Here is a 72,089-nt window from a genome sequence, read left to right on the forward strand (position 1 = left end):
AACTAAAAGCATTCCAAGAAGTTTACAAGCAATCAATCAAGGCAAAAATACTTTTTTTTTTTCATTTCCAAAGAATTATCCTTTTTACTTTAATTTGAAATCATAAATAGACAAGATGAACTGATTCAATAAAGAATGACAAATTCGTAGGTTTGATATAAGTACCCCACCGCCGCTGTTCCATGTACCAGTTCAAAAAGGTGACTCGCGAGCAACGAATATAGTGGACGGTTTAACGGGGGACCACACCGGTCGAAATCGGGACGAACCCGTCTCGCTTATTTTCTGCTTAGGAGTTCTCATTCTTCTTCTCCTTTCTTCATACGGGTTTATTTCGAACTTCAAACGTGCCCGAGAGCCGCGATAAATCAAACGAATCTTGTCATTTTTATGTGATAATCTGACTGGAACCATATGAGCTGAAAGAATGTATTTATGAATGATTGAGTAGACGCAATCCCCATGCCAGATTTATGTATTGTTGGAGACAAAAGATAATATGAAGACATTGATAGTGATTTAAATTGCGAACATGGACTATTTTTAGGTTGTTTTCCAGCTGACAACTTGTACACTATATGGGCCTCTGCCGTCCGAGGTTATTCATATGGGTCTATGACCGAGAAATGCCTAAAATATCAAAAGTTCTTGTCCAACAAAAATAATTCCAAAATGGAAACTGAAAGAGAATGATAAAAAACGATGCTTTAGAAGAAAGTTTGTGGAGTTTAATCGTTTCGGATATAAAGTAAAGATACCAGTCTTTCAAACTTGACCGCAAAGCCTTTAAAGGGATCCGGTAACCTTGTCTCAGATTCAGAAACAAAATCCTGGATTAAGCTCATGCTGCAATGAGAATTATAAACCTTTAGGTCAGTCAGGAACCCCATGACTTTTACAAGCCGATCGCCTGTCTGATTATCAAGATATTTATGATTGGAAATAGAAACCATATTTTGCGTTTTCCTAACGGTTTTCATAAAACTAAAGTCTATTGGGGAAAACGAATATGGTAAAAACCTGTCACTCGAAGATTTTTTTTACTTTTTTGAGGCACTTCTTGATTATTATGAAGCGCAGTTTTTTTAGGGCCTCAATATTACACCATATCACAGACACTGATAACACGTAGGGCCATGCATCCCAGATTTAACATTGTTAAACGATGCCTTTAAAATAGAGCATCACCTCTAATGGATTGAAATTGCTAACATGACAATGAAATAATCCAAAGATCCTTATAAGGTATCGAAATAATTCAAAATTTGATTTATTGACAATCTTTGTCATCGTGTTTATGTAAACCAGAGAGTGATGTTATTTTGTTCGTTACCCATGATCCAGTTTGCGTCATATGTTCAGGTCACCGTTGAAAGTTGATAACCCATGAGGCGCGATGGCACATAGAACAGCGGTCTCGTAGCCGGGGGTCCCGGGTTCGAACCCATTCGATGCGGTAGTAACCCCTTTGGTAAGATAAGGCATTAATCCTCATTACCAAGTCGTCGCCCCCCAGTTGCTTACATACAAACATACACATGTTTTATTGGCAGTCAGATACCAAGTCCCTCGGAGATGACATAAAGCCGTCGGCCCCCAGTTGTTTACATACAAACATACACATGTTTTTATTAGCAGTAAGGTAAAACAAACGAACCAATAATATTATTATCAATCTTCAACAATTTGAAAACTCTTTAAAACGCGATCGCCGAGTTCATAAATAGGATTCTCCTACTTCAACGTGTTCAATATATGGGGCTATTAACGGTTGCCTAGCAACAGCCGCAATGAAGTTTGCCAGCGAACAAAAAGCTTTTAGGTTTTTATGCAAAACGGGGAATCACGTTCATCATTAAATATATGGATTTATCAGAAAATACAAACATGTTCACCCCCCCCCCCCCAACAAAAAAAATATAGAAAAACAAATTTATTCAAAGCATCCGACGAAAACTTAACCATTATATTGATGATTAAAATCACATTATTTGAAATAAATAGGTTTATCTTCAGTGTAGTTTGACTAGTCGAGGCTTTTACGTGATTCTTTTACATTTTGTAACTGAAACAATAGCTCATTTTATAACTCAGGCCAATAAGTGGGCCTAAGCGATTTCCAGTACAGATATATAGGCTATTTTGCAGATATTGAAATATGGGGTTAAAAGTTTGAGGCTGGCAGGGCAGAGGGAGGGGTATAAACAGAGTTGTACAGCTGGTAAAAGTATTTTCCCACGATAACGAACGAGAAGGGGGAATATTTAAAACATAAAATCAGGTCACAAACAAAAACACAAAGTTTTCATTACAAGACCATTCCAAGTGACACTCGCGCTGTGCGACCCCTCCCGGGAGATTAGCGGAGTGGTATAAACTTTTATTCCCGACACGCGCCCAGCGGACTGCTAAGGTCACACTGCTCGCGTGGACGGCTGGGCGGTGGGTTTACAATACACTGTTTGAGATCTGTCAGAAAGATTGCGGTGGGTTTTGATAGAAATATGCGAGTGGTCTAAACACGTTTGACAGGGGGTTTGGGGAGAGTAGTTGATGGAATACAGATAGAACAAATTGGAAGGGTGAAGAAGGACCGAGGATAAATTGGCAACAGGTTTCATTGATCCTTTATCGTTAATCTGATCTACTGAGTTCTGATTTTTTTTAAAAAGTTGATAAAACATATTAAAATATCAAATGACATACTTTAAAAAGCCTATTATGCCTCGATGTTATCGCCCTGAATACCTATGAAAATGCTGTTAGAATGGACCTGTTTAAAAGTTATAAAGAATGAAAGATAAAAAGCTTGCCTGAGGTAATTGCTGCGTGCTTACATAGCTTTGTGAGACCCTGACTCAAATATTAGGCCCTAGATCTATATGTTTTAAATTTCACTTTCAATAAATGATTCATGACTGTCTTTTACGAATGATAGCACTGTTTTACTTCGATTATTGAGTGTTTATAATCTATTTTGTTTCGGGGCTTTCTTCTTGTAAAAAAACATGAAATAACTTTTAAAAGAACCTTCATTTTACAAGTATATTTGTTTAAAGTATGACAACTTCTAAATTCGTTATTTTTGTCTTCATTCTTTTTAAAAATATTTTTAGAGTACCCCTTCCCGATACCATAGATAATTATGATCGTTAGGGAATAATATTGGTTGGTCTAGTGGTACGTTCACTTGGTCAGTTCTCTAGAAACTGACTAACGCGGACCCGGTTCGAAACTTGGATGGTGACGTTACAGGTCGGTCCCCAAACGTAAATAATCATATCTGATTGATACACAATCTGTAAAACCCCAAACTACGCACACATACACACACGCAAACACGCACGACGAGCGCACGCCCCGTGCTCCAGCGGAACAAAGCAGGAAGGATGTGCGCGCGCGTGCGACACACTCTAAAACCATCATCCCCATTCATGAGTGTCCGCTGTGTGCCCTTTTACACGTCTGTCACACACATGCCGCGGTCTTTGTTCCTTTGTGTTTGACCACGCCCTGTAGATGATAGTGACGGTGGACCTCCTGTTAAAGTGTTTCGGAGGAGGGAGGGGTGAAGATGGGGAGGTCCCAAGATGTCTTGATCCGACGTTGATTTAACGACAATATGTAAACATTTGAAGTGATGATCAATCGAATAATTATTGGTGAAGTCATCATGTTGCTTTACATAACACCAGACTGATAAAGAAATATCAATCGCTCACGAAATGATCAATAAAACATCCATACTTATACTACCATCAATAAATTTTAGTCAAATATTATATACAAAATTTACACTTATATTACCAGAGAGATTTAAAAAGCACGGCCATCTTGAATTGTCCAAAGCATTGAGATGGCAAAGAGACAAAAATTGTCTCAAATGGACAATCTCTTAGCTTTACAATAGTTCATTGACGGTACGTCACTACGCTCTAAATTGAAAAAACAAAATGCGAACAAAATCGGAGTAAATTCTGTAGGATTGAAAATATTTAGATTTCAATGAAATTTTATTTTGCACGATGATATTAGTAAAACTATTTATAACAACTATTTCGTCACTTCATTAAAAAGGTCAATGTGCTTTTTCGCTAGTCTCATAAAACTAGATAAGCCCTTACAACTATTTTTAGCCAGTAAATGATACACCGAAGAGGCGACAGCTAATCACTTTTAACCCACTCAAGCCAGCAAAACACCGCAAAAATTGCACCGAATTAAAATCGATCAGAAAACGGACACAAAAGGTATACCGAATCTCCACAACCACGCCAGCTATTAAACTGTCCTGAATTAAAACATCTTGCATATTAAACCCAAACTCATCAGATTATGCCTCCGAATATAAGGCTTTTGAATTTCTCGCGGTCAAAATCACGGTTTTGCTTGAATTTTAGAAGTCTGACGTAATCCTATATTCGGGATTAACAGGAACGCCTCTAGGTATGATTCCGAAGAAGAAGACAAATCTGAATTTTGTTTTGTATCTGTCGAGATTCAGGTCTTTTTTGCTAACCTTATTAATTTACCAAATGGTTCTTATTTGTTTGTTTTTTGTTAGTAGCCAAAACGACAAGGCGTCACTTTCAAAAGTGCAAGACATATTTTAATCCGATCACCTTTGCGCCACTGCTTTGTTGTGATACCCTGCTTAATGTCCAAAGAAGAAAACTTATTCCGACTGCAAATAAATGAATAAAGAAAATCAAAACAAAACAAAACAACACAAAAAGCAAATAACTAGAAGCGGTAAGGCATTTTAAGGACGTTTTGGGTTATCTGTGCATTATTAGATTCTAATTTGTTTTAAAGAAAGAAATCTGAGAAAAGGCAGGAAGAGAGGAAAAATACAGTTGGATTAAAGCTGGAGTTATTAGTCCAACCTTTCTTAATTATCTCATCTTAATCGCATGAATATTTATGCAATATGTATTGCATTCTTTAGTTTGAGAAAAATATGATTTTTTTTTTAATTTTCAAATTGGTATAAACCCAGTATATGAAAGAGAATTGAAAGAGCAGAAGAAAAGAAAAAGAAAAAAGAAAGAAGAAGAAATAGATACAAAACAAATAAAAAACATCGCAAATTCAGTACAAGTTTTTCGCGAAATCTGGACGAACGATAAACTAATAATCTTCAAAGACCAGGTGTGATAAAATTACCTTTCACTAACACGTCACTCATCTGCCCTATCTCATTCGTGCCAGTGATCGGTCACGTGACACTAATTGCATCGGACTTTTTTTAGGGAACTAGTTCAATCCGCTTCGCTTCGTTGATCATCGTGACATAGGTGTATCGCCGACAAAAGCCATTTTCCCACCAAAAGCCATTTCCCGCCAAAAGACCTCTACCGATGCAATGTGTCGTCTGCTTGACATCGGCGAGTAAAGGGAAGTGAGGGTGGCATTTTGTTTCATCATATTTAGTTATTAAAGAAGGCCGATGTTCTCAAAACGAAATTATTGATGCTTTACAGATGGGGGCGTGTTTCTATTAAAAGGTTATAGTGACCTATGGGTCATTGACATTGGGTAAGATGGAGTAATTACCTGTCTTATTGTTTTAATACAAATGAGGAACCGCCCATCGAGAAGTGGGTTCAAAATCCGTTACGCCATTCGGACACGCATCGTAACCGTGGTTACTCTCATCTTGAGAAGGGTTTGGATGCTGCAGACTTCCGGTAGGTCAAGCCATAATGTTTGTCCAACCTGGCAACAACTAATGTATGCAGTTCGGATTCTGTCTATTGAAATACTATTATTCTTTTCAGGTGAATGAAATAATATGTATTGAGGCACTTCATAAAGACTTATGCATTAAATTTGGTTACATTACGAAAACGGCCTATTAACAGTCGCCGTACAAAGTATAATAATTTCTTCAAACTGGAAAAGACGTTAGTCAGCTGAAGAAGAAATAAGTCCCAAAGACTTAATTATGAGCGAAATATCGTTTGTAAGAAAAAGAAAGTAGCCGACTTCGAAAAATGACGTCACAATCAAAGTCAAAGTTAGTCATCGACTCGAAGCACCTATACCTATCCATTCATAAATCCGATTGTCGGCACGTTTCACTTTCCGCTCTTCATAATTGATTTACCAAACAAGGCGATTCTAATACCACAATACAGTAATCAAAATGATTAGCAGAGCAGACACGACACAAGACCTTGCAATGACAGTAACTTACTTGAAGAGGTAGAGGTAGATAGACAGAGAGAGAGAGAGAGGGAGAAAAAATAATTACATTTGCAGTCATGTTTTTTGCCTTCGAGTGACCCTGCTGGTCGGATTGTGAGCCAGTCATGAACTCATTGAAATGCTAAAGATATGTGTTGCGGATCCATTAATAAGATGGTTTGTCGGCTACCAAGTCAGTGACGAGATTTAGTATACTGCTTGTAAAACTTGTTGCATTTATCCATAGCCATCAGCGGCGTAGCTAGGAGCATTTTCAGGCGGGGGAGGGGGAGGGGGCTAGTAATTGTGGGAGTGTTGACGTTTACGCCGTTTTTTCTATCCACTGAATATGCAACAATAGATGATTTTAAAAACAATTGATTGTTGTATACAAATTAAATAATTGCTGTTACAACATATTAGCTGCGCTTATATACGATAGGCTAAACGAAATATTCAAACAATCTGTATCTCCCAATTTTATTTGTATTCAGGAACAAGACTTGAACATAGATAACACATAGATAACAGTGAGAAAAGAAAGTCAAAAATATACAGATAACATAACAGAGGAAAGAAACAAAACGAAATTAACTGGCGAAAACTAGCGACAGACTTTAAATCCTTTTATGGATAAACATAACCGATTGACTAAAGGTAAGAATAAATAATTGCTTATTCACGTTCCCTGATTTCATGTCGTTATATATCCATTTCTCGTCGCATGCTAACTTGAGCTGAGACGAGGCGTCATCATTCACGACATCGGCCTTGTCAGCGCAAACAGTGAGAGGTATCTCCCCAAAATATCGACCCACCGTGACGATGTCGGCGGTGATGAACGCAATAAAACATCTGGAATATTTTTATTGTTTCCTTTTTCCTATTTTTTCTATTTTTTTTTTTAAATAACCCTAGTGAATCACGATTTTACATTGTTCAAAGTCATCTAAAATACGTGATAGGAGTCAGTGACCGGAGGGGCAGACTCCTCTTAGGGGAAAATGAATTGTCAAGGTCATCATAGGGACCAATGTCTACGAGATGGAGGAAGAAAGAAAGAGAGAGAGAGAGAGAGAAAGAGAGAGAGAGAGAGTTAAAGACTTCTCATGAAGGCATGAAGAGAAAGACTGCAAAAATAATCATTAAAGAAGAAAATAACAAATTATGGATGGGACAAGGATTACGGAAAAAATCTGTTATCGTTTTCTTATGAGCGGGAAAAGGTGGAAGGACAAGAAAGATACACATTATTGAGAGGAGGGGGGGGGGTGGAGTGTATGACTTGTGGATTAGACGTAGGATAAGAGCTACGAGGAGCCTCAATTTGATATCATTTCAGACTTCAATGAGCTTTTGAAAGATATAGCGGTCGAGGTCGACACGGTATTAAAGCAAATTACTCTCGCGATTTTTCAACGTTCAGTTCCTTGTGAGATTGCGCCAATTTTGAAATCAGCAATGAATGAGTTAATTATCAGAGAGACCAATCAGCTAACTATGCAATCACTCAATGTCCGGTGAAATAAAGGTGTCAGTGACCCTATGGACGAACAATGCATTATATATATATATATGCCACTAGAATGGACTATCCGCCATATTTATATATGATTTATGATGTATATTTCAACTTAAAGAGAAGGTTGAGTTCTGGGAAGAGGTAAAAAATGAGATATGAGCGTTATCATTGTTATTATGCAGGGGTGTAAGAACATCAGATAAAACACGTTTCTTGAAAAGCATGGCTCTTCAAATGCCTTCATATTCTAACCAACTGTAACATCGTAAAAATCGGGACGGGTTTTTACGCCACGTGTTCGTGTAGTCCCATATACATCCTTCTATGTACAGTGCTTGTAACATTACTAAAACTTAGCCAAATTTCTAATTATTGTGATGATTACAGAACCTTGCAATATGCTAGATGATCAACTTTTTTTCTGATCGATTCCACACCGTTTCTTTCACAACGCAATCGCATGACCAGAACTCAACTTTACCTTTAATTGTTGTTATGAAAAAAAAAAAAAAAAAATGATGAGCCATGACAACATCTAACCTTTTAATTTTTAAATCTTCCAAGACGTTATGATTTTGATCTGATTGTGTGATATCTTAACAAAATGCTCAGCAGAATAAGACTATTGAGAGAAAAATAATGACAATGATGATGATAATAGAATTAACAAAATAACAATAATAATGATAATAATACGTGCTGAAATAATAATTATATACACATTGAATATAAAATAAGTATAAATAAAAGCGAAGCATTACAAATCAAACCGAAACAATTAAACATATTTTTGTCAATTTTCACTTTCAGGAAAAGATTCAAATGTATGAAGAAAACATATTAAGGTACTATGTCCCATTTGCAGGCCAAAAAAAAATGAAAAAGTTAAATTCCAACTGCATTTGAAAGATAATAATTTAGAACTTCCCCAAACAAGGTGGGGCTTGAAAATGTCTTCAAGTGGGAAAATAACGACTATAAGTTGTCAAATCGACTTGACTTTAGGGCTATATAGAGCCCAAAAGTAATAGTCTTGATTTTCAGACAATAACCGAATGGTCATACGTTTTATGCTGCGCAAAGATTCAATCAGTTTAATCTTGGCCATCACAAGAAGTAGGTTATTGATGTAGACAAATGCTCATGTACCCTTTACAACTCTTTACATATATGTTATTACCAAAGAAGAAAAAAAGCCAGTCAGTCACTCAATAGTGTATGACAGTGAAGTCTAGCAAGTAAACGGGTTTCCTTGCATAATTTGAATATGAGGACACTGCTAACGTTTAAATTTCACAGATAGGACATACATGACATATTCATAATTCCTGCAAAGTTCTACAGCATTTGAGGTTGGCTGCAAAAGGGACATAGTACCTTTAAAGGTGTACATGTATTTTCCCCAGACATTTGACTTTATACGATACGACATAACAAGATTGTCAAGGCACACATGAGGCGGTAGACAATGGAAGAGGGGATCTATTCTGTGCTATCACATGTCTTCTAGACTAGTTCTTGTTAAGTTGTTGAGCTCTAATGAAGAACGACAATCTCAAGAAAGGGAGAAGAAATCGGATAGCCTCGGAATCAGGTGTAATATCCATAAACTATGGCCGGATAAAGTTCGCGCGCTCCGCCTCACCGCGCATCACGGCACACGCCGCGTGCCAATAACAGGTGGATTTCGTATATAGAGATAACATACTAATAAACCTTCGCGTCTCGCTGAGACAACCCTATAGTCCCACTCAGCCATTCCCGTGTCTGCGTGATATTACGATATTAAAACTCCGACGGGGGGTGATTAGGACGAAATTTCGCCGTGGAGTCTAAAGCGTGTTTATTAATTCGATATCATGTTTTGACATGGGGGTTTCATGCGAAAATAAGCATTTTCTAATCACGTCGTTTGTACATAATTTATCGCGAAATACGGGAGAAAGCGGGAGATCATCAGCTTGCATCAGGTGCCATTTCGATAAAATAATAAAGTAATATTAAAATATTATGACACTTGAACAAAAGAGTGAAAACCTCACCCTCGTTCGCAATCAAAGACGGAATTAAACTGGTATGCGATTGTAACAGAATATAAAGGCAATTCATAGAAATACTTCACTTGTGTCCTATTGTAGCAGTTTCTATTTTTAACGAAGTGCAAGGTTAAGAATATATCAAAGTGAAACAATATTTACAAGGTATATGACCGCTTGGGCGTTAAACGAAATACAAGTTCAATTGTTATCATTAAAAGTATGGATTAATCGTTTTTAGTTTGCTTAGAAGCAGTGGTTTATATTACAATCAATTTTGTTTCTGCTGTCGCAGGAAGCGAGAGAGATGTGGCAGTATTCGTTTCGGAAATTGCCTGCAAAATAATCATTATGAAAATGCTATAAAGAGCCAAAGAAAATGTAGTAAGGATATACCGTCGTAACCCTCAAAACCCATGTGTCAGACTTTGGATTTTGTTTCAATATCAAAAAGAAAAGAGTAAAGATTACGATGACACAGGAAGGTTTTAAGCTTCATCTATCGGGTATTTGCGATGTCAAAGATCAAAAGCAATCAGAAAAAATCAATTAAATATTGACATGATCATAACTATCACCGGTCCCAGCAAGACATTGATATTCGTTGAGGATGAAAGGAAGCGGATATTGTTTGTCAAATTGTTTGTGCTTTAAGGTAGTCTTGCTTTGTTGGAACTATTGAGAATTATACGCTTTCGGGATTTTAAGTATCTTCCGTTAGTTAGACTTAGGTTTAGTTTAAGAAATGAAATGCTCGAGGGTTTAAAATATCTTCCGTTAATTCAAGTTAGGCTTCATTATATCAAGGACATGCTATAGCCATGATTATATCTAAAAATCAAGCATAGTTGAGGCATGGAGCATGTCCCTGGTTGAGGTTAGGCATTATCAGAGTTGTATTGTAGGTTCAAGATGAGTCAAACTAAAGAATTAAAAAAAATCTGTTTGTTCGTTATTTTATCGCGGAAACTGTCCGAAAACGGGACAAGAAATAAATAAAAAGTTATATAATATTGCGATGTTGATTTACTGTATTCTTAAAATGTTTTTTGGATGGCACTTCTTAGCATTTTCCTAAGTGAATATTGCATCCTGGGCTGTATAATTTTGCTACTCGTCTTCACATTTATTATTCAAAATGCAATGGTTACGCAATTCCATTTAATATAACAAGATGTTTCTTAGACGTACATGTAGGCCCCTTTTTAATTGTTGACTGAGAAATACAACCATGAATTCATGGTAATTGATTTATGATTTTCACCATCAGCAATAATCTAATACAATTATCTTGCTGAATATCACCATACCCAATTGTATACATATATAACTTAGAATCTACAAACCATGCTTTTTATTAAGTTCCTTTTTTTTCACATGTAACCTCGAAATTATCCAGTGTAAACGCAATACAAATTTATGCTGTGTAGATGTCTTTATTGTTGTTCATGAAAATGAATTTCAATTTGGTTAATATGCTATTTTGTGTTAATCTATTGTTTTTACGTGGGAAATACAAGAAACTAAACTGAAAATTGAAGTACATAGACCCATGAAAAAATACTTTGCTCAAGACATCATTGAAACATAAGGGCATTTAAAGATGATTCTATCTTACTTCTAATTGAAACCATGGCTGTCCCCATACGGGAATACAAAACAAGAGGTTATAGTATTTTTAAAAGTTATTAATAATAATAATAATTATTCTTGCTTATATAGCGCCTAACACTTACTTTATCAGAAGTCTCTAAGCGCTCTACAATAATGCAGCATAATTACCCTGGCTTTAGCAGTGCAGCTGTTACGCGCGCTGCGTTTCAAGGAATAAATTCCTACCAGGTACCCATTTACTTCACCTGGGTGGAGTGTGACAAATGTAGATCAAAGTCTTGCCAAAGGACATTAGTGCGGCGGCGGGACTCGAAACGCGGACCTTAATGATATTACAATTCAGATAAAAACTGATCGTCTTCCATTAGTGTTTCGAACTGTACTTGCATCGTCTTTCTAATTGTGTCTTGCATGTCAACAGCTCACGATTGATATGGAAATAATACCACGCTTCATTTGATGGTGTTAAGAACGTGGTTGTATGAGCTATGCTATACTCTATTCAGATTTCAAGTCATCCTGAGGGGCGTTTCACAAAACTTGTCATCAGTAATAAATGACAGTTTCTGTTATAAGCTACTGAAATCCTTGCTTCTGATTGGTTATCAGCAGATTTGTCACTGATTTTTGTCATTTGTCATTGAAAAAAGGCTTTGTGAAACGGGTCCCTGGTGTATCGGATAAGGCGATCATGGTGATTGGATTATTCTGCTTTTAAAATGAAATTTGAGTTCAATTCTTTGTGCTTATCGTTAATTTATTAGTATTATTATTTTGTATTTATTATCATTATTATTATGATTATTATTATTATTATTATTATTATTATTTATTTGGCTTGTTTGGCAACGACAACATCAAGAAACAGTGAATACAGAACAACGGTGTCACAAGTGAGTCACATGGATGCCGGAAAAGAAAATATTAACTTAATATCAATATTAATAAATACAAACTGAAGGTTTTCCTTTCCCATGCATTGATCTGACTTAAATACCACATAATAGCAATATACAACAAATAATGAATTGCAAGTATACCAAATAAGAGAGAAAAAAAATGATGTTAATTTATCGTAACGTACTATTCATACATACATACATACATACACACAAAAAACAAACAAACAGACAGACAAAAATGTTTATTGGACGGGGCGATGAATATAGAGTCTGTCATGATTTCCTCTCTCATTTGTCCTCCTTTCCCAACTGTTTTCTTCCATTTGCCATCCAAAATTGACTTACCACTCGTAACTATTTGCCACTGAAGAACATTTCATTGCAGATCACAGAATTAAAAGAGACGTTTCTAATTGAAGTCAAATTATTCAACGTCTACGATTTTTCAACACGTGATAATAGAATGATGAGACGGAATCGTGTATATCACATCACATTAAGATGGCAAAATGACGTAATTCGAAGATGAGAAGAGAAGAATGCGAGACGTTATCCAGCCATTTGACTGTCTTCGCGTTTTAATTAAGATCACAAATCATGAGAGGACTGTGTGTGTACGATAGATCACACGAGTGATTTGTGTCCCCCGTGGCGAAGACACGCTCTGGACGAGTTCAGTCGATGACATACATGGCAGGAACTCAGACGGATGAACCTCCGAATCCACCATCTTAAAACAAAGGAAGATGCGGGGAAAACGGAAAATAAACAGATTTAAAACTTAATAGGCGACATCTCACCACTACGGAAATGAATGAAGATGTGGCAGAAGCCAACAGAAAGAAGAGGAATAATGGGCATGAGAGAAATTAAGGAATTGAAAGAGATTTATATCCGGAAAAATATGTTTGTTGTTTCAAATATTTGTTTACACGTATATTATATTGTAATGTCCTCGATATATTTCAGTTTGACCCCACGCGAATGCATAAGTTGTCATAAAAGTTGGGATTTCTTTGTGAAAAACAAAATGCAAACGATACATTGTATTATTTGGATCCCGACTTACATGACTGAAATGTTTGACGTCTATGAACAATATTGTAGAAAGTTCTTTGAATAAGAAAATATGTATAGAATGACAAACCGCAAGAGGATATTTAATTGCGGCTTGTCTAGTAGATCGAGCAATGGCTTTTAGGCATTGCTGAATCGCTAGATCACTAATTCTGTTAAAATCGACTTGAATCAAAGACACGCTTTGGAAGAGTTCAAGTGATGACATACATGGCATAAACTCAGACGAATATACTTTTTATTCTATGGGGGGAATAGGAAATGAACAGCTGTAAACATAGTAAAGTAGCTTACCATGAAACATCATACGATTAAATGAAAGAAGAAGATTAGAGGGAGGTAAAATAAAGAATAAAGAATAACAAGTTTATTTCCCTTTTTTCTGATGAAGAAAGTAACACAATTACCTACGGATTAGAACATTTCATCTCTTTTCTCGAAATGGTTAGATACAACGTGTACAAAAAAGTCTTTAAACATTATAAGTTTTGGCAATGTCTACTACGTTTTACTGGTACTGGATACCGGACTTTGAAAATAGCAAATATCGTGATAATCAACGTTTCTAAACTATGAGGAAATGCATTTTTGCTATTTGTACATTTTCCCGTAATTTAAAAGACAGCGTTGGTGTACAATGTCAATTCTATTTCAGAATCAGTGCAAATACTGATTAGACTATGTAAATAACAAACGCCCCATGAATGAGAATCAACAATTAGTTTCTCTGGCAAATATTCTAAATCCTCACAGTTTGTAGAGAAACACTTGAAATTGGGGGTGTACTTGAGTATTAAGTAGCGGGAAGTCACAAGTCGCGAAAGATCCACCATATTAATCTTCGAACGTCACCTGAGAAATTATATGACGAAGCAATCAAATGGCCCTTTCTCAGCAAGCACTTCTTCTAAACTGTCACGCTTTTCGCGACACTGCAAACTCACGATGCGCATCACGCACAAACGTCATAGATCATGACGACGAAAGTGATTGCGTTGTGAAAAAAATTGCAGTGACGCTGACCGTTTTTCAGTGACGCACAGCGCTTGATGGCACCTTAATGAGACAGGGTCGTGACGTTGAAGATTAAATGGGCACGCTGTTGCAGGATCCCCACTCGAAACAATGGATTGCTCTCACTTGAATGAAGATATCTTCGTTTCTAAGCCGAGTGTTTGTCCACTTCTATCCCAAAGTGAGTTATTAAACCGTAAATTATAGTGCCTCTCAGATCGCCGGTCTAGAAAAGGAGGATTTCTTACATCCAATCTGTGGCTAATGTAATCAATGACAACCAAGTCTCCTCATACGTCACGCCTTTCTTTACTCTATCGTGAGTGTTACTCATTAATTTGCATACAGCTCCTTTTTTCGATTAAACCTTCAGTAAAGCGAATGCTTTTTTCCCCTTCAAATTCACATTATTCTGGTATTATGACTTCGTAGTGTTCCTTTCTTTAGATTGAGTAGTCATTGTAAAATGTCTTTTCAGATTTATTTTTGTTCTTGTTATTTTTGTTGTTGACGATTTGTCCATTTTTAACAGTGGTTCCCTTTGAATATTTAAGACTGGCTTCATTTATTCAAATCTTAATGCGGATGACGTAACGCTCTTAATTAATGTGATACTTCCACATCTACCTCTGATTGACAATGATTAATATTCATAACAAACGAGGGCAACGACAAAAATGTAAGAAAATCTCAAACATTTGTGAGTAGCCATATTAATTAAAATTAAAGATAGTGTAGTTCTGTTTAATGACGATATTGAAAACGAAATGGTACAGTACATTGTGTTTTTTAAAACGGTTTTGATAACAACCAAGGATAGCAATAGTGTTGTAAAGTGATTCAAATGTTTGTGTTCCTTATTACAAACGTATACTGTCGAGTTTGTGTGTTGTGCAATCGATCCGGAGTCATGTAATAGTTCTTAAAAGAGTGTAGTGATGGTTATAACAGTGTGTCACTGTGTGCTGGAGAGCGGCGCCAAAATATCAAATGGCGTTGCGTTACTCATGCATTATCACGCGGTTTTTGACGATCAAAACCGCGCCAATGCGTGCATGGATGACGTTTAGAGCCGTGCTCGTTCCCTTCTCTCCCCCTCTCTCCCTCTCTCTTTCTCTCTCTCTCCCTCTCTCCCTCCTCTCTTTTCTCTCCTCCCTTCACTGAATATGTTTTGTGGCCACTCTTCCTCTCTGTTTATCTGTGTGTGTCCTTCTCACATTCTCTTTCTCTCTCTCTCTCTCCTACACAAATTTCGCTCTTCTGCATTACTCTATTTTTTTAATTTGTATATATGTATTTGTTTCTCTACTCATTTCGCTGTACACTGTTAGAAATCAATTCCATTTGCATAAATAAATCCCCTCCCTTCCTTTCTTTCCTTTACACCCTTTTCTCTGTCTCCTTCTTCCTTTGTCTCTTCTCTTCTCAACCCAATATTCTATTCCTCTTTATTGTTCTCCATAATGTCAAATTTATTTCCTTTTAACCTGCTCACACCTCCCCCCTCTCCTATTATCCCCCTCCTTCCCTCTATTCATTGCTTCCCCTCTTCCCTTTCCTCTCCAGTCTCCCCCTCTATCCTCGCGTTGACACCTCTACCGCCGTTGAGTAATTCAATGTGTTGTAAACACAATAGGCTCCATTTGTAGCTTTCCGATGAAGATCATTAAGTTTACTTAAATGACGAATCGGATACGGGATTCTCGCTAAATCATGCATGAGTTAACGCTGGCCTAGGCGATCCCACCGGGGAATGCAACCGCGTCAGCCCCCCAAAACCCGATGTAGTTAAGCATTGGCGTCCGAAGGTGTGTGCGTGCGCGTGTGCGTGAAGAAGGACGGAGAAAGCGACTTTGGCTGACATCGCTTTGCGGGCTTTTACACCAAATTCACCAGGGAGTTGGATGTAATGAGGGCTAATCGTTCCACAGCCTCCCACCTCGGTGATGGGGGTGCAAGCCATCTCCTGGCGTAGCCATTTAGTCATCGAATGAAGGGCCTTCAGAAAGGCGTTAAATCCACTTTGACGGAAAAAAAGTTTATTTTAAAGATGAATATGTGGATTTGATAAGGGATATCATTAATTTTGAACTGTTTGCAATTAGAAAAACATTTTCAGATTTTAGCTAAAAAATGAAAAACAAAACAAAGACAAATAAATGTACGATTTTAAATGGCGCTAAAGCTACTAAATACTACGGTCATATTATTTGTATTTATTTAAATCTTATTTCCTTTAGCTATATATTCAAATTTTGGAAGATATGGTGCAGTTACCAGATGATCAGTACAAAAATGTAATTTCTTTATCTTTCAAAAAAACGAGGATATACTTGGATTTAGCGCCTTTTGAAAGTGAAATCCTCAAATGGGGGATTGGGCGATACGATGAGGGGAGAAAGTCAGAGAGACACGTAAGAGCGAGCATCAGGGGCGTACGCAGAGCGAGAGCTTGTCAAACTCGCCCCGAGGCTCACTCGCCTGAAATGGTATAACAATGTACTGAGGAGGGGGCGAAGGGAGTTAAGTTGGGGAGACTGGTCCTTCCTTGCCCCCTCGCTTTGCCACCTGAGCCCACCACTCAATTTTCAATCTCTCTTTCGTCCCAATCCATTCCCCCTCTCTCTTTCTCTTCTATCTTACCCATTTCCGTTATTAACATTCTATGTATCTTTAAAAGAGCAAAACATTTGCGACCGAAGTTAAGTAATTATGATGGAAATTAGCTGTGTACATTCCTCCAAGTTTCAAAGATTGTTATAACAGATTATTTAATTTTTTCCGATAAAGCAGCTACTACCAATTTACGCATGCCATCAAGATTAGCGAATGTCCACATAATAGACTTAAACATATATTATTAATTATATTGAAAGTCTTGAATTGAGATTCATTGTGAAATTACATTGAATTTCTAACATTACGCTATTATGTGTAGTTCCCCGATAGGTTTGAAGCGGAGTTAATAGTGAAGAATGTGTATTGTACTATCTATGATTTATAACAAATGTTCATTGTAATGTATTTCTAAAAATGTATCAACTGTTCTCTGTGATGAAAAATATATTTCGCATAAATTTATAAAAAGCTATTATTGATTTCAAATTGTATATCATTAGCCTTTAATGAAAGCAAGTCTTGATAAAGACTTAAGTGGTCTTTTGGTACAGATCCCCTTGCAAATAATTCAAAAATGTATTGGAAATCGTGTAAATATTCAATTTTTTGTTGCTTAATGATAGAGTGGATTTTGAACGTGCGTCCAGATAGACACTAGATTGTCATTATATCGTTCCAAGCGATCCTGTAGTCTGCGTTAGTCATTCTTATGGATGACTGATTTTGTTGATAGACGAGGCATCGTCCAGAGTGACTTACCCCGCATCTCGCCGACAAAACAAAAGAAAAGAATGCCCGAGCTCTTTTGTTCCCCATCCCCCTCCTCCTTCATCTTCCATGAACTCTGAAGGTGTTATATTTACGGATGAGAATGAGAAAAGGCCTGGAAAAGCACTTAACAGGTTCCCCTCTCCTTTTCAACTGAAATGAAGATTGGGCGAGGGATAAAAAGCAACTATAATGCGATATTTAGAAGAGATAGTACTATTTTAAATCACCTATTTTGGGAAACATGTGAGGCATGAAGGAATGATATGCGATACATAATTTATGTATGTAATTTATACATAATTTAGAAGTTAAAGGTGAGATAAGTGATAAACAGGGAAGTGAACAAATATAATACTCTTTAAAAGGGAACGATAGTCCATGTATACAGTGGAAAAAGCTCGTAGATGTTGAAAATAGGTAAACAAAAATATACAGGTATGTATACAGATAAACAAACACAATGAGTATAAATAATGCATATATACTTTCAGCGAGGAAGAAAGAGAGATGGAGAGAGAGAAGACAAACATGCCACAAAGATACAGATGAACTGAGAGGGGAGAGAGGAAGATCTATATATAAAGAGAGATGGGGGATAGGAAAGAGAGAGAGAGAGAGAGAGAGAGAGAGAAAGAGAGAGTATACAATCAAATGCGCATATAATTTGCATAAATTATTAATCTTATTTCCACTCATGCGATATTACTGCACATGAACATACTAAACACAACAAAATGAAAAAAGGCGATTAATGACGAACGCCCAAACAGATTCAAAATCTGCAGACTAGAGTATTTCGCTGATGAACATTAAATAGACACTCTGTCTCGGCTTCCCCGATAGATGGTTTTTAATGGACTATATACACTGCTATCATGATTATTATCGTCTTTCCAGGTATGACAAATCAAGCGAGAGAGTGTAATAAAGAGACAACAAAGTAGGCTTAAAAAGAAGATTGAGTTCTGGGAAGAGGTGAATTTGTGAGCGTTATTATTCTTATTATGCAAGTGTGGAAGAACATCAGATAACAAAATGTTCCCTGAAAAGCATGGCTCTTCAAATGCCTTCATATTCGAAAATATGTCATGTAACATCGTAAAAATCCAGGGTAGGATTTTTACGCCACGTGTTCATGTAGACCATATACATCTTTCTGTGTACAGTGTTTGTAACTTTACCAAGACTTGGCAAAATTTCTTATCATTTTGATGATTCCACACCGTTTCTTTCACAATGCAATCGCATGACCAGAACTCAACTTCATCTTTAAATTGCTTTGACTGAAATATAATAAAAACAAAGCTGTGTTACCCATTCATTTATCGTATTATAATATCGAAATAAAACAAAAGTGAATTGAAGGTTACGAACAATAATATAGATCTTAATATAATTCTTTTAACGATTCGTGATTGAGCTTGGTTGCTTATTAATTAGAAATTGTTTCTACTAGACTGCTGTTTTTATGTTAATAGCATATTTAAACATTTTCAGATACTCGTGACAATTTATGACACTCTTTATCACAATAGAATAATGTTAATGTCGATTTGAATTGTTATTTGTTGCTATAATGTGTTAAAAAGCAACTGATATCACAATCCTTGTAGTCATATTTCAAGTCATATATACTATCGCATGAGACTCCTTTAGACCTCGCCACCATTATGATATTTTCCTCGTTTACCTTTACGATCATCCCCCTTTATGATTCCACGAAAATAAGAAAATAAGTTAAATCATATAAATAGATGTTTAAAAGTACTCCTGTATTCATTTTTTCTTTTGGTCACCATATCTGGCATTTTTGTTCCAAATGTTTAAGTTTAAGTCTTTAACCCATTAACCTAGGTCCCACCCTTTGTCTTTAAACGCTATTTTAATCTATTTGCCAAAATATTGACAAAATTTCTTATGACGAATAGCACATGATATCGTCCATTCTAAATAAGAAATACGATTCTAATGTTCATTTGCAGTTGACCTTGACATTAAGGCTGTATCATAATGGAAGAACCGATTATTTTTTACCGCACGGTAACACAGGGAGACGACAACATAAACTATTTTCACACATCATGAGGCCAGTGATAGTTATATCAGGAGTTGAATTCCTTGTGATTATGATAGATAAAAGCTACTGATTACAAAGAATGGGGGACAATGACAATATTTTTACCACGGTGAAGTTTTATCAATTTGCCAATGTGGGAGAAAGGAATTAGAAGTCAAAAAGCGCAAATAATTGGCGGTTATACCAAGTTCATAGTTACGATTATAATTCGCTTAAGTGGATCGAGAAAGATAAGTGGTGTGGATTTAAAATTTCTAGATGCCTGCCCGTAAAGACCCCCTATAATGGGATCGCTAAAACCGCGCTAAAATGCGAACCATTCCGCCTTGTAATTAAGTACAAAAATGTGAACATATGGCGTGGAGGTTTTCCCGCTCGCTCCGTCCGTGTTTGAGTTGGCGGGATCGAGCAAGGCATCTTTCTTTCGTGTGCGCTGGCGCTGCGGAGCTCGCTCGCTCGCTCGCGCTAAGGCCTGGCATGGCAGATAGCGTAATTATACGAGAGTGTGAAGTGTTTGCAACCCCGATGCTTCGGGAGAAGGCTTTCGTGCAATTTGTCTCCCAGCCAAAGGCCATGAAATGAATCGTTCTCTATTTAATGCCATGTTTTCATCTCGATTTGTCCCAGGGTATATAGATTCGAGAGAAATGTTGACAGTTGGCATACAATGCCTCTAATACCGCAAGAGATGTCACCGATTTTAGACTTTATTTTAGCGTGTGCTTTAAATGATCTTCCTTGTCATTTCGAAAAATGAAGAAATGGAGTGTTAAATAGCTTTGTCTGATGACAAACGGAATAAAGAGTTGCCATTCGTACATAAATCATAGAGATGACATGATAACGGTATAAAAACTTAAGTCACTCTAGCTTTTTCATTTTAAATGGTTATTGAAAATTTTGCTTGTAATTTATTAAAACAGTTCTGTATTTAGATTGAAAATACAGGCCGTAGAAAATGTTCATTTTTAAAAGGCATTCATACTTCCTGAAAAGAAAAATAAATTATTATATTATGACTATTCTATAAATGCTTCAATGACGCAATATATAGACTAATAAATAAGTAGGCCCGTAGAACACATTAAACAATAGTCATACATGTTTTTAATTGCCAATGAGACATAAGATATGCAAGTATGTTTTGTATGGTTTGTGTTATAACAAATCCAACAAAAGTAGAGAACTGCGAGGTCCTGTCAAAGTGAGAAAAAAAAATATATAAAAAGAAAGAAAAACAATCCCTATGATAATTTAAAATTGCTGGTTCGATGTTCATGCTGATCAACTTAACGATGGCGACAAAATGAAGATGCATGTGTTTATGTTACTGGCAGACTTGCATTGTCTCTATATATAGTAACAACGAGAAGCTTCATTTGTCATTAAAGAGTTCATATGTCTAAACATTACATGCCATGTGGATAATAGTATTTCTTGTTCTTCTTTTGGTATTTTTTCAGAGGCTAACCTACACGACCTGAGAACAACAGGGAACGTCATAAAAAAGGAACTACATGCGATGGGCCCCACCCTACATGAACTCGATGACGTCATGCTTGAGTTCACACCGGATACGGAAAGTGGCGACGAAGCCGACATCGAGGGCGCCCTTGAAGAAAAACCAAGTACAGTCCAGCCGACAACCAAAGGCGGGAAGAAAGGAAGGAAAAATGCAAAAGCAAATGTGGGAGAAAACGGCGAAAAGCCACCGCCCAAAAAGCGAGGGCCGAAGAAAAAGAAGATGACGAAAGCGAGGGTTCAGAAATTTAAGGTGAGGAGGGTAAAAGCGAACACGAGAGAGCGTAATCGCATGCACGGACTGAATGATGCACTTGATCTCCTGCGGAAGGTGGTTCCTTGTTATTCGTCCACCCAAAAGCTCTCAAAAATCGAGACTCTACGCCTCGCAAAGAATTACATCCATGCTCTAGCTGACATTCTCAGGACAGGTGTCGTTCCCGACAACATCTCATTCGCGCAGACATTATCACGTGGTCTGTCTCAGCCAACCACGAACCTCGTAGCTGGCGCCATGCAGTTGAATCCGCGTACGCTTCTCCCGGACGACCAGACATCACCGTACAGTGCCTGGCCAAGCAGTGCCCCGATGAACGGCATGACCGATAGCTATGGCTATGATTTGTCGAACACGTCTTCTCATCACAGATTGGGCGAGAACATGACCTCAACTGGTATCTCAAATGGCGGTCCCTCTTCCATCCATCAACTCTTTCTACCCTCTGACGGGTACTGCAGCTCGCCACCTGATCTCTACCACCGACAGTACGACCCTTCATCAGCCACCGCTCCGACCTCCTCCCCAAGCTCAACCTTCAGCTGCCAGTTCCAGCAAACCTCCCCACCGCCGCCATCTTGCCTGACGTCGAGCGCCGAGAAATTCTCGCAGCGCACCCTCGCGTTTCCACATCACGACTCCCTCGCCTTTCCGACGGGGAATCCGGTGTATACACCTTACTCGGACATCTCGGTTGGTGTGAATGATGTTACTAGCACTTCCAGTCTTTATTCCAACACCGTGGGTGCTACACCTGAACACTATGGTCTTAATGCAGCGATGGCGGACAAAGGTTACAGGAATCTGGGACTTATTGGGTGTAATGGACAAGATTTATACCGCGGTTAACACAGGATTAACACCGGTGCTACTCCCGACACCTCACCGGCGAACGAAAACACCAAACTGGATGGGACTTATAATGAACTTGATAAACGTGTTTCGAGACATATTGTATTCTAGACAGACATTCAAACGCTTCTTTATTTTTACAAATCAAAATGTAGAACTGATGGAAGTAGCAGAGAAATCTTGATAACGACAATGCCTACACCGTAAACAATAGGACAAAATCGTTATTCACTAGTGATTAATCGCAGTTTGACGATGAAGAAATCATGTTTATAGCAAATGATTAATTGGTAGTTTAGTAAATAGAAAAAAAGAGATCAAGTGCTCTGCATTGTTGCATGGTGCAGAAAATTAAGAGCCTTTATCTTTCATAGAAAATCAATCAACCAAACAACTATGTATATATAATTTTGACAAGTGCAATATGTAATGCAGCTCTATTCCGTCGGATACAAGATTCATGCCATCCGTGTGCTTAAATTACAATTCAGTGTGCTATTCACAATATTGGAAACAATCTTGCCTTTTAATCATGAGTTGTGATTGGCGACCAGTCTTCCCGATTTTTGTATCGATAGCTCTTACGTCATATTTTGAAAGGCGGGAAAACTCAAAGGAACCAAAAGGCCGATTTCTTGCAGGCGATATATTTTTTAATTGATTCGGTGTCAGATTTAGGAACCATTTTGATGTTTGCTACTGTATTTATTAATTGTTTCAATTGAATGTTCTCCTTTGTCTTGGCAGCTGGGGCATAAATATTTATTTAAATTTACTGGATAACTTTTAATTTTTTAAAACATATTCGTTGCCGCAAAAAAGTGTAATGCTTCAGTCATTTAATATTAGGCCTTGAAGATGGTCTTTTTATCTACATTTTTCAATACACTATTTCGTATATTTGAAAGAAGATTTGATATCAAAATTCTAATTCTAATCCAGTGTAATATTTCATTTACGTATAGGTCTAGGAAAAATAAAAATGATGTCCATTTTAATGTTTCCGTGTCTCTTAACGAAATGAGAAATCAAATGACTACTTAGCCAAGATACCACCGTTTAGATTCCTTTAACACAATTAATATCAATTCCAGAACCCACATATTATTCCTCCAAGTTACTTTCTTTACTATGAATTCCTCTACTATGATATTGCAGTATTTATTGTGATTACTTAGTTGATGATGTTGATGTTATTGTTTATTTTCTTGCCATAAGATTGTGTTGAATAAAAACTCCCGGCGTGAACAGGAGGTCGGTACACTTCGGACAAAATTACATTCCGTATTAAAGAGTGCTTGTATAAAATGATAAATATCGCGTGAAAGTGTTCTTGCTTTTGCTTCTGCATGTTATATGAAAGATTAATACAATTCTGAAATATTCATTATTAGCAATAGTTGTGCTCAATAAGAATACACATATTATCACAGTCACTTCAACAAGATCGTTACCAAACAAGCAAAACACTGAAGTAAAAATACCGGTTACACCCTCTGTTACGGTTACTGCAAGTTAAGGTCACTTAATATAACTTTCAGTTTGTATGCCTACTTTTTTAAAGTGACCAGACAAGCTTGAGAACCAATTCAACTTACTAGAATATTTGTTTTGCCACGGACCTCATTAACAAAAGAGAGAGAGAGAGAGAGAGAGAGAGAGAGAGAGAGAGAGAGAGGAGAGGGGGGGGGGGGAGATGTGAGGATCACAGGCTTCGCATAATGCTCGATATGGTCCACGGTTACGGAAACCCCGGACCCCTCCACGCCTTCTTATACCCTTTAAAAGAGATTTTTATATTTTAAGGACAGACAAACAAACAAATTTATAATCAAACAATCAAACAAAGTTCCAAATTAGCTCTTGAAGATGAGACGGTAGAAAATTAAGGTAGGGTTGTCGATCATGGAAGATACAACCATATACCTTGACCCAGGGGCATGTATAACTATCCTTATACTTCAACGGCTGGTAGGCCACCAAGCTATACTAGAAGATGGTCTATATGGTGGCATTAATACCACATAATATGAAATTATTTAGAATGGCGCATAATTAATTCCTCTTTTTTATTCCAGTTTCAAAACATTGATTTTCAGTTTTTTTTTTTAAACTACAGATGCTGTACATGTACGTCATAATCATTCAATAACGAGAGAGTAGATCGATGCCTAGAAATTAGTGTGCATGTGTGTAAATGTGCGTGTGCACGTGTGTGTGTGAGAGGAAGAGAACAAAAAGGAGAGAAAGAGAGAAAGCGAAAAAGAAAAAAGAGAGAGAGACAGAGAGGGAGTGAGAGAAAAAGAGGGAGAGAGAGAGAGAGAGAGAGAAGGGAGAGAGAGAGAGAGAGAGAGAGAGAGAGAGAGAGAGAGAGAGAGAGAGGGAGAGTAGTTGTGGTTACATTATCTCTTCAAGCGCGTAGCCAGGATTTTATTTTAGGGGGGCGGTAGTGAGCACGCAAAGCGTGCGAATCACTTAAAGAGCGCGCGCAGCGCGCTCCCTAGGGGGGTGGGTGCAGGGAGGGGGAGTTTCCTCCCGCGCGAAGCGCGGAAGCTTTGAAAGAAGACGATTCGTTGTACCTTTCTCGACTCGCAATCCTTGTCTGAATTCAGTCCGCCCCTCCTGCGCATAGCGCGAAAGCTTTGACGTATTATTAGACAAAGAAGATGATTCGTTGTACCTTTCTCGACTCTTAATCCTTATCTGTATTCAGTCCCCTTCCCGCGCGAAGCGCGAAAGCTTTGATGTTTCATTAATTTATTAGAGAAAGAAGACGATTCGATGTACCGTTCTCGACTCTTAATCCTTATCTGAATTCAGTTTCCTCCCCTCCCGCGCAAAACTTTGAAGTTTCATTAAATTATTAGAGAAAGAAGACGACTCAAAGTACCGTTCCCGACTTCTTAATCCTTGTCTGATTTCTGTTCCCTCCCCCTCCCCCCCCTCTCGCGCGAAGCTTTGACGTTTCATTAAATTATTAGAGAAAGAAGACAATTCGTTGTACCTTTCTCGACTCTTAATCCTTGTCTGAATTCAGCCCCCCTACCTCCTCCTGCGCGAAGCGCGGAAGCTTTGACGTATTAATAGACAAAGAAGACGATTCGTTGTACCTTTCCCGACTCCTAATCCTTAATTTGAACTCAGTTTCCCCCTTTCCGCGCGAAGCGCGGAAGCTTTCACGTTTCATTAAATTATTAGAGAAAGAAGACGATTCGTTGTACCGTTCTCGACTCCTTTTCCCTTTTTCTTCCTACGTCCTCTTACTTTTTCTTCTCTTTCTCTCTCTTTTTTTTTTGGCCGGCGTTTTTTTTGGGGGGGCGACCGCCCCCACCACCCCCCCCCCCGGCTACGCGCCTGTATCTCTTCATGGGAGAAAAGGGACGTTTACGGAATGGCGCCGCTAACGCGTGGGTGATGTGACTACTCCTATACACAAGCAAATCCATAATCGTTATTGTCATTTTTGTCTGATTAGTCCGTAAATGTGGCCTGACGCCCCCCGCCCCATAATAAGGAATGTTGTCCGCCCAGTTTGATAACAAATGGACGTAAATACACCTTTTCCAAAATAATATGGACAAAGCTCACGGCAGAGAAGAATGGCGTACCGTACATCCAAGTGAAAAGCAAGTAATGCCTTGTCCAGCTCATACTCTGTCACGCACAAAACTTTTCCACCTAAAAATTAGATATTGCGGTATACGCTGAATATTTCTGATTTACTCGAATGGCACAACATCGAGATAATCATGTGTATTGAAATCTTATAAGTACGAAGTAAGGAAATAATGAAAGTGTTTCAACAAAGATCAAGGCCTATTCCCCCTCCTTCATCGTTTTCCATCAACAGGGATCAAATAAAATCAATAACAAAAGAAAACAAAAAACACTTTGAATGTGAAATAGTGATTAATTTCAGTGACGTGTCAATGTTTATCTGAAACATGCTTTTATTAAGTATAGCATTGATATATTAAATAAGAATAATAAAGATATATATATATATATATATATATATATATATATATATATAACTTTGCATGGGACCTTTGGGAGACATCATCAAAATAGGTATATTTGGGGGACATTTTACATTTCTGTTCAGACTGCCCCTATATAGAAACCATGTATCTTCTACAATATTAGAGAGTGCTTCTTATAGCAGCATAAATTGATGCTTTTACAATTTGAGTCAGTAAAAAATTCAATTCCAGATATAGCTTTTACATGTGCATAAAAATGTCTCCTTAACGTTTTTTTTACTCCAGATAGCACATTCAGGAGACAGTAATTTTTTTAGCCACCTTTAGGAGACATGTCTCCCTAATACATATTTACGAGCAAAATCAAATAACTATGCAGGTGCAACACGACTGTGTAGTTTTACCTGTTTACAATGTTAAAAAGGTATGAAAGCCTCATTACCATGCACCAGTACTATAACTAAACAAACAAAGTATTTTCTTACTTTAGTAACATAATATCGTATTTCATTTCAGTGCAGTTTGACAAGTACAATAAGCAGACACTTTTGAGTGGAATAAGTATATTAAGGAGACAATTCTATACATCAATGCACATACAAAAATATACATCTTATATGCATAATTGATGGGGGCGATTTTAAAGTTTAACACACGTATTATTTATATTCCAACGCAGATTCCTGACCTAGATTATTGTGCTCATGGTTATGAAACCAAACATATGTCATTGAAGTCCAGAATTTCATTTGATGTAATTATTATATAATACTTCATTCAAGTGTAGTTTGACAAAGTACAATAGGTAGACACTTGTGAGTGGAATAAGTATATTTAGGAGACAATTCTACACAATATATTATATATTGATGGGGGCGATTTTAAAGTTTCACATATATATTCGGAGGCGCTGTGGTGTAGTGGTTTGGGCTCTCGTCTTTCAATACGAGGGTCGCGGGTTCGAGTCCCACTATTGCCCAGTTGCTCATACTCTTCAGCAGGGGTATTTATCTGTGAACGCTGCTCCCTACCCAGGAGTGATGGGAACCTTGGTCGGGTGTTTAAAAGCCCAGAGCGCCCGGTGGCTGCCTCGGCTTGTATGCTCCCCAGGGAGTTGAGAGTGTGCTCAAGATAATTGGGCGGGTTTGCAATGTACCTGATGATCAGGGGGTAATATATGTGCGCCTTGAGCACTCTACAAAGGGGATGCGAGCGCGGTATAAATCGCATGTATTAGTATTATTATCGTGGATGGTACCTTTGGGAGACAATAGGGGGTTTGAGCAGGTATATTACGGAGACAAAATGAATAGGGAGACAATTTTGTGTCTCCCTAACGTTTCAGCATGTATTTTACGTACTTTCCAAACATTATTATTATTATTAGTATTATTATTTTCTAACGCAGATTCTTGACCTAGATTTTTGTGCTCATGGTTATGAAACCAAACATATGTCATTGAAGTCCAGAATTTCATTTGATGTAATTATTATATCATACTTCATTCAAGTGTAGTTTGACAAAGTACAATAGGTAGACACTTGCGAGTGGAATAAGTATATTTAGGAGACAATTCTACACAATATATTATATATTGATGGGGGCGATTTTAAATTAGCGTGGATGGTACCTTTGGGAGACCTTTGGTGGTTTGAGCAGGACTATCACGGAGACAAAATAAATAGGGAGACATTGTTTGTCTCACTAACGTTCCAGCATGTCTTTTACATACTTTCCAAACAGATCAGCTCAGTTCAACACATATCGGTTGCATCCGTTTTATTTTTCAACGCAGATTCCTGACCTAGATTATTGTGCTCATGGTTATGAAACCAAACATATGTCAATGAAGTCCAAAATTTCATTTGATGTAATTATTATATCATATTTCATTCCAGTGTAGTTTGACAAAGTACAATAAGCAGACACTTGCGAGTGGAATAAGTACTTTACGAAGGCAACCTTGCACAATATATTTTGTATTCATTGAATGGCAATTTTGAATTTTTTGTGCATTTATCTTCCGTATTTCTTGACGCAGCTTCTCTGCTTCTAAATGATGATGCATTGATGCTATATATTTCATTTAGTAGCGTTATATACTCCCAAGGGCGACGGAACCTATTTTTATTTTATTTTATTACTATTTTTATTCATTTATTTTTTGTGGGGGGGGGGGGAGGGGCAAAGGCCCCAAGGGACACTATTATGTTAAAAAGGGCACTTCGTGAGGGAGCGGAGCGACCGAGCGTGGGGGGCGGGGGTGTCTCCTTCAAACGGCAGGGAGATTTTTCAATTTTGTGGATCAGAATTACGTAATCTGGTGTATAAAGTAATAAGGTTTTCAAAACCAGCCCCAACCCGCTATCTATGTTTTTGTCTTTCCAGATAATCAAATGTATTACAGGGGGAGGGCGTGTCCCCCCTCCCACAGCAGGGAGATTTTTCAAATTTAGGGATCAGAATTACGTAATCCGGTGCATACAGTAATAAACCCGACCCCACCCCGCTATCTACGTTTTTGTCTTTCCAGATAATCAAATGTACTACAGGGGGAGAGTTGGAAGGGGGGTATCCCCCTACCCCCCCCCCCCCCCCCCCCCCCCCCCCCCCCCCCCCCCCCCCCCGCCCTGGTTCCGCCGCCCCTGTATACTCCACTAGAAAAACAAAACAAACATAATTCACACAATCAAACAAGCTCATGAGAAACGGACAAAAAAAATGACAAGATTTTGGCCACAAACTTTCTCAAACATGGTTCAACCAAAAGGTGTTGGTAAATTGTACAGGGAAACCCGGTTATAACGAGCTCACTTATAACGAGGTACCAGTTATAACGAGGCTAATCTTTTGACCCCGATTCACTTATTCATTTAAATGTTAATTGTGAATTTGGCCGTTTATAACGAGGTAAATTTGATAGTCCTGACTACCTCGTTATAATGGGGTTTCCCTGTATTTATGTTACTAAGGATATCTTTTAAATCATAAGATGTGAAACATTTGTGTATATCTTTAAATTTAATGCAGTAACAACACAGGGTTTGTGATGTGCATAGTGCAGCTCTACAAATATTCAATATTTCCACCTTTTCTGCAAATTATTTTGAATATTTTCTTTCCAGTATGTATGGAAAATGCCCTTAAGATAATCTTACTAAAAAGTTACAGATACAATAACAACATCGAAATGTTTGTACGGCTCAGCTTTTCCTATAATACAATAGGAACAAGGAGATTCCTGGTGTGTAGGAGACCCCTGTACATTTAAAACTTCTATATGAATGTTATGTTAAAACAAATGACCTAAATTTCAGATAAAACAGAATTTTAGAAGGTGTTAAATTGTCGGAATGGCCGTTCTTTATTCTGTACTAATGACTGAAATTTCAGAATTATATCCTGCGTTCATGAAATACCTTATGCATATTTTCTAATGCCTCATCACACTTTCTTAATTCAAAATGGACTGTGAATAATAAATTATACATGTACTTTAGTCTAAGGAAACTCTAATGACATATTATTTGATCAGGTTTTCCAACCCTCAAAAGATAGCGCTAATTTTAAAGTACATTGTACTGTATAGCCTTTTACTTTGATATTTGCAAATTTTGATAAACTTTTCACATAAACATATACATCATCCTTCTTTGAAAAAAAACACCAGCACTGTCCACATCGTGAATGGCAGTGCATCTGGGCTTCTGAATCCTCAAACATCAACCAGAATTAACAGGATTTCCATATTTACAAACATGAGAAACATTCTAACAACTTGATATAAATGCCATTTCAACTTAACACACAAAGAAGTTTTATAACATTGCAACTTTTTACAATAGATTGTAAGAGAGAATAAAAAATCTCATTAACAGAGAAGCATCTGAAACAAACAAGAGCCCTAGGGGGGCACAACGTTCACCCGAGGTCGATCAATTCACATCTGGCGCATGTTCTCTCTGGCACCCACAGGAGATATGAAAATGTTCGTTTCTCCTGGAGGCCACCCCCCCCCCCCCCCCCCAAGTTACCCCCACTTGGCCCCTCAGGGGCCACCCACATAAATGTCATGAACAATGTGTATTCTTCATAAATTGAGGCATCTGTAAGCATAATACCAGGTATGGCTTACTTCTGGATCTAGAGTAGATGTTTGGCATTTACATAATTTATTACTCTTGGGGACCTTCAACTGGGCCCCTGGGGCTGAATTGTAATTTATAAGCAACTATGGATCCCCTACACTTTAGAATGATTTCAACCACATTTGGATGAAATATAATCATTTATTTAAAAGAAGTAGAAAAAATGCTCATTTCACCTGGTAGTTCCCCCCAACATGTTATCCCCACAGGACCCCCTCAGGGGCTATCCAAAGAAATGTCATGAACAACTTTCATTCTGTATCAATAGAGGTATCTTTACACCATAGTTCTGGATCTTAAGAAGAAGATGTTTACAATTAACATATTTTTTACATTTGGCGTCATCCCCCAGGGCCCCCTAGGGGCCATGCCCACCATTTTAGCAACTTTGGTTCCTATACCCCTGAGGATGATTCCTGTCAAGTTTGATTGGAATCCTATCATTGGTTCTGGATAAGAAGATTAAAATGTACAAAGTTTACGCACAATGGACGACACACGACGCACCCATAAGGGCCCTGTGGGGGTAACATTTTTTAGGGGGCCCTACTACAATTTTGTTTCTTTTTATCTATTATTATTGGTATTATAATTATCATTTACATAATATATTCTGATGTAAACTTCAGAGAAATATTTGAAACAAAACCAAGTATACATGCAAGTTTCATTTTATGAGACACTGTCATAAAATAAAGTGAAGACCACCACATGAAATTTCAAAAAAGACCATTAATAAGTAATTATACTTCGGTCTCAGGATACCCTAAACATGTTATTTGGCAAATTTTTCCCACCCTAAGAAAGTAAAGATATTGTAAAAGTATAGACTTTTACCTGATAATTGCAATTTTGATAACCTTTTCATGGTAAACACATACATCATCATCCTGTGAAAAACAATACTTTTTACATGCTTTTCTGTAACAGCATAGTGTTCACATTGTAATGGCAGTGCTCCCAGAGTTCTGAATAGTCCAAAAGCAACCAGGAATAGGAAAAAGAGAGATAAACTGACATTCTTACACTGACATTTGGCATCCGCAAGTAATGTGATTCAGGGACAATTTGAGACAAGGTATCAAGTGGGCTGCTAGATGGAGACAGGGGCTGCTCCTGGTGAGAAGTATCAAGCGGGCTGCTAGATGGAGACGGGGGCTGCTCCTGGTGAGAAGTATCAAGCGGGCTGCTAGATGGAGACGGGGGCTGCTCCTGGTGAGAAGTATCAAGCGGGCTGCTAGATGGAGACGGGGGCTGCTCCTGGTGAGAAGTATCAAGCGGGCTGCTAGATGGAGACGGGGGCTGCTCCTGGTGAGAAGTATCAAGTGGGCTGCTTGATGGAGACGGGGGCTGCTCCTGGTGAGAAGTATCGAGTGGGCTGCTAGATGGAGACAGGGGCTGCTCCTGGTGAGAAGTATCAAGTGGGCTGCTAGATGGAGACAGGGGCTGCTCGTGGTGAGAAGTATCAAGCGGGCTGCTAGATGGAGACGGGGGCTGCTCCTGGTGAGAAGTATCAAGTGGGCTGCTAGATGGAGACGGGGGCTGCTCCTGGTGAGAAATAAATAAATAAATAAATAAATGAATAATAACAATAATAATAATTATAATAAAAATAAATAATCACATGAAACCAATTTTCACTCAAACCAGAATTTTATTGACTGTACCCAAGTTATAATGCATTTACAAAAATGTTTGTTAGGAAGTGGAAGTTAATTCACCCTGTCAGGTTGAAAAAAATTCATCTAAAATAGGGCAAATACTTTTTTTTTGCACAAATCACATGAAATTTATTAGGAAGTACAGGTGCAACTCTCACTAATCTATAAGAGTTTATCATTTCTCTCTCACTATTTTTTATGTTTTATCTCAGTTCTTTAATTTACCTTTTTAAAAATCTGTGTTTTTCTCTTAAATTTGTTCTGCAGCTGTGCAGCAAGTTATTAGTTACTTTCATTATGCAGTACATCTTGTACAACTAGATGGATACTCAACTGCTGCGTGCAATCAGAAGTATGTTACATGCCTTATTGAAGAAATTGTCAAATAATGACCTCTCCTATACTACTATAGGTCAAATGGTTTATCTGTTATTCCAAGAACCAGGGGCTAGTTTCATGCATTCAATCTCTGTTGCCTTTGATCTGTGACCTCATGACCCCCATTCTTATCAGATTATTGCCCTTTGTATGTGCATACATAATCTCACTTCTAAGTTGATATGTTAAACCATTCTCGAGTTATCGCAAGAACAAGCGATTTTCATTTACACAATGACCACATGACCTTTGACTTTTGACCTAATGACCCCAAAACCTACTTCCCTTAAATGTGCCTTCCATTTATATACATGATCTCCGATTAAAGTTGATATATCAAATTGTACTTGAGTAATCGTGTGAATGTGCCATTTTCATGTAAACAATGACCTCCGTGGCCTTCGACCTAATGACCCCAAATCTGATCAGATCAGTCTGCCTCCCAGTGCCATACATAATCTATGTTTAAAATTTCTATGTCATACCATTTTCAAGTTATCGCAACAAGTTATTTTCATGTATAAAGACCTCTGTGATCTTTGACCCTTGACCTCATGACCACAATTTAATTAGATCATTGTCCCATATGACCCAACATTAAAATCAATACATCTAACAGTTCTTAAGTTATCACAACGAAAACAGGACGGACTTTGGACGTACAGATGTATGGACGAAACACCCAAAAACATAATGCCTCCGGCATCACCTTCTGTGAGCGTAGGCATAACAATTATGTTTACATTGCCATGAAGAGTATTCCTTTAAAAACAACCCAAAACAAAACAAAATAAAAAAAGTCCCCTTTAACTACTCACCATATGTTTCCATGGCAGCTTTGCATCTGGTAAACCATAATCATAAAGTAGCTCACTGCCAACTCTTATGGTCTCTGAGGCAAAAAGGCACAAGTACGGTACATCTTCCACAGAAATAACCTTCATGTTACAGTTGCGCTCATGTGGCTCCCCATGATTTACAAGTCTTCCATAAGAAGGCCCCTTTTCTGTTTCCTCTGTGGCATCATAACTGAAAAAGGAGGACATATCATTAGTCTCCACGGATCTATAAAATTCAAAGTGAAAATAGAAGTGAGGTTTCCAGTGAGGGGAAAACAAATTTGTAAGATGTTTGTACATGGGTCATTCTAATCCCAACAAAAAAAGTAAGTCCCCCCCCCCCCCCCTAATCAAAATAGCATAATTTTTTAACGAAGAAGGTTCAAGCAGAATAACTTGGCAGGATTGTTACTACAGTTATGGGCAATTCCATTCTGCCCTAGAAAATGCCTACTTTTGTTATTGCATAAAATGTAACTATTTGTATTGATTTTTAAGTGTCTGTTCATCTGATTTTTCTAATTTTTCATAAAGGTGAATTTTCTAAGGGAGGACTTATCCTTCAAAAGCACATTTTTCATGCAGTCAGAATAAACCTGGCAAAAAAAATAAACACTTCTGTGTCCCATTTGGTAACAAGGCTTTATGCTAGTAATACTGGAGAAAGTTAAGCATCCTTCGTCTTCACTCTTTCTTTTCTATAGTCAACACTTGCCTAAGGCATAGGGCAAGAAAATATCATTCTTGTTTGTATGGAAGTTAATTTCCAAGAGTGACTCACCAGCTGGTTTTTCCCTTGAATGAGAAAAAATACCGAAAAACACTTGGATGGCCTTCATCCTCCTCCAGAGCTTCAGCCACACTTTCAGGTAGTAGTTTTCCTGGATACTGCAAGAGGAAATCTCCATTGTCAAATTCCTCTGGAGTCACTACTCCTCTTCCTGGAATAAGAGAGCACATTAAGCACATGTATAGTTGAGCCTCACAGAAAATATTTTGTACACTAAGCATGGGCACTTTCATGTTGATCATGGCCAGTTCCACATAAAAAAAACAAATTTTAGAGAATTTTAAAGGTATGAAATTGTAATAAATTTGACATGTTTGGAATGATGTTGAGTTACTGAATCTAGCAGTCAGATTGAAATTCATGTTTTATTATGCCTCCGCACGGAAGGTGCCGGAGGCTTTATGTTTTCGGGTTGTTCGTCCGTCCATCCTACAGAGGGTCAGAATGAAATCAAACTGTGCCAAAAGTCTTAAATGGTGAATGTGAGATTCCAATATTTTTGCATATGGGCTTTTAGCTATTAGCTGGTACTACTTGCAACTTTTTGTGTTATAAACATAAATGTTCAGCAATGTTTTGTGTAATTTAGCTCATTTCTATAGGGATAAAATGCATTGACAATGGGGAAAAAAGAAACTACACTTGAGTGCACAGGAGCTGTCTGCACTGACGTAAAGCACAAAAATAGTTTTGGCGCAGTTTGTTTTCATTCTGGCCCACTGTGCGTCCGTCCGTCATTCCGTAAGTCTGTCCGGATTTTTCGTTTACGTGATAACTCAAGAATTCCTGAATGGATTTGATCATACTTGGCCCAAAGGTACCCCATGACGTGCCAACGATCTGATTAGATTTTGGGTCAGATCCACCCAGGGTCAAAGGTCAATCAACTTTATCAAAAAATACTACTTTTACCTCGTTTACGTGATGACTCAAGAAATCCTGAATGAATTTTGATCATACTTGGTCCAAAGGTACCACTTGTCGTACCAGCGAGCAAGTTGGAATTTTGGCCATATTCACCCAGGGTCAAAGGTCAAAGGTCAATGAACTCTATCTGAAAATCCTACTTTCACCATCTAGGAATTACCAATTAAGTTGAAATTTGGTAAGGAGGTAGCAAAAAAGTAGAGAAACATTTTGGTGTAACATTGAATGTAAAAAGTTAAAGGCCAAGGCCAAGGAATTGGCATATCTGTCATTACCTCCAGCTTGGAAATTTGAAAGTCTACAGTATTACTTTATGGAATTTCAGTGTCATATACAACTTTAAGTTTAGCCTCCTCCACCAAATATTAATGAATATGGGTGCTATGCTAAAGTATGTATATCCACCCTACCTACATGTAGGCTTTCAAAATGCACTGAAATGCCAAAAAAGAACATAACTCAAAGACAAATCAATCAAATGCAAGTTTAAACAAAAGGGATTTAACATTGGGCTTAAAGCTTTCAAATCTAGAACTAAATGTGTGGATCCAATTATGAATTATACAAGAATGCGTACAGGAAAATTATTAAATCAACTATCGAAGCAATAATTGAGGAATGCGAAAAGGCGGAGCCCCACATACCAGTCTACTGCATGCAGTCAAATGTTTCCAGTTTCTAAAGGGAGCTGTTTGGGAAGGTGTGTTTATGCATGAGAGGAGCTGTCGAAAAAGACAGGTCCATGCAATGAAAAGGTGAATTTTCGGGTAAAATTGGCAGCGTGTGTCCCATGACCATTGAGAACATACATGGTACATGTATTGAATCATTGTAGTTGTGTTAACCATTAAACAAGCACTGTACAATAAAAACAAAAACAAACAAATAACAAAGATATTAGAACCCCTTACCTTTCAGAGGAATTTCCTTGACAACAAAACCTTGTTTGTCTTCCTGTTTTCTGATATATATCTCTGCTTCTTTGTCAGGCTTTATACGCTTCCTTCTTTGACCAACCATTGTACCTAGACAGTCCAAAAAAGAAATATGCAAAAAAGAAAATGTCAGTTCAACTACAAAAACACTCTGATGTGCAATCTTACACGGAGTAATATTAGCTTGCGCATTGACATAGCATGGCAAATGTTTAATTTTCAGGGTGTCAATTGAATTTAAAAAGGTGCACTATTTTATTTTCTTATATTGCAAATGAGTCTTGAACCCTGAATTTTTAAGTACAGAATCTCTTTAATAAGCAGCTCCTCTTCAAGCTGGCTAACATGAACATTTTGTTGCCTACAGCAACTGCAACTGCACTGCAATTATTATGCATCTTTAAAAATGTTAAAGCAGAAAATTTTATCAGATTGTACATACTTTTCTGGGTCTGCATTGTCTGACTCTGTAGTGGCCTACTGCTGGATACCAGTGGCTGCCTACTGCTGGACACTGATGGCTGCTGGCTGGCCAATGTATGACTGCCTGTTCCAACACCTACAGCATATTAAGAAAATTATGATCTTTATTTTGTTTGTAACCCCAACTAGGGTCATTTTCAGACATTGGCTATTTGGATAGGTCTTGTTGTCCTGAGACTTATTTAAAGTCTGGGACTTGGTATTATAGATCTGTTTAATCTGACCTCTTCTGCCAACCCAAATTGTTGTTTAGTTATGATATCTAAAAATGTATTTGTTTTGGTATTTTTAGGGATTGGTTTTTTATGCTGTCCCACGAAGTCCTGAACCCCATGTACTGCCTGTTTCAGTACGCCAACAAGAATACATGTAACTACTGTCTGCAGATCAACCTGGCCTCGTCCGTCAACCCAGACCATCTCCAGTAGGAAGATTCATCGCCATGGTGAGAAGTCATACAATATGTCTGCAGATGGAACATAACACTGATTTTGTTTGGGGTCCTGGTTGCCCTCCACGATCTTACCCTCTCTGGGGTGATCTTGGATGGGTCTTTGCAAACTAACTACTTGGTCCAGAATGAAATCAATATTATTGCAGTCATAAAAAGAATAGACTATTTCGAGCTGGACATGGAGATGACATTCGTTGCAGACTTTGAGATCCTAGGAAAGATCGAGACGGTAGATCTCAAGGAAGGCGGCAAAGATATTGACGTCACCGAGGCTATTTTATGACGAAAGGCTGCTGTGAAGAAACAAGTGGTGTGGCCAACATTCCACACCAGCCTCGGGACACCCTCTGGAAGAGCATCAACGAGACGAGACACCAGCAGCAGCGCCTCCACCACCATCATTCACTCGAGCGGCGGCGGAGGCAGTGGTCAGGTCTACCGCGCCACCACTCCCTATTCACGCTAAAACAGACTCTGTCTTTCAAGGTGGAGAAGGAAGATGATTATGATGAGTGTAGCAAATAGGACTATGTGGACAAACTTGAACATCCTGGAGGATATCCTAGATTTTGAAGTGGAAATAAAAAGATGTTTGCTGCTCGACCAGATTCATGTTAAAGCAGAAATTCTTCACGATTGAGGAGGACAAATTCAGGTAGAGAAAGATGATGATTATGACGTGTATAGCAAATAAGACTGTGGACAAACATGAACATCCTGGAGGATATCTTTAAATCTAGAGTGGAAAGAAAAGATGACATCTCACATCTACCACTCAACAGAATCAAGATCATATATTTATATTTATGGTGAACTGTCTTGCATGTACCCGTTTGTTTGTTTGTTTTCCTGTCCGCTGCCAGTCTACACAGCGGCTGTAGAGTCGCTCAAGTCGCGAAAAAGCTGAAAAGTGGGTGGAAGGGGCGTACATGGCAGGGGTACCTTTCCTGCATGCCTAGGAAATTGCTGACAAACGCAGACAAAAAACTCATCAATGTCTGAAGACGGTCATCATTTCCGTATAAAGATACTAGGAAGCCAGAAAAATGTGGGGGACATGTCGTCGTCCCCCCCCCCCCCCCCTCCCTTGTCAGATTTGTGTCCATGCTATTTCAAAATTACATGTATTTTATTCATAGATGATGCAAATTCAAAAATGCTAGACCTGATTTGAATAATGAAAAGTAAACAAAAATATATGGTAAAATCTCATTACTTTGAAGTGGTTTAATGAAGAGAAGAATGGAACTCAGAGTGAGATTAGAGTAGATTTTTAGTGAATATTTGTTCACTCATTTCATTTCACTCATTTTGGAGTAACCTCAGGGATCACTCGTGAACCCTGAGGTCAATCTAAAATGAGTGAAAAGATGTGTACGTTCGCACCAAATATAAGAGGAAGAAGAAAGGGGAAAAGACAGAAAAGAACAGAAAAAAGGAAAACGAAAGAAAGAAAAAAAAAGAAAGAAGAAATAAAAAGAAAGAAAGGTAGAGGGAAATAATGAACTAAAAATAGGATGAAAACATTACAAGATAGGAATATCTAAAAAAAAAAAAAAGAAAAAAAAGAAAGACTGGAGAAAAAAAAAAGAAACGGGAATATAAAAAAAAAAAAAAAAAATTGGGATGAAAAAGGAAACTAAAAAAAAAGGATAAGAACTGCAAAAAGAAAAGAAAGAAAAAAAAAATTATACCCTGAGGGAAAAACCCCTGAATTTACCAATATGCCCCTACACTTGGATCATGATTTATGAATAAAAAGTTACCCCCCATAGCCCCATAACACATCTTACAAAGTATTCATAAGTATAGAATTCAGAACCATTAAAATAAAAAATAAAATAAACACCATCATAGAAACAAACTACATAATCAAATCGATAAACAGAAGACCAATGTTTGATTTGTTCAAGATCATGATGATTAGAAGTTAGAATAACTCCAACAGGTTTATGATTATTGATATGATTATTAACTAGCGCTTGCCTGTACATACATGTAGACATGTTAAAATAATCTGGTACTAAAATCTGAAAAATGAAATGAGAAAACGGGAAAAAGACGAAATCTAATAATTAAAAGTCTTCTAATTCTACTAACAGGTAATAAACTAAAATAATGCGTCAATGGGCATGCAAAACAAAACAAACTTGCAATAACAATTAAAACATCAAAAGCGAAAAGAGGGAATATGACTTAGCTTTAATCTGCTCGAGCTTCGAATCAAAATTGACTGCCTGATCTTTGGACAATGTAAGCCTCTTGACAAACCTTTGTGGCTGAAACAAGACTAAACACGATTAATCTCATTTTTCAGCTGTGATGGCCTTGTCAAACGGCAAAGACAAGGTCGTAACATTTTTAACATATTATAACATGCATCTCTATGGCGGAAACTATTACCGCCATAGAGATGCACGTTATAACGAAATCTGAAGAAAAAATCTCGCGATAAACGAAAACGAGTGATGGAAAATGCTATGAAAATCTGCAAAATCGCCGTGGTTATGGAATAACATTCAAGCAAGACACGAGATCGATGAGTTTAACTATTATAGTAGCCCAAAATATATTTATTGCACCATACAGTTGATTCCAAGTGCCAAAATATGGCATTTTATGGTTGGAAATCGACTTGATTCCGTAAGTGATATACATGTATCCCTATCACCCGAGCTCTTTCGGCCCGTACTGCCCAGTGTATCGTTCGCATCTATCGCTAGAAGCAGCCGACCACCAAAAATACAAATTATGATGTCGAGGCAATGATAGTGATAGATTTATCGATCTAGCACAGGCTGGGCCTCCTATTCAGTTAGTGTGCAGCACAGAACAATCACATTGCCGCCATGCGTTATTTTTTTCGTTTGGCTTGGAATTGATTGCTTGAGGGGTATGAGCGAATTCACTTTGACCCAGTTGACAATGCGTTGTCATTGGAAATGACCAGATGCTAGCGTAAAGAACAGAGGCACTTTCGCGTGTGTGGCCGTATGTATGTGTAAGATACAAAGTATTTTACACATAGTATACTAGTATAGGTATGGACGGTCTATGGACTCAAGGTATGACATGTTAAAAAAAAACGTCCAAATGTTAATGTAAATGTCTCTATCTAGAGTTCTCTTGGACTAGTAGTAACTTAACAATAACAGTTTAAGTATGGGTGAGAAAACAAGCATCGATTTGACGATTTGACATAATCATACAAGTCAATTTTCATCAAACTCAAACATGTCAAACTCAAGGCAGAGCAAAGCTTCTCATTTTCTCTACAACTCTGCTCAGTACTACGGCATTATCGTGAAATTAGGCTCTGAGGGACAGTTCGAACCGGACAACTTCCAACCAGCTAACAAGTCAAATCGCGACCGATATGAATCTGCACTCCGTCGCGTGTCTGCTTCCACAAACTAACAAAGATTACTTCTCTTTTTGGGAATATTGGTTTTTTTTTCGTCAGAACGAAAATTCTTAAAATGTTTCATTCCCAAACTCCTCTGACGAAATAAACCTAAATAAATATGAGATTGGATTTATTTCGTCAGCGGAGATATAGATCTAGGAATATTTTCCATATTCCTATAAACTCCTATGACGAAATAAATCTAAATAAATATGAGATTGGATTTATTTCGTCAGAATACTACAGCAAGAACCGCCCAAACAAAATAAACTGCATAATTATCAAGTAATTATGAAAAATAAATTTTCAACTCTCTTTACTTACTCGTGAAATAAGGCTCCGCCCTGTACAAACCTATGGAAGACGCTACATAGGTTTGTACAGGGCGGAGCCTAATATCACGAGTAATTAAAGAGAGATGAACTTCGCCAACTCTCTTTACTTACTCGTGAAAAAAGGCTCCGCCCTGTACAAACCTATGGAACATGCTACATAGGTTTGTACAGGGCGGAGCCATATTTCACGAGTAAGTAAAGAGAGTTGGCGAAGTTCATCTCTCTTTAATTACTCGTGATATTAGGCTCCGCCCTGTACAACTCTATGGAAGGCGCTATACATAGGTTTGTACAGGGCAGAGCCTTATTTCACGAGTAAGTAAAGAGAGTGGAATTATTCAACTGTCTTAATAGTATACAGTTTTTGATTTTACTGATGATGTGTGGAAGCAATTTATGTGTTTTTGTCATCTTGCTATTGCGATTATAAAATTTGAAACGCTCTGCTCTAGACTCTAGATTCTAGCTATGTTTCCGTGATTCTTGTCCGACACTGTGATTATTGTTTCTAGAAAGTCTATGGGAAAACGCGTGGTGGAAAGAAAACCCAAGAAATCACCGCTTTTAAATAGAGTTTCGCATCGTAAACAAAGGAAATCCATTCAAGATTAGTAGACCGAGAAATCCATCGAAATTGCCGTAAGTTTGGTGCTGTGAAAATAGGAGTCCTCCAGGCCAGGCCCAGCTAGGACCTAAACCACGATATACTATAGCCAGTACTAGATCTAGGTCTACTACTAGTTTGTCCAGCTTAACAGAAATCTGGGCATACATAAAAAAAAAAGGAATAGTTTTCTCAACACATGACTACCAGACTACGTTGTTGTCTCAGAGTCAGAATAATGTGGCACAGAGCCTCAGAGCCGGGGTTTCAACCATGTTGAACACAGTCCCACATATGGAAGTTTCTGTGAGTGTGAGTTGAAAGTTGGGGGGGGGGGGGGAAATAAGGGGAAAAAAGTAAACTATCGTACTTCCTGTCATAACTTATAAACTAAGGTCAGAACTAGAAAAGAGGCAATACAATTTTACCTTTTAAGAAGCACTCTTCTCGTCTTGCAGGATGTTTTGCAGCGAATAGGGGTCCGCTCCTCTGATCTCGTTGTGATAGAAGACATCACATCATCAGTAGCCTCTGGTACATCGACATGACAGCGCAGCACATGCACATTGCATGTACGTGCATTTAGTATGCACTGATATATGGGGGTGATGACGTCACGATTTTTTGACAAAATTTTGTTCCAAAAGGGGTGTATATTTAACATGGAGCCAAAACTTTTTTTAAATTCTGTGTCAGTTTCTCACAAATACGAAAAAAAGACCCCCACATGTAATATAATGAAAATATAGAGCCTAGTTTTTTAGTAATTAAGAAAAAACATGAAGTCTCCACAATGTAGTTTTGTAACTACGCCAAATATAGGGAGACAAAATGTCCCTTTGATTATCTGCAATTTATTGACCCCCTCAATATAATGGACCAGGCTATGAAACAAGCGGGGAAAAACGGATGCAACCGATATGTGTTGAACTGAGCTGATCTGTTTGGAAAGTACGTAAAATACATGCTGAAACGTTAGGGAGACACAAAATTGTCTCCCTATTCATTTTGTCTCCGTAATATACCTGCTCAAACCCCCTATTGTCTCCCAAAGGTACCATCCACGCTAATATATATATATATATATATATATATATATTTGAAACAAAATCAAGCCGTCTGAAAAATGATGGCGCTCTTCAAAAACGAAATTAAGCAAAGTTGCATTATTTCATAATACCGGCTGTATAATAGGATTTAAATCTGTTAAACTTATACCGCAAACGCTGTTATTTTGGCGCGATTAATTTTTTCGCGCTGAGCGAACCCAAAACATATTTGCGGGTTCTTAAATTCGTGTTGCACTCAATTCAACCCGTTCATAACACGCAGAAGAAGTCATGCTTATATTTTCACGAGTTCTAAAATTCGCGCTTGCCGATTTAGCGCGAAATCCGCGAAAATTAATGTACCGTGAATATTTCTACTTTTACAGTATTGTCATATTTTTGGAAGGAAATGGAGAGAGAGAGAGAGAGAGAGAGAGAGGGGGGGGGGAGCTGAATGGGAGAGCGATTGGGTGAGGGAAAGAGCTAGGGATAGAGAGAGAAAGAGAGAGAGAGAGAGGGAGAGAGAGAGAGAGAGTGAGAGGGTGAAAGAGGAGTGGGCCTTTTTTTTATAGCACAAGGCCTATATGAAATATTTAAAAGAATGACGTCGTGTCAATTATGAATACTTATATTCTTGACCACACGCGTATGTACATACGCGCAGATTGAGATCATATTTTACACCAAAGACGTTTATGAAATGTATATAGTAGGAGTAGAGCTATGTATATAGTAAGGTAGAGCTATAAGTTGCGCGCCCGCTAGCGGCCGCATTTTGATTATAAGTCTGCTTTCTCCTAACATGCATGGTGCATGACTCAGTATTGGTTTATTTCTATCACAATATTCTTGTGTGGCATAAGGAAAACAAGGTTTTCTTCGTTTGTTTGTTTATGTAATTTGTTTTCATTCTTTCGTTTTTACCCTGGCCATCAGGGTATGATAGTTGCACAGCATTTGGATCTCTAAATTGATAGGGCCTATAATTCGTCCTTGTTTTCACGAAGTGACGGTAGTGAGGAAAATCGTAACGCAAAGTGAATGCAATTTTTTTTCACTACCGTCACTTCGTGAAAACAGCGACGAATTATTATGACCAAAATTCAGAGACAAATTTGAATGGAGCCTTAATACGTCTACGACTTCACCTATGTGTGGAATAAGGAGGTGAACGAGGGTTTAAGGGGAGACTCGACCTTATTGACATTGACAGTGAGTCGCGTTGAATATAAATTGGGAAAAGTTAGAAAAAAAGTAAGAGGTAAGAGGTAAGAGGACACATTTTTTTTTTTTTTTTTTTTTTTTTTTTTTTTTTGGGGGGGGGGGGGGGGTCTCGAAATTTGAAAGTTGGACATTTTGTTTCTTGGGGGGGGGGGGCGTAAGGTCACCTTTTTTAGGTCAGCCATTGGCATAATTTTTTTTTAAAACTACAAAAAAAAGAAAAAAAAAGGGGGGGGGTAAATTTGCTCCAAAATACACACATAAACAAAATGAAGGGGGGGGGGGGGGTTTAACCCCCCCCCCCCCACCCCCCCCCCCCCCCCCCCCTGCGTATGCGCCTGATCAGGCCTAATGGCATAATAAAGATAAAACCGTCGCTCTTTGCTGAACCACACGCATGTTTCATCAAAGAACAATTGTTCCTTCATACCAGCAAAACAATGAAAACAAATCAAGTATAGGCTAATAGGCTCAATCGACCAGTAAAATTTGCCTACAGTGCGTTATAATCTGTGTAATAACTGGATAATGGCGTTCGAGGATAATTGATCTGGGTTTGCCGGCAAAGTGATCAGCTTGGAGAGATGTTTACTCAATAATCTATTTTACATTGTAATGGGTAAATATATGGGGTAAATGGTTGGGTGAAAATAACCCAATTGTTGGACAAAATTTGCCCGACTTACGTTTGCCCAGTAACATCTGCCCACCTTATGTTTGAACATTCAATTGGCTAAGTACTTTAGTAAATGGTAAGGAGAAAATAACCCACTTGTTGGACAAAAATAGCTCAACTTCAGTTTACCCATTAACATTACCCAATTATTTCATCGGTAACTACATGGTTGGTAGAAAATAACCTAATTTAAAATCGGACAACATTTGCCTAACATCGATTTGCCAAGTTACACCTACCCAACCTATTTTTAACCTTTCATTGGATAACTTCATATAGGAAATGGTTGGGAGAAAATAGCCAAATTGTTGGAAAAAATTTGCCTCACTTTGATTTGCCCAATGACATCTGCTCACACTATGAATATAACGGACAAAGAAAGGGGACAAAATATACAGTTCCTCAGGTAGACAAAGGAACATCCCTTTACTGCTATTATGTAAACATGTGTAGAAAAGCATGTGACACCTGTTCTACACATTTTTACATAATAGCAGTGAAGGGATGTTCCTTTGTCTACCTGAGGAATTGTATATTTTGTCCTCTTTCTTTGTCCGTCATGTTCATAATGTCAACTTTCTTTTACAATCAGGGATCATCCAGCCTTGGTTATGCAATGATTTGAATATAATGAAGCGGAACTAGCGTTTAGTCTGACCTTCTTCATGATGGCATGTATCAATAGTCCGTACCAAGTTTATTTTTTAAGACGCCAAAAAAACACTGTTATGTAAACTTGTCGATCTCTGGAATAATCGAATAGTTTACACTTCTTATTTGCACCCCCTATGGATACAACTACTCAACAACAGATGAAGTAGACACGGGGACAGTCACCTTGTATAAAAATTATAAATGTTTATCCAAACGCTTAAGGAGGGGGGGGGGGGGGGGTTTACAGGGAACTGGTAGTATAGGCCTACTCATATTTGACAAATTTCCAAAGGAAGTTGCAAAAATAACCATATAAAACCATATATGAATGGAAAGGTTATATATCAAGGACGATTATGATTGTAAAAATTGTCATCATAAAACGCTAATTAGCATTAAATTATGGAAATTAGCCAATATTTTCAAATCTTAGGCTCTACTGAATATCATTCACACTAGAAAGCTGGTTTTACCACAGACGTTCTTTTAAAGGCCAACTGCACTACTTGTAGCTACTTGCGCCCTCTATATAACAAACAATGACTAATCGGTGACCTTTGGTTCCCCCATGATCCTCTTTTTCTTATGTTAACTGAGAGCTGAGTTGGTGAGATAACCACCTGTCCAGTGACCTTGCAGGGCAGTCTAATCCCTCCTATAAACTACGGCAGATAAGCGTTAATATATCTCTAGGGCGTGAACTATAAAAAAATGAAAAGTTTGCTCCATTTAACAAAACCGCTAATTTTACGGCTTTCTCTATAATTTTTTCATGATGACTTTTTTTTTAGGATATGGAAAAAAAAAGTATGTAGTTTCAGAATATGACAAAATCAGAAAATTGTTATATATATATTGGTCGAATTTTCATCATTTTTGGCCAAAACTCCCCCTTAACTATACATACATTTTGCCCGGATCTGCGGCCTGTTCCCTCCGGTTTCTAATACTAAAGATTGATCGATGCGCCAACTATTAATAATGAAAAACATAATAAGTCAATGTAGTACGAGATCGTCTCATCGCGCTTCGAAAGAGGAAGCGATCCAACGGTTTTTTTTGTAAATTTGTAGTTTCGTTCAGTTTCAAAAACCAGTATGGCCTATTAAAAATTGATGTCAAATGATATTTTGCAACAAAAGTAAAGACTATGATATTGGTGGCTTTTTTAAAAGCGCTCATGGACGTCACACTCATTGCGCATCAGAATGATTGCCCCAGCCATAGCCTAGCAACCAAAATTCGATAAATAAATAAAATATTCAATAACAAGCGATTGTAGAAGTTCGTTACGCGGTGCGTTGAGAAAGAAAAATCTCATTAATTTTAATACAATTGATAATGATAATGGGTCCCTTGGTTCCGCTCTAAAGAATCACATGACGTCGAGTGAGAGATTAAAAAAAAACATCGAATGTTGTTTATAGTCTAGACACACAGAATTATTTTTCTTTAAATGCCTGTTCACAAGCTCGCGAGTTTTCGCTCAGCGACGGACAGACCTTCTACGACGCGGGAGCACGCAGGGTTAATAGGGACTTTTAGATTGAGTGGACGAGAACAGCGTGAACGTCCACCGATCATGCGTGTCAAGCAGTCAACTGCCACTGTTGACGTACAGATAGAGATCCTTTAGATTTCACTCGACGATATACGTCGACAGGAAGTAAGCGTGATGAAGTCATGAATTGCGCGCCAAATTTCAAAGGAGATTCTGCGCGCCCCCTAATGCAAAACAAGTCACCTCCAGCCGGCTGGGCGGTGCGAAGGCAAAAATCATGCGCACTGCCACTGCCACTAGCTACAAACCTTTCTACGGATGCTATAACACACCGATCAAGCTTTCACAGTTTAAGACTAAAAGAGTTTTAATGAGAATATAGAGAACGGTACCACAAAACTTACTTCAGTTTCGTGAAAACTGTTGTGGCCCAAAGACAAAATTAAATCTCTGACTTTTTTGTCATTCATCTTGAGGCTTGAGATGACGTCACACAATTATGTGAAAACAAGACAGTGCACGGCGTCATGCAGATTTAGGACGACGGGAAAATCAAGGGGGACGCGTTCTAGTCGACGACGGAGACGTGACGCATGCGCAGTGCCTTAAAATGACGTCTCACGTCGCAGTCCACTATGTCGACGTGCAAATCTAAAAGTCCCTAATACGACCGTCGCACACAGACCGCCCTCGTTACAATGAGTGGTTTCACTTTTCGGTGAACGCGTACGTATAGTACGGAGGAGCTGACAACTTGTCTCGACAATTCATCATCCAGTTTAAAACAGTTCGTGTTATATCCATATTCATGTTGTCATAGTTACGAAACAATGATCGAAAACAAAATCACCGAAGAGCTGTTCGCGTTGAAATTCGTCATCCTTCTTTTCCATCCCCTGATGTGATCATCGCATGTAATAAACCGATTAAATCCCCATACCATCTTTGGTACAAGCTCGCTGATTGGATGTTGATTCACTTGGGGCGTCATTGAGAACGCCCGTAGATTTGGCCAAAAACCGTTCTGGATTTCAGTACCTCAGCGGTCACTCCGATGTTACTATAGTAGCTTCTTCACTCCCTGGGGAGCATTCTAGCCAGGCGTTACTTGACGCTCAAAAACTGTTCGACCAACAATGACGGTCGTTTCCTACGGGGCACCCATTTAAAACCTGGATGAAGAGTAGCAAGTGCAGGTAAATATCTTGCCAAAGGATATTATTGCCGTGTCGGGATTCGAACCCTTGACCTTCGCATCTCAAGTCAAGCGCTTTAAACCACTCGGCCACGACACTCCCTTGATAAAGGTAGGTTCGTGACAAGATCGAGACTACCCCACAAAGCTATAACCCTCTTACGTGTGTTAGAGAATCAACTCGAGTTGCCGTCCTGCGTGCTGAATTATGCATGATCTGTTTGATGGGATGACATACATGACACCAAACATAGCATAAGAGCATCAGTCTACGATAGGCCTACTTCAGAATTATTTACTGTGGTAAGTTAATTATATTTTGTCCTATTTTCTGTATTTAAGAAGATTTATGCAAGTGGAGCGTTGGGACTAGCTCTAAATACAGGGTATGTATAGAAATTGACACCAAAATCTAGTTGATGTTAGTGATTGATATTTTGCGGGTGAAAAAATTCTGTATTTTGTATAGATACAATATAATTAGGACAATTTTGAGCGAAACGATTTTATTTTCAGAGACACAGAATCAACTTTCGCACATTTTGGCCCGAATTCACAAAGGAGGTTTAACGACAAACCTCCATTGTGAATTCGGGCCCTTAAGTCTAGGTACAATTCTTAAAACACAAATGAATTTTCCGTAATTTATCTTTCTTGATCATAGCCCTAACGCCTGGAGTTAATGCATTTTTTTAAAATTCATAATAGACACATGGTTTTTTACTCTTCATAGTCGCTAGGAGACAGAGAGAGAGAGAGAGAGAGAGTCAAATATATTCAAGAATTTTGCTACCATCAGGTAAATTATAGTAGTACTATTAACTTGTTGAACTAGATATTGCACACTCATTCCAAATGATATAGAAATCGTGACCGGTGATAACGTGGAATTGCTTAGAAAACTATCTTCTATAGCTATGATTAGTTTTGATCAGATTAGTTTTGTAGAAAAGGCGGGAATGACAGACCTTGGACTACCATTACTGTAATAAAAATAATCCCAAGCCTTTGTATTTCATTATTAATAAATGTGTCACAAACACTTTTGATGGATTTTGCATCATTCCGCAAACAGGTTGAATAATTCATTTAATAAATGAAACCGTTTTGCAGTTACAAACATATTGGCTAGTCCAATAGTCCTAACCCACAAGCTCGTTCAGTTATCTGTCTATTTGGTGATGAGTTTTCTCTTTGGTGTACTGTATGCCTTAAACTATTCAACATCAATTTAAATTTCATGATTCCATGAAATATAACGTGCAACATGTTGCCTCCCGGGGCACAGTTTTAAACGCCATGATCTACGTTAGATATTAACCCTTTGTCTATACGGGAACCGGGTTGGTTCTGTACTAAGCCAATGGGAATGACAGAATTCAGTAGTCGAAGAGTTAAGTCAGTTGCATTTGCCTGCAATGCCTCCTTAGTTTCACAAGGAGGGAGACAACAAGGAGCGGCCCGTGCCTTGAAAACCCTTATGAGATGCCTTCAAAGTTTTTAGCCAAGAAGCATTTAAAGGTACTATGTCCCTTTTGCAGCCAACTTCAAATTCTGTAGAACTTTGCAGGAATTATGAATATATCATGTATGTCCTATCTGAAAAATTTAAACGTTAGCAGTGTCCTAATATTCAAATTATGCAAGGAAACCCGTTTACTTGCTAGACTTCACTGTCAGACACTATGTCTGACTGGATTTTTCTTCTTTGGTAATAACATACATAAAATGAGCTGTAAAGGGTACATTAGCATTTGTCTACATCAATAACCCACTTCTTGTGATGGCTTAAATTAAACTGATTGAATCTTCGCGCAGCATAAAACGTATGACCATTCGGTACAATGGTCTGAAATTCAAGACTATTACTTATTGGCTCTATAGCTCCTAAGTCGATTTGACAACTAATAGTCGTTATTTTCCCTCTTGAAGACATTTTCAAGCCCCACCTTTTTTAGGGAAGTTCTAAATTAGTATCATCTTTCAAATGCCGTTGGAATTTAACCTTGCATGTCAGGGGGACAAAATTAGCACAGATAATTTTTTGTTGTTTTGTTTGTTTTGTTTATTTCAGTGCGATGTTTAAAAAATACTGCCTTTAACCGCTAGGCTGTTTTCAGCAATTCTGTAACCAAGAGAAAACAAAATTACAACAACCAAAAAATAACAATTACAAATTATTAAACAAAATACAAAAAATACACGTTATATACAATTTTAAATAAAAAAAGGAAAGAGAGATAAAATAGAAGAAGAGGAAAAAGGGAAACAAAAAGGACTTACGAGCAATACATGCCATGGTCGTATCTCTGTATGTTTTTAAATACTCATTGAGAGGATAATCGGATGCATTTTTTAAAACTCCGGTAGCTTTGTTTGCGTTTTTACAGTTTGAAGGAGGTTATTAAATAAGACATAAGGAAAAGATGTTATATTGCCCATTGCGACCGACCCAAAAATCTTGATATCTACGGTCAGCTTTTTAGACAAGTTTTTTTTAAACGATTTTAGAAAGAAAAATGTTTGATGAATTAAAAAAAATGTATTAAAGGATTCAAAACTAAGAAATATCAGCCCAAAAAGGAAGAAAAGAAAAAAATATAAAGAAAAAACTAAAAAAGATTTCCGACCCATGTTTTGGCACCTACACTCTAAAAAATCAAGTGCTAATTTTAGCACCTCAAGATTTGGAGGCAGCACCTGTAAAGGCACGCATAGGGACTGCCCAAATTGTGCTAAAGTAGCACTTGTACACGTGCTATAATTCAACACCAGTCCAAGTGCTACTTTAAACACTTTAAGTGTAAGCCTTTTTACACTTCAGGTGCTATTAGACGCATGCAGCTCGCACAAACTACACTTCTAGTGCACTAAATAACCCCTTTTAGAGCCCCCAAAACAGCACTACTAGTGCTAACACTTTTGCACCCAATATAGTGCTAAAGAACAAACATCATGCACAAAATAACACCTGTGGTGCTGAAAACTCACCCTTCTGTTAAACAGCCCTAACATTATTTTCAGCCTACTTTAAGCACCTAAAACATACTCCTCAAGACGCCACATGTCACACTCATGGTAACGAATGGGTAGTCACATATATGAGTTTAAAAGACTCACTTCTTTATTGACAAAAACCATTGTAAAATCACAACATCCTTTCAAGAAGTAATACATGTATTTGTATCCAAGGGTAAAAACACAAAACTGTTTCATGCATACTGATAAAACATTAAAGCTCAACTCAGCTGCTCATCACTGGAAAGTCATCATAATGGATAAAATAACTGATCAAACATGATAAGCTGATACAACAACACTGCAGGGTTCCTGCAGTCTGTGTCCGAAGTTTTTACTGTTACATTGAGATTGCACATTTCTATGTCAATATACATGAAGTGATAGTCTTGCTGCCATGTAGAATGTTGGAAATGGTATCATCATGCACAAGCAGAATAATTAGGCAATGAAAAGAATACCTTCTCAGATCCCCGCTCTTTTATATAGCCGAGTGGCGACCTATCTCATGTGAATTTTCAAATTACTTTGAATTTCTTTTGTGTGAAGCACTGCCTTGGCACCTGGAACACACACATTCAATACACTTTCTTTGTATATTATAGTACACAATCTCCTTCCACCTTACATTCTCCAAAAAGATGAATACCTTCTCAGATCCCCGCTCTTTTATATAGCCGAGTGGCGACCTATCTCATTTGAATTTTAAATTACTTTGAATTTCTTTTGTGTGAAGCACTGCCTTAGCACTTGGAACGCTGGTGCGCCTGCGCATGGAGCGCCAGCACTACCGGTGTTAACTTTCTTCAAGTGCTAAAACAGGCAGGGTCACACTTCGGGTGCAATTTCTCGAATAGCACGTGTTTCCAGCACTCATTTTTCTGCTCGTTATCGCTTCCCAAACGCTGCATGCACGCCAAGGGCTAAACTTGGCACGTGTGGTGCAAATTTGTACCCAGCACCTGTGATTTTTTAGAGTGTAAAGGGCAATACAACATCTTTGTTTGTTTAGGCCTATAGTAACTGACTGTCAGAGAATATTGTGTTTCTTTCCTTCTAAATGTTAGTGTGGGGTTTGGGAAGGGAAACAATCAGGGACCCGTTTCGTAAACCCTTTTCCCAATGAAAAATGACAAAAAGCAGCAACAAATCTGCTGATAACTAATCAGAAGCAAGGATTTCACTAGCTTATAACAAAAACTGTCATTTGTCATTTGTCACTGATGACTGAATTTTTGTGAAATGGGGCCCTGTTCTACATTCCTGAGGGAGTGGTGCGTTTGTTTAACTTCAATTTGGAGCTTAATAAGATCAATACAATTGGAGCTTAAAATTGTGATACCACTTTATGTGGAGTTTTGCCCCCCCCCCCCTCCGTTTAAAAAATCCTAGATCCACCCCTGATTATAATACGCGAATTTTCATCTGCTGTCTTTTTCTTGTGTTCAGGTGCATTGATGTACGTCACCAGGTGAAGGGATCGCATCCTACAATGGCCACCTGTGCAAGTCCAACCGCTAATGAAACGACTCGCCTTCAGGAATTTACCGTTGTCCATGCCTTCTCTATAGTATACTTCATTATTGTAATCGTTCTTGGAACTGTCGGCAACGGTCTGCTTCTCTGTGTCTTCATTCACAACCGGGCGCTCTGCAAAAAATCCATCAATTTTCTGATATGTGCCAACACCGTCGTCAACTTCCTAATCTCCGTTCTCCTCGACCCCATCATTGCTGCGACCAACTTTGTACCGTGCCTCAAGAGCCACCGGGCGTTGTGGATGGTGCGGAAGTCATCTGACTTCTTCCTTGGGGTCTGTGCCGTTTCGTCCATCTATACTCTAACAGCCGTAGCTGCGAATCAGTACTTGCTCATCTCACGACCAAACACCACGTATAGACGATGCTGTACCGGTCGCAAGGCTGTGTCGATTGTCCTTACAGTGATCTGGCTTCTCGCGTTAGTTGTTGTGATTTTATTCAAGTCTATTGACAAGTGTTTGATCCGGTTTCCAGTCAACCCAGAGATCGAAATCACTTTCCTTTTACCATGCATCCTCAACTATTGTCCTCTGGTCGTCATACCGTGTTTTCAATGGGGCACTGTGCGTACTATCCGAGCCAGTCGAGAAAGAGTCGAAAACAAGGCGGCGCCAAGCGCAGCAACAGTGCCCACAGGCGTACCATCAGTTAGTTCCCCACCCGAGGCAAGGGGTTTGCCTCTCGATGGAGGTCCGACTACGTCAATGCCACTCGAAACTACCATGGCAGCAGATAAAAATGACGACGACGAGGAGAAGAAGGTTCGACGTCGAGGAAAAACCGAACTGCGGACGTTGAGAACGATGATGGTGATGTACATGATCCTGGTGGTTTCCTGGACACCGTCACTGATAGCCGGGGTGATACCTGTGTCTGAGGGATCGGAGAAAGTGCTCGACCTTTTTGGATTATTCCTGTCCGTGTACCCAGCCTTGATTCCATTTGCCTTTCTGTGGACAAACAAGAACTACAGCAACGTGCTAAGAAAGAAAATATGGTCTAAGATACGACCACAATGACGCGATTTCAAGATATTTAGAATTTTTTTAAATTTTGTTTGAACGTTAGTATAAATCGGAAATTTCTTGTAAGATTAAGCGTTTCCTGCATCTGAAAGAGTCACACGCTTGAGAAACCTATAAATGAGCTAGGCTTATGTAGCACAGTAATATAGCTGTTACGAACCTCATACATATTCATGTTTGTTAATTATGTGTATTCTATCAGCAGAAGACTTGCTGGTGAAGAGGTGTATTTGATTGAAACCTACGTCCGTGTTTTTTTTCACAGGTATTTTTGTTGTTGTTTGTTGTATTAATACTTGTGCTAATAATGTGTTGTGAAGTGCAGGAAGATGTGGTTGTATAATCTTATTTAATTTCCTTCCCCAGAAAACTCATATTTATATGAACAATTTTGTGCGGACGGTGAAACACGATTAGGGCTCACTGTGAGGCGTTGAGAGATCGGAGAACGGTGGGGGGCCGGGGGAGACCCGGCAAAAGTTTTGGGCATGCCAAAAACTTTCGCCGTGTGCCACCGCTTGTACCCTCACGGCGAGAACCCGGTTTAAGGACGGCAATACGAGGCCGTTATGACACCCGTTCTTGGGGCGGTGACGAAGTGTCATATTTTGTCCAACGGGTTGTCACCGTGTTCATAACGGCCTCGTACCGGGTTCTCGCCGGGCTCTCACCGATCGCTCAACGTTGACCAATCGCCTCATTCCCGCTACATACCCGTCCCTTACCGGTTTCTTAACATTCAACCACTCTCTTAACGAACGTCCTCTTACCGTTCCACCGTCCTCATAACGTCTCCATACCGGCCTGTTGCCATGTGTTTTACATTGCGTCTGTTAGAAACCGTGCCAGACACCATTACTCCATATTATACTGAATAAAAATGCTTCCTATGCTGTTTCCTGCTGATCAAGAAGCTTCCTATCTTTACCCCCCTCCCCCCTCTCAGCCCAGGTCAAAGTTCCAGTTGATACCAGTAAGGGTTTCCAACTGGTAACTACTGGTTTCTGCTACATGGTTCAGGAGCTACCTCAGTGGTAGAAAACAGTTTGTATGTATATATAGATGGTTCGGAATCGACTCTTCAACCAATTATCTGTGGAGTCCCTCAAGGTTCTTTTATTAGGTCCGTTCCTTTTTATTTTATACATCAATGATCCCCAAAACTCTTCTGAAATCTTATCATTTACTCTTTTCGCGGATGACTCCAATTTATTTTGCTCTCACAAAAACCCAGAAACACTTCTAAACACTGTAAACACCGAATTAAATGCGTTTTAAATGGATCCAGGCAAATCAATTGTCGCTTAATATAAATAAAACACATTTTATGCTATTCAGTAATTCTGTATCATCCTTACCAGGTCATATCAACATCAATAACGTAACTATCAACCAGGTTGAGTCCACCAAATTCTTAGGTGTCTATATTGTCTATATAGTATATTATATATAGACAGTAAACTAACATGGAAAGTTCACATCAATTGTTTATGTAAGCTGTTGTCACGGAACTCCAGTGTAATGAATAAGTTGAAACTTTTGTACCTCCTCATGTCATGCTTCTACTCTATTCTATTTTGATCTTAATTATTGTATACTCGCATGGGGGAATAGCTCTATAAGCCTTATGGACAAAGTTAATGTTGTACAAAAACGGGCTGTTAGAATAATAAATAATGTTGGTTTTCTTGCTAATACAAATATGCTTTTCTATAATTGTAATATTCGTAAAAATATCTGACTTGCACTTATATAATATTGTAATATTTATGTATGAACTATCGAAAGATAATTTACAGGATGCTTTCGTCCCTCTTTTTCAACGCAACAATACTATACATTCTTCGTTCGTTCGTGTCTGCTTAGATCAAGATTAATGTAATCTTGATCTTCGGAGTAGTTGCTACAACCGGCCGTATCAGACACTTTGCCCCGGGGTGCGAGATAGGACTCTTGTAGCGTGCCCCCATTTAAAACAATTATACAATTACAGTTAACATTACATTTAATTAATAGTATAAAACTATTAAAATAACTCTCATGTTACGGGAAAAAAATATTGCATATATATATATATATATTATGAATCAATTGATCTATACATTCTTACCCTACTAGACAGAAAACCATTTTCATCTCCCTCGAACTCGCATCGTTTTTGCTAACAAAACAATTATATTTTACTGGACCCAAATTCTAGCACAGCCTAAAGCTATGGTCACAAATCAGAGCAGCGACCGACCGATCATTAGCCTGCTCGGTCGCTGCTGGAATTAGGCATCGCCCAGCGATTAGGTCGGTGCCCGGGCGGCGACCGCCCAGGCACCGAGCGTATTTTGGGCGGCGAGTGAAAAGTGAGCAGGCGCCGCCCAAATTTTAACTCCGCGCTAAAACTTCAGCGGCGACCGAGCGATGCCCTGAAAACGAGCGGTGCCTGGGCGGACGCCGCTCGGTGGCCGGGCAGCCGCCGGGCAGAATTGGTTAAAAACTCGCCGCTCGGCCTCCGAGCAGGCTACTTTTGGGTAATGTGACCATAGCATAAATAACGAACTAGTTGGAAGCCCCTCCATTAATTCATTTAAACGAAAGCTCAGATGTTTCCTTTTGAGAAAGTATGTATAAGAGTAATGCTGATGTCGCGCTGGATCGTACAGGTGGTTATACAGACTTTATTTTTGTTATTTAACAATGCCATTGATTTCATCAATTTGCTTTCTCTTCTTTTTCTTCTGCCTTTTCTTCTTCCATTTCTTGTCGTCTTTCTCTTCTTCTTCTTTCTTTCCTTCTTCACCTTCTCCTACTTATCATTATTATATTATTATCTTTACTCTTTATTCTATTGTTCTTTTCTTCTCAAATTCACTCTCCTTACATACGTCTCTAGAATCTCATACTAGACTACTCCGTTTTCGCCTCCTATAACACCTTTTAAATTCAGACTTACTATATTGTGTTACTCAGTACGGGAGCCTATTCACATACAAGCTATGCTTTTTATTTAGGCTCCCCACATTTTACATTGTTTTACCTTGCCTGTTATATCTACATATCTCGAAATTTCGTACTTATTTTCCGTACATTATACTTGATTTGAAATCTTTATTTTTTTTTTTGGTTTGAAATCTACTCTTATATAATAAACGCCTGTATAAAAAAAAAATCAACAAAGAATATGAACTGTTTTTTTTTAATGTAAATAGTGGAATAAATAAACTTCAAACAAACTTCAAACTTCAAGCCTTTCCAAGTCTTTTTTATATTATTTTTTATAGTATAGAATTTCTTATAAAAATATTCTTGCTTTGCATGCCTAATGTCGTTGTTAAAATAATTTATAAAGTATTTATGATTGCTCTCACGAGAAGGAGATGGATTCAGAATAAATTTGTTATATAACTTGTTTTTCTTTTAAACCTCTTTCTAAAATCATTAGTTAACGAAGGTGTAATGCAACTACTACTTTTAAAATAAACTTTCTTCAGAGGAAATTATTCATTATACAGTTTCATAAAGGATTGTAGAAAAATATCATATATTACATTAATATTAGGTTCATCATAAAAGTCATCAACATTTATTGCATGAAATGTTGCACTGAACATTTGTATACCAAGTTCAGATATCTTCCTACGGTAAAAATCCAGAATCTGCCTGGTCCTTTATAATTCCCTACACATTTGATTCAAGCCGTCGAAGATGGCGTTATCAACAAACTCATAATTATGCTCACTAGCCAATTGTCACCAGCCAAGCCTGGCGGCGCATCCTGGCGTCCTAATTTAATGATCACGCCATCATCGGGTGGTAGCAAGTAAGTAAGGAGAGGTAGCGTTGGTTTGGTGGAGATCAAAATTAAAATCAAAAGGCCAGATTCTGGACTATCAAGAGAAATGCATGGAGGATTCCTGAACATGATAAGGAACGCATAAATGCCATAGTTTTTAATCTCATTTTAATTGCAGCGATCGTTCATATACACAACAGCATGATTAACGCGTATTAAACATTATATTTTAATATAAAAATAGCTTAAATAGATGATCATTAGGTTACTTTAATAAATACTAATAGCAGTTATAAGAATCATATTTAGCTGGTGTGCAACATGACCAGAAACTATTTTCCTTCATTATAGACATTGGGGACAGTTTTTTTTCATAGTGAATTCAAAGCCCGCGTTCAAATTGAAAAAAAATACTTGGTAAACAAAGTCATAGAATGTTTTATCATGGATTTTCGTTGTTGTTGCAGAAACGTGAATAATAATTAAACTATATATCAAATAGTTTGTCTTCAAACTATAACAATGTACCTGAAATAAATATTATCACATAAAAATCATTTCACGTTGCATGTATCTCGTGTGGTATATCGTATCCAAACAACTCAAAATCAAGGCGATAACGTTCGTACAATTTCATGACGTCATCATCGGGTAATTGTGCATAATAGGGGATGACATAATCTGAACTATTTGTGGGGCTACTGCCAGTCGATGATGGGAATTCTACGGCATTCGAAAGACTGAGCGACTCTAGAACGAATTCCGCATCCGTACTCATCGTTTCGAACTTTCCAATAATATCATAGTTGATACCACACGGTGAACACATCTTATACATTTCCATCCAGTGCTTGTCGTCTTTGCCTCTCAAGTTTCCCTCCTCCCCAAGAAATTTGACAAAATCTGCAAAAGTGAGGCTATAATCATTATTTGTAGAATCGGGATGAAAGTGTTCAAAGATGCCCTCACCGATCGTCTTCTGCCATCTTCTCGCTCTATTGAATGTAGTATCTGGGGCTAGTTTGTTCTTGTATGCCGAGAGAACACGTGACATGGGATGCCTGGCAAACATGATCTTGGTGTAGCTCCTCAAAATCCGTTCTCTCATCCGCCGCGACTGGCGAGAGAAAAAGTTCAGATTCCTCTGTTCGCGATGATTAATTGCAAACTGATTTATATCGTCAGTGCGGCTAATAACCCCTTTAAGAACGAGGAATATTCGCTTCCAACTTGTACACGCCACCTTCGGTATGAAACAGAACAGGAGTTTGTGATCGTGATCGACTATGATATTGAATGGTGGCTTGTTTATGACGTCATCTTGTGACGTCATGGGATATCTTTCACACACTTCTGAAATTCTATCTCGACGCCTCTTTTGTATAGCTTCTTGTGAATGGATGAATGCACCTCGCTTGATCACCTGTGGAAGATGGAAGACAATCGATATCTGTTGGGTTACTGCTGACAAACACCATATCCATTAAATCAACAACAAAAAAGTGAATAAGAGTTTATATGGTAGAGAGGAAATGGAGAGAGAAAGAGGGAGAAAGAGAGAGAGAGACATACAGACAGAGAGAGAGAGAGAGAGAGAGGGGGGGGGGGGGGAGAGAAATACATTATCATTTAATTTAAGTGTTTCATGCATATTTTTTCAAATGAAAGCCTACATAAACATTATTTTGACAGTTTGGGGCAACAAGAAACCTGCTCTGAGGCTTGAGGGGGGTAAAAACAAGCACAAAGATAGAGCGATCAAAAAGAGATGAAGTTTTAATTGGCCTTTAAACTAAAATTAAAATATCAACTCTAAAACGCTAACATAAGTTTATTATGAACGATAAACCATTTCAGTGCACCACTACAGTTTGTGCCAAATAATCTGATGATATACCTGCATATAAGGTAATAGCCCCCCCCCCCCCCCCCCAAAAAAAAAAAAAAAAATGCAATGCTTTGTAGAACTTCACGATGTCCTCTCAGAACGATTGAAGGGATTTGGACATGCATTATAGTGTTAAAAGGGCGAATCTTAGGTCACTAAAACTGTGCTTTTCAGCACTTTACAAGGGGTAAACATATTTTGTTCGATTATGGTTTGAACGTTCTAAGCGTCAAACTTGGAAACACTCGGCATGATTGTTTGGTAACTAATTTCTTACAACAAAAGGAAAATATATTCAGAGTGTTTATGTTGTAATAAAAAGATGTTTCTCATAAAGCGCTTTACCAGTTAAAACCGACCAAAGAGCTTATCGTATCATATGACACCGGTCATTGCATTCGTTTGCTATTCCGTATATTACAGTGCAAATTTGTCATTCCCTGGGGAGCATTCTAGCCAGTCGTGTTTTTAATCAACACTTTGTAACAAAATGTGTTAGGCCAAATAACAAAACAAATGAGGTGTTTTTCGTCCCCGCCCGCCTCCTTTTTGGCCGCCGCCTCCTTTTTTGTTTGTTTACATTCTTTACTATACTAAGAAGAGAAAAAGACCCCCCCCCCAAAAAAAAAAAAGAAAAAAAGAAAAGAAACCTGTGATATACATTTTGTAAAAATAGCTTCTAAAGTGAAAGAAATCATATTTGTTTTGTCATACATTGCATCAGTACACTCACATAGCACAATAACTGTGAATAAATAGGCTTAACCAGCTATAATTAGCATGGCAGCCATCTTGGAAAAAATGTTGCAAAAAGAAATTGCAAAATAGTTAATAGTATGCCCTGCCTCCTCCTTTTTTTAAAGTACGGACGAGAAACACGTTATATTTGTTATTTAGCCTTAATATAGATTTAGGTTCTAACGACGTAATCAAAAGGAAACTTACATATTCGTGGTGCGTGTTATTTTGATATCCATTTTCACCAGTTCGTAGGAAGGGCTCCAAGGGATCAGCTGGAATGAAAATAAAATAAAAGCATATCAGACACGGTTCAAGTTTATGCGAGAAAGGTTTTTGGTTAGGTCATTTTTATCAACATTATATATACTCGCCCAGTGTGGTGAGTCCAATTAAGATTTTGAAATAGGGGGGGGGGGGGGACACTCCAATTCGTTCTACTGATTTCGACAAATCACCTCAATGGCATTTTCAGTACAGATGATGGAGAGGGCTAATATTAATAATAATAATAGGCATTTTTATAGCGCCGTCTATCTAGATAATTCTATTCCGAGGCGCATTTATTATTACCCCGGCTTTAGCCTAGCTGCCATCACAGCGCTCCAGCATTTCAAGGAATTAATACCTGCCAGGTACCCATTTACCTCACTTGGGTCGAGTGTGGCATATGAAGATTAATGCCTTGCCAAAAAAACATTAGTGCCGTGTCGGGGATCGAACCACGACCTTTGAATTTCAAGTCAAGTGCTTAAACCACTCGACTACGACACTAATCATTATTTATTCCAAATGTTGATTTTTCTGAATATTTTTCCTGCTGCCGTGATATTTCCAAATTATATAGATGAGATGCACCCCACCTGCAACCATGTAGGAACCCATCACTGGTTGTTGATTTAATGAAAATGTACCTTTTGCAGGATCTGGAATCATTTTCGCTACCTGGTTGGGTGACATCACAGAATAAGATGTTACCATGACAACGAGGAGTGCTGTCCCAATAAGAAGTGGCTTCATAGATTGTTTGTATTTGACCATGATGGGATGTTACCATGCAGTAGGCTGGAGGCATCCATCAATGCAGGATTAACTGTATATGAAAAAATATAGAGAATAAAGAACATGATTAAATATACAGTAGGCTTGCGGGTGCACCATGTGAGAGAGAGGGAGGATTGAGGAGTCCTGAAAAGGACTCTCGGTAATCTTTCCTGAGGGTGTGTAGTCCTGAAAAGGACTGTTGGTGTAGTCTTGAAAAAGACTGTTGGTTATCTTTCTTACCTTACAGTTCCAAGGAGAACTATTGTTGGAGAGGATGAGTGGCGGGAGTGGCTCGACGTTTCGAACAGGTTCGTTGACTATCCGTCGTCAGGAGTGGAGAATAGCTGGCGTGCGTGATTAGATATAGATCTAATTATTCGTTTGCTTGTAAGTCTGCGTATACGTTAGTCTATGGTCACATACACTGTCTTTAATAAGCCATGTGTTCTAACTTTGTTATTGTAAATTTTCTTTCGCACGGAAAGAAATGATAATAAAGAATCACGTTTTGTCATTTAACCAACGACATTTGTGCCCGTTTGATAAATCACAGATATCCACGGAGACTCTTCGCTGCACTTATTGATCATGATGTCGTACAAAAAGTACAAATAATTGACAGCCTCTATGACAATGAAGACCAAGAAACTGTTGCTTCTTTCACTTTAGCCCCTTGTCGTATTTTACTCACACCGCCCGGTATAGAAATAGCCACCTTTTTTGCTGGTTCAGTCACTGTTATGCATGTACACCCCCAAAATGAACTATGCAAGCCTGGTGTATTTCCCAATGTGACGTAACCTGTGTGCATTAAATTTGCACTAATGCACTGGCAGACATGAATTATTTGTATAATGACAGCAGATCAATTAGAACGAATCATTCAGAGCGATATAGACATACTTATAGATGAGATCATGTTTCAAGTACCCTTTTTTGGATAATTTGATCATACGATTGCTTTTCTTCCCTTCACTGCGTTCTTCCCAAATCATCCCATTCCCCATATCTCTCACATTCTATGTCCATCTCTTCCTTCTGCTTTCACCAATCTCACATTCTCCATCTTCTCTCTCTCTCTCTCTCTCTCATTCTCTCCCTCTCTTTCTCTCTCTATCTTTCTCTCTCTTTCTCTCTCTCCCTCTCATTCTCCATCTTCTCTCTCTCTCTCTCATTCTCTCTCTCCCCCTCTCTCTCTCTCTCATTCTCTCTCTTTCTCTATCTTTCTCTCCCTCTCTTTCTCTCTCTCTCTTTCTCTCTCTTTCTCTCTTTCTCTCTCTCCCTCTCTTTCTCTCTCTTTCTCTCTCTCTCTCTCTTCTCTCTCTCTCTCTTTTTCTCTTTCTCTCTTTCTCTCTCTCCCTCTCTTTCTCCCTCCCCTCTCCTTCCCCGTCGACAAAATCATCCCCGATTATATAAGATACACAAATAGCAAACTTAACTATTCCAGTCTTTAAACTTGTTTTATTATGTTATCGTTCATTGACATGTATGATAATACATTTATAATACTGTATTTTATTTGAATTGTTCTCGTTCTACATCAAGGCATGTCAATAAAAGTGCTTTGATCTCTATCTTTAATTTGCTCAATTGCTAGTTGACGCATAACAGAAAAGGCAATATAAAGAAGACTATATAGTGGAAAATGTATAGTTAAGTGCAATTTTGAATAAAAGAAAAGTAGACAGGAACGAAAGAATATAAAAAGGGGGAAGTAGGAAGAAACGACGGAAAATGACAGAAAATAAATGGTGAGCTTAAGCTATGAAGATATCGTGTATAATTTGGGTTTACTGCGTGTGACAATAAATTTGTTAATCAAATTCAACAAAACGTGCGAATAGTGAGATAAATGTTGTTCCGGATAAGCATCTTTTATCAACGACACAACACACACACACACACACTCTCTCTCTCTCTCTCTCTCTCTCCCTCTCTCTTTCGCTCTAATAATTAATATACACCCCCTCAATGACCCTGTATAAGTCAAGTACTTAAACAGCACGTACATGACTCTATTATGTACTTCATTGAAGGGTCGTTGAGGAGCTTCGTTTCGCCTCTCATCCTTAAGTCAGGGCACAATAATTGAAAAATTTCGCCAGAAAGTGGAAGCAACTACTGATTAAAAAGGGGAAAAGGGGGAAAAAGAAGAGAAGAATGAAATACTCAAAAAACCAAGACACCTACAGTGATAAAGTTTGGTTCATCTATCAAGGAGAACGTCTTAGTGTGTTTGGGCTTTTGAAGGCAACACTGATGTCCTTGTCTTGGAATGCTCGTTTCAGGCGAGAGGATATAGTGTTGAAAAAAAGGAAGGACTACTTTGTTGTTCATTTCCTCTTTTCCCCCTTTTTTTTGGGGGGGGGGGGGGTCTTAGTTCTTATTAGTTCTTATTCAAAAGCCCTAACACACTAAGAAGTAGGTTGGTCCACCCTAAAGACATAATCCCAAGAGAGGAAAATACAGGTATTGTGTACAAGATTACGTGCACAGACCGTAACAATTCATATGTTGGGGAAACTGGCAGAACCCTTAAGGAGCGTCTAAAAGAACACATAAGAGCCCTCAGATTGAGCAACCCATCTCATTCAGCATTAACTGAACATGCCCGTAACACAGGACACAACATTGGATGGGAGGATGCCCTCATAATATACTTTGAAAGTAACTTCTGGGAAAGAAAGGTGCAATAGTCGATATGGATTAAGAGGATTAAGCCATCACAGGACACAGACTGATCACTTAGCTTGAGAAAGTCCACAGGAGTGGACGAAAGCTTCCATAACAAATTTAAGGTTGGTAGAAGCTTAACAAACTACATGTTATATATATATATTATTTATTGAGAACGTTGTTGATATGTGAAATAAAGCTCCCTAAAGGTTCAAAAGAAGGACAAACATAATCAGAATCATATGTAGCTCCATATGTTTTGATCTTACATAGAAAAACAAAAACAAAAATTATCCACAAATCTGTAAATTCATGATTATATGAATACAAATATATTCTTATTTATGACTATTTGAATGTGAGTGTTTGATTGTCAAACCCATTCCCTGACATCGAAGTGAAATCTTCCAACAAAATTAACTTTACGAGAGTCTTATCCTGATTACTATGTCAGGGGTCAAACAAGAGCCCTCAAATTATCATGTTTGCACAAAGTGACAAATATTTGTATAAAAAAGCAAACAGAAAATAAGAAAGGTTAAGTAGGGAAGGGGACGAACAAAAGTCATAGTCAAGTGATTGTAATATATTTCAATCATCGAGTATTACTGTTCGATAGTATAATTCTATGCCTAATAGTTTAAAGGTTATACAAAGTTTTTGGGAAATTTTGAAAATGGCCGGATAGCGATTCTTTACAATGTTAATATATTTGGATTCCCCTGAGGATGTATAATAAGCACTAGAAAAATTAGCCCCTAAAACACCTATGCTTTCGAGAAAAATTGAATATAAAAATTTACCGGTACTCCCGGTAAATTTTGATGAATTTCAAATAGCTTGTACGGCCATCCAATGGTAGCTGCGACCATGAAAATCTGAGAATATGCAGTTGTGATATATATTTTCCAAATGGGAATAGCAAATCGGTCAATTTTAGTCAAGAAACCTTGTTTTAAAGCTAAATTAATATCTTGACCTTGAGAGGGAGCTATACAACATAAAGACTTTATTATTTACAATTTCATCACTTTAGACTCGATTTCAAACGCGACAACGATCCCTGAATATTAAAGGATCGCATATGCTTCCAATATGTTCATTCGAACCAAATTCATGACCCTAAACCAAAACTTTGTATTACCTTTAAGATAGAGTCAATACTCCCTTGTTACTTTGTCTGCATTTATTGATTCAATGACTGTCTTTAGTTGTTTATATAGCTCACTGAATGTTGGGGGTAAAAGCTCATGACTTCGATCAGAAACGAAGTGTGCCGGAGGGGCTGACAGCTCTTGGCCGAAAGACAACTTTCCAGATTTCAAATTTTGCGAGAGAGCGAAGTGAGCAAGTTAACATTTGACACTTTTTAATAGTGGAAATGTAGGTTTGTCACAGGAATACATATTAAAAAAGTAAATGAATTTACAAAAGTCTGTCAAGTCTGCCCGAATATGAGGTATGTTTGCCGAATTTAGAAAAATTCACAATCCTCAAGAGCTGCAGGCCATACCCCCTCTCCCTTGTACTCAGATCCTGTGGATATTTAACATTCGATTTACTGACGGAACATACCCATTGGGTACTTAAATTGTCGTTATTTAACTCTTATCATGCGACAGGGCTAATCCCCATTGTGCCAAGTTTATTTTGAGATAATCTGATTAACGCGATGGTTCTATTAATAGCGCGTGCAAAACACACAGCACACTACAATGAGCATGAACAATAAATGTTATTACGAATGCGTGCAATCATGCACAAGTGAAGCAATGGCTCGCTCACATGTACAAAGCACTATAACGGCAGCTAGCGTGCATGCAGCCTTATGGCTGGCTATGAGTTAATAAGATGACTTCACACAAAATGGTTCCGATTGTGTTCTCCCTCGTTACAAGGTGATATCATATATATAATATATTATATCATATTACAAGGCACAACATCAACTGACTTAAACTTCATACAATAACAGCTGGTTTTTCATATCCGAATAATTCAAAGTCGAGTCGGTATTTTTGGTAGAGTTTTTCTAAGTCAGTCCGAGGAACCTCAGCATAGTAGGACTCGTATAGAGAGTTGGAAGAGCTGTTGGTTGGGCTACTCCCTTTCGAGGACGGAAACTCAACGACGTGGTCAGCATGGACAAGACGAAGGATATAGAGGGCGTCATCAACTAGGGAATCGAAATGACCGATGACGTCGTAATCGATTTGACATGGTCCGCATAGTTGATTGATCGCTCTCCAATGATTTTGTTCCAGAAATGACGCCTTTTCTGTCGTGTTCGTCAAGAATTTTACAAATTCATCAAATCGGAGATCATAGTTGACCTTCTGTGCTTTTGTTATTGATATCACTTTACGCTCGATGCTACCGCTCTTATTGTTCAATATTGTATTTGGTCTATATTGTTTAAGGATATGCAATCCATATTTGCTCTGAAATGCTGTCGAGCTGTTTGATGTCGACCCTGCCCATAGTTTATTCTGATAGGCGGATAATATACGATGAAATGGGTGACGTACCACCAGAAACTTTGTGTAGCTTTCCAGGATTTCAGCTCTCCGACTTTTGTTGTAAGAGTTGAGGAATTTGAGCTTACGAGGTCCGACATGATTATTGACTTGTGATTGTGACAGGTCGTCCGGGTGTTTCATGACACCATTCAAAACAAGAAAGACCCGCTTCCAGCTCGTACAAGCCACCTTAGGTACATTACAGTAGACGAGTTTGTATTTATCATCGACAATGAGTTTACTGCCTGGCATGTTGACTCCCTGATTGAGGTGCATGTCGCGTGCAAGGCAACCATCTTTTAATTGCGTTCGACGACGTCGCTGAATATCGGCCTGAATGTCCATGAAATCAAGTGACTCCTTGTCTCCGTTCACGGTCAATGATGTCGGTGCCAAGGTTGAATTCGATTTCGTCGTGTACCTTAAGGGTAACTTAACCTTTTCTTGGAATGGCCTCCCTGAATTAGATGTAGATGTCATCTGAAAAATGAAAGGTGAAATAGTTTTTTTTTAATTGATTCCAAAACAATATAAATCATTCTTATCGTGACATGATTCAATATATTTCAATACATAGATTGCACGATTGATGAAAAAAATGAAATCAATAGTGAAATAAAACAAATAACCCCATACATCCAAACACACTACTACCCACACCATGCAACACACGACACATGCACAAACACACCACCCAACCACTCTTCCACACACATACCACACACTGTTGCTAGCCTCCTCAGAATACCCAAAATTGGACCGACAGAATAATAGAAATAATCTAATAAAAACACTAGCACTGTAAACTAAAACTGTAAACGCACAACATTGCGGGGCCGAGTATGCCTGGCCAAGCCGCGGCCAGGCCGTGGCCTGGCCCGGCCCTGGCTCTTTTCTCTCTGTAAACGGGGTCTAGGTCACATTTGCTCTACGACTAGGATACGGTGGCTGTGAACCCCGAAAACGAGAGACTGCGGCGGCCGCGGAGGATCTGCGGTGGCTTCAGGGTCACCCTGAATATGGCGAATCCCTATCTTTATAGGCCCTATGGGTCCCCTAGGGTCGCCGTAGCAATCAAACAATTAGACATACCATAGCCATGCCGTAGAGCGGTTCCACGGTGACCACACGTGGGACGTACGGTGACCTTGCGGCTATCTTGCAATCGTCTGCCTTAGTATTTGTCAAACAGCTACGGCTGCCGCATATCAGGGACGGCCTAAGGCGACCGTGAGCCATCACTTCAAAGGCCGTACGGCAGCCGCAAGTTTTCTGTCTCCACAAATTCAAAATACGCCGCGCGCTACCCTAACGTTTGTGACTGCAACAGTATCTGACCGTGGGAATGCTGCGGCGGCCCTATAATTGCTATTGCCGTAGATATTTTAGACCCCACGGCCGCCGCGACAAATGTGACCTAGGCAAGTCGTCATGTACAAATTTGTTGCTACTTCAAGCATGACTATGGTTGCAAAAGTACCAAATTTTGCCTTACAAATGTAAAGCGTAGAATCAAACTGCCTTACCCAATAATAATTATCTTGGTGTCATTTTATTCAGAATGGAATTTTATTTGCCCCAAACCCAAAGGTTGTCGTTAAAAATGCAGATCTCATAATGTCGAGTTCTTTTGAGGGCCACCCTGTTATAAATAAATAAGACTATATGTTAAGGTTGATTTTCATAATGATCAAGCTATACCACTGCTTCTACAGGCAGATAATTTTTACATTCATGCCTCATGCCAAATTAATTATAAATATTATAAGTGCGTTCATAATATTGACTATCAATCTTAATACCATGTAATGTAAGTAATCTTTTAATTATAATAACAATATAGTGTAAATAACGATGATTTTCTTACCCTTCTCAAAGGAGCTGTATGATTTATCTTGGAAAAACTTTCATATTCTGAAAAATAGAAATAAAACAAGATTCTCAATCGTCAGTATGATAAGTTAAAGCAATTATGAAAGATACAGTTTATAAGATTAAAATGAAATTCACATTAAAATGCAAACTTCACTAGATTTTCAAAGGAATATAAAGATCCAAGAAATGATAGGAATCCAAAGAAAAGCTCAAGGCCAAAAGAAAATCTAATCAAGGCCTAAAATATTCTTTGCGCTCCCTGGTCTATGTCGTTTCCAGTCCTGCCGGTAGGTTCCCCCCATTTGCTATTCCTGAATAGAATGTATTTAGAATGACTTTAAAGAATTAATGTAGATGTAAATGTAATTCAATTACCAGAACTGCAGATAAAAGACCTCATTTTACATTTTGAATGAATAACGTTGTATAAACATAATATGAAAGTGATTCGAATTCGGAAACGATATCAAAACCAAAGTCAAGTCAAGTATTCGATTTCACGTCACACACACTATTTTAATCTTATTTTCTCATATTCATTTTCATGGTAACTAGAGCAGTCAATATCATTACCAACTAAAAGGACACAAAGTACATGTATGTGACATAAAAAATATAGTGGAAACTGATTTATAATTAATGTTCGTTCTCAAACAGCGACTGTACAGCTCAATTTTAATTAGAGTACTTTTCGTTTCACAAAACTCAATTTCGAATGCTACCTATATGTCTTTTTTTCGTATAATACAAAAATGTTGATATCATTGTAAAATAAATTATATATGAAAAGTGATAAACTTACCGATATTCATCAGGTGTCTAGCGGATGGTGAAGACAATGATGTGTAGATAGAGCAAACTACCATACCAATGATAGCTGTTACACAGAGAACAGTCTTATGTTTATAAGGTGATAACATCTTGCTCTGAATCACGACGCAGATAGTGGTGTCAATGAGGAGAGGCAACGGAGCACAATGATATACCGCGTACGCTTGTAACTGATATTAGGGACTTTTAGATTCGCACCAAGACAATAGGTCTATGCTACGATCGACGACCTTTTAATGCACTGCCCTGAATGGACGTCACACGTATCAGTCCAAGCAAATCTAAAAGTCCCTAATGACTCAAACGTAAGGTTCGAGTTTTCACTCTCTCTCAACCTTTTTCTCATACCTTATTCTCTCTTCTTCCATTGAGTACAGTCCTCGTTGTAGAGTATAGTCGTACTTGATCCCTTCCTCTTTCTTTCTTTCTCCACGATCTCTCACACAGCATTCTCTCTATCTTATCAGGCGTACCGAAACTCTCCATTTTTTTTTGATTTTTTTTATAGTAGGCACTATTTATTTTATTTATATTTTGCTCCCGAAATTTGAAAATTGTGTTGGCCGAAAAGTCGCTCAGTAGGGGGGGGGGGGGGGGGGGAGGGCCAAACCCCCCAGAAAATCCGCCACTGGGTGCAGGTGCATACTAGTTACAAGACCACACAGACTGTATTGTACAATGTCGTATATTGAAGACAAGCCTTTTTTGATATAGTGTGGGCGGGGCTGTTTTGTTGCCTTCAGAATAAAATAACCTTCCATCAGGGGGGGGGGGGGGGGGGGGGGGGGGGAAAGTGGGAGGGGGGGGGGTAGTGAGCACCATTTATTTTATTTTTTTTGTCGTACATTGGAGACAAGCCTTTTTTTATATAGTGTGGGCGGGGCTGTTTTGTTGCCTTCAGAATAAAATAACCTTCCATCAACTGCAAAGCGTCTAAGAGTGAACTTATTGGCATTTCTTTCAGTTGTTATGAAACAAAAATGAAAAAAATTCTCTTCAATTGCAAGGGAGCGTAGCAACCGAGTGAGGAAAAAAAAAAGAAAAAGGATTTTTAAATTTGAAACTCTGTATGTTAGACCAAATTATATAATTATATGATTATACTAGCGACCGAGGTTTAGAAAAAAAATTATGGTAATTTAAAAAATGATGGAACTCTTTATTCAAAAAAGTATAAATCTACATAACTATTTTGCGAAAGAGCGTAGCAACCGAGTGGGGAAAATGTCATATTGTTATTTTGTCTATTTGCAAAGAGTTGCACTGCCCCTAACACTGGCTTGGAAAGTTGGAAATGTAGAGCAAACGAAAGTTTATTAAACTTCGTACATCAACATTAGTTGTATTAATATTGTTTTATTTTTATTTTTCGACTTAAGCCCCCAGCATCGAGCCCTCCGAAACGGACCCCACAGTCAGGTCGATTTTACCTCATCTACGCCATGCAACAAACTTTTGGCAGTGGAATGTATAAAAGGCCCATAATTAATAATTTAACTGTAATATGCACCCTCAAAGTACAGTCACATTATTCTTATTGCACAACATAATATAAATGCTTATTAACGACTTCCAATAGTTATAATAATGGTACGTGAGTTTTGAAAAGATGATATGAAATGATTACAAAAAATATTTTCATTCACTTTAATTTCCTAATACGCATATAAATCAGACGAAATGTAAAAATATAGGTGTATTGTATTCACATAAAAAAAAATATATAAAACAATACAATACAATACAATAAAGCCGTTTCTATAGCGCTCTCACAAACTAACTGTTGTATCACAGCGCTTTACATAAACATTATCGAAGAAGTTGTTGATCATGGTCAAAGAGGAGAGTTTTAGAAAATGTATAATGTTAAATACTGGTATACAAAGAATTATTCTTTTGATAACACAAGTAATGCATTTACTACGATAGGCCCATGTCGGGGTTTTCGTAACCAAAAAGCTCAAAGTCTAACTGGAAGCGACTGTATAGTTTATCCAAGTCTCCCCGTGGTACATCTCTGAAATATGATTTTATTGACGCAGTATTAGAGCTATTCGTAGGACTACTTCCAATCGATGATGGAAATTTGACGACAGAGTCTGCGTGTATAAGACGGAGAATATATTCAGCGTCCGCGTCCAACGTTGTGAATTTACTTATTATATCATACTCGACTAGACAGGGAGAACACAATCGATGGATTTCTGACCAATGTTCGTTGTCGTTTTTCTCTAGAGGGTCTACCAAGAACTTGACAAAGTCAGCCATGTTTAAGTCATAGCGGACAACCCCTTTTGGTGTTACGAGTCTCTTGAATACAGGACGACTTGGTGCAATGAGAGACCAAGGTTTGTATTTCTTTAGAATATGCATACCAATACCCTTCTGCCAGATATCACAATTCCGAAAGTCTGACAGAGGGTCTAGTTTATTCCTGAAAGCTGACAAAATTCTTGAGAAGGGGTCTCGAACGACTAGAAACTTGGTGAACTCTCTCAGCATTCTCCGGACGTCCGCCGCCGGGTAGAAACGAAGATACTTCAGTTTCCTGGGCGCTACTTTGTTGTTAATTTCTGACTGTGAGAGATCGTAGGTGTCATTCATTACTCCTCTAAGGACCAGAAGTACTCGTTTCCAACTGGTAGAAGCGATCTTTGGAACAGAGCAATAGATGAGCTTGTACTTCTCATCAACAATAAGGCGATGGTTACTGGACTTCAGAAGATCTGTGAATGTCCCACCTAGATTGTTCTTCCTACAAGTGTGGCTTACTTGCCGTCGTCTGGCTTTCTGGATCGCATCTTGCTCATTCATGAAAGATACATTAGATGATGTCATCAAATCAACTGGAGCATTGGTTGACACGTTTAGTACATTGTCGTATAAAGTACCAATCTATATCGAGATAGGGAGAAATCATTTAACCATCTTAGACGTGATGGAGCTAAACCTTTTTTTGTTTGTTTTCACAGAGAAAAATAATCACGGCGAAGTATAATTTCTATTTTTGTTGCTCAAAACGTAAGTCTGATGTTATACATTTAACAGCTTCACTGAAATAATAACAAGCTTGGAATTAGGATGAGGGCTGTTTGAGGGGTTAACTGATCTCACTAATGTGGGGTTGATTGATCCACAGGTTTTGATCCTTATAATTGTGAGATGAAAATATGAGGAAAAACCCGATATTGAAGTAAATACTCAAGTAATTTGACACCACACCTTGCCAAATCAAATTATCCATTTTCTCAATAAATAGACTAATTTTTCCATTCCTCAGCATACATCATGCTCCTTACATTCATGATATGTAAGTACGCAGGACCTCTAAAAGTAAGATTGATAATTAATGTTACGTACCGTGGATATACTTCCATCTTGTTCTTCATTTCCGAAACGTGCCTTCGGATTATAAACTGGATCTGCATGCAGAGGATTC

At 38.2% G+C, this 72,089-nt stretch overlaps 4 protein-coding genes and 1 long non-coding RNA gene across 10 annotated transcripts in view; 3 read left to right on the forward strand and 2 right to left on the reverse strand.

Annotated features, from left to right (window-relative positions):
- Positions 1-21,289: 21,289 nt before the first annotated feature.
- On the forward strand, positions 21,290-23,781 carry LOC756286 (neurogenic differentiation factor 4). Its single transcript, XM_030990737.1, has one exon. The coding sequence runs from the start codon at positions 21,344-21,346 to the stop codon at positions 22,466-22,468; it is 1,125 nt and encodes a 374-aa protein (XP_030846597.1). The 5' UTR covers positions 21,290-21,343; the 3' UTR covers positions 22,469-23,781.
- A 5,682-nt stretch (positions 23,782-29,463) lies between these two features.
- Positions 29,464-42,504, reverse strand: LOC115926175 (formin-like protein 13). Of its 3 annotated transcripts, none has more exons than XR_004065002.1 (6): positions 41,844-42,504; positions 36,576-36,692; positions 36,110-36,223; positions 34,263-34,422; positions 33,461-33,707; positions 29,464-32,151 (listed from the first exon to the last, which is right to left on the reverse strand). XR_004065002.1 is itself a non-coding variant. In XM_030990738.1 (6 exons), the coding sequence occupies exons 2-6, from the start codon at positions 36,589-36,591 to the stop codon at positions 31,513-31,515; spliced, it is 1,140 nt and encodes a 379-aa protein (XP_030846598.1). In that variant the 5' UTR covers positions 36,592-36,692; positions 41,844-42,504; the 3' UTR covers positions 29,464-31,512. The 3 variants fall into 3 exon arrangements, 2 of the variants coding, with proteins under 2 accessions (XP_030846598.1, XP_030846599.1); XM_030990738.1 differs by having other exon boundaries at positions 33,461-33,671; XM_030990739.1 differs by lacking the exon at positions 36,576-36,692 and having other exon boundaries at positions 33,461-33,671.
- On the forward strand, positions 32,045-38,058 carry LOC115926176. The gene is made up of 2 exons (XR_004065003.1): positions 32,045-32,154; positions 36,909-38,058. It is a non-coding gene; the product is annotated as an uncharacterized LOC115926176 (long non-coding RNA).
- A 9,717-nt stretch (positions 42,505-52,221) lies between the features above and the next one.
- On the forward strand, positions 52,222-53,289 carry LOC105440367 (melanopsin-like). Its single transcript, XM_011670411.2, has one exon. It carries the CDS (start codon positions 52,222-52,224, stop codon positions 53,287-53,289), a length of 1,068 nt encoding a protein of 355 aa, XP_011668713.2.
- A 3,262-nt stretch (positions 53,290-56,551) lies between these two features.
- LOC586002 (carbohydrate sulfotransferase 11) overlaps positions 56,552-72,089 on the reverse strand; it is a 21,040-nt gene continuing 5,502 nt past the window's right edge. Inside the window, exons 1-4 of one of the 4 annotated variants that reach the window (XM_030990742.1) lie at positions 67,812-67,902; positions 60,620-60,798; positions 59,913-59,980; positions 56,552-58,502 (exon numbers count right to left, since the gene is read on the reverse strand). In XM_030990742.1, coding sequence (XP_030846602.1) covers positions 57,639-58,502; positions 59,913-59,980; positions 60,620-60,746 — 1,059 coding nt within the window. In that variant the 5' untranslated portion in view covers positions 60,747-60,798; positions 67,812-67,902 and the 3' untranslated portion in view covers positions 56,552-57,638. Of the gene's footprint in view, positions 58,503-59,912; positions 59,981-60,619; positions 60,799-64,398; positions 66,425-67,811; positions 67,903-68,621; positions 69,149-69,480; positions 71,546-72,010; positions 72,073-72,089 lie in introns of those variants that run through there. The other 3 variants (XM_785802.5, XM_011670407.2, XM_030990741.1) reach the window with 3 other exon arrangements.

Source organism: Strongylocentrotus purpuratus, unplaced genomic scaffold (genome assembly GCF_000002235.5).
Source record: "Strongylocentrotus purpuratus isolate Spur 01 unplaced genomic scaffold, Spur_5.0 spur5_scaffold_19, whole genome shotgun sequence".
In the NCBI taxonomy this organism is placed as follows: domain Eukaryota; kingdom Metazoa; phylum Echinodermata; class Echinoidea; order Camarodonta; family Strongylocentrotidae; genus Strongylocentrotus; species Strongylocentrotus purpuratus.

Excerpts from the sequence above, each read along its gene's own strand:
- LOC756286 (XM_030990737.1), top strand. The coding sequence starts at position 21,344 with ATGGGCCCCACCCTACATGAACTCGATGACGTCATGCTTGAGTTCACA.
- LOC115926175 (XM_030990738.1), bottom strand. Across the intron at positions 33,672-34,262 it reads TTCAAGGGAAAAACCAGCTG|TTATGATGCCACAGAGGAAA; the intron begins GTGAGTCACTCT and ends CTCCTTTTTCAG. Across the intron at positions 32,152-33,460 it reads AGCTGCCATGGAAACATATG|GAGCAGCCCCCGTCTCCATC; the intron begins GTGAGTAGTTAA and ends ATTTCTCACCAG.
- LOC105440367 (XM_011670411.2), top strand. The coding sequence starts at position 52,222 with ATGGCCACCTGTGCAAGTCCAACCGCTAATGAAACGACTCGCCTTCAG.